We start from the raw sequence: 72,089 nt of genomic DNA on the forward strand, positions 1-72,089 counted from the left end.
AGAGTTAAGACTAGTATTAGTATTCTCAGGTGTAAAGTAGGAAGGTACGGAGAGGTTATACAAGTGGCTTAAAGTCACACAGTGAGATGCTCGCAGAACCCTATTGACAGCCCAGGGTCTCCCACCCACAGAATGGGGCACCCAGAGCTCACTGCAGCGTCTCATCACTTCCCCTGAAGCTCCTAGCCTGGAACATGGAGAGATGGTGTGCATTCATTCGTGCCTTCCCTCAGTAAAGTTTACGGAGTGCCAGCTATGTGCCACGCACACGTCCAGGCGCCGAACACCGCAGGAAACAGAAGAGACGATGATTTCTGTTCTCATGAAGTCTACATTCTGCTGGGAAAGACAGTAAACCAGGAAAATATCTGGCCTCTTAGATTGATAAGGAGAGAAACCCAACAGGGAAGAGGGATGGAAAGGGGGGGAATTGGCATGAGGGGGTTGTAGTGGGGAGAGGGGTGTTGCAATTGCAGAGGGGACAGCCAGGAAGAGAGCAAATGAGAAGGCGGCATTTGAGTAAACCCTGAAGCAGGCGAGGGGCTGGGCTTTGAGCTACTCAGGAGAAGAGAATTCTGGAGAGTAGCAACAGTGAGCACAAATGGCCCAGAGTTGGGGCTCTTCCTGGAATAACTGAGAAACAGCAGGTTGGCCAGTGTGACTCAGCCCAGTGAGCAGAACAATTTGAAGAAAGGAGGGGGAGGTAGAGTCAGAGGAGCAGGGGGCGGGCAGGGTCAGGAGCCAAACTGGGGGGTGGGGGGTGGCTTGTGAATCCCTGTCGGGACTTCACTCTTGCTTGAGCAAATGCGGAGCCAGCACTGTTTACAGCAGTAGCGTGTTCAACCACGTTACCCGCTGCTCCGTTGAGCATAGACTCGAGGGAGATGGGCCGGGTGGGAGCAGGGAGACCCTGCGGAGCCATTTCAATAATCCAGGTGCAAGATGATGGTGGTTTGCGGCGGGCCCTCACCTCACACCTAGCCCGTGCCGAACTGCAGTTAACTCAGACGTGGTGGTGATGAAGTCGAGGCCAAGGAATCGTGGGAGTGTCCTTTGGGCCAGTATTACCAACCTGAGCTTCCAGACTTCTGGAGGTCCTCGACTGGTTCCTACGTTTTAATACTTCTAAAGGAAACCATCTGGAAGGTTGTTGAGGCCAGCACGCCGCGTTTCTTTGCAAAGAGCTGGGTTTGCATCACCCTGGCTCTCCGTGCTGATCAGAATAGAATTCCTGTCTTCAATTCCTCTTCGTAGTAGGAAAATAATTGAATATTTAACAAACGGGGTTTGTTTCGTAGAAGTAATTTTTCAAAGCATGGGGCCCACTATAGTTGGCAGTTAATACATTCATTTCTTGGTGATAAAATAAGAAGAACCATTGGGGTGGCTGATGGCAACAGACCCCCTTTCCACCCCACACAGCTATCTCTGCTCCTCTGCTCTTGATTCCCGGGGCGGGGGTGAAGGCGTGTGCCTAGGTCTGTGCAAATGTGGGTCTGCATTTCCAGCACACACCCTCTGGGAAGGAGACAGCACAGTGGAGAGACAGTGTGTTGCCAGGTAGAACGAGTGACTCTGGGCCTCAGTTTCCACATCTGTGGAATTAAGAGATTGAGCTAAAGGGTCCCTGTAGTTCACCTCCACTCTAAGTATCAGTGATACTGTGGGTGGTCTCTGTCCATGGGGAAGAAGAGAAAGGATTTCATTTAACATCTGGTCCAGAATCCAGGTAAACAGTCCAGCACTTAACTCTTTTGTGCACCTAGAAAATGTGAGCATGTGTAAATCTTTTTTCAGGCTTGGCATAAGAAGGAGATTTTAAATCCATCTTACAGGCTAACCATGTGATGTTTTACCAAACTCTCAGTTCAGAAAGATGTGATAAAACCTGACTTTTATTGAATGAAATTGATGGACAGTCAGGTCATACTCCTGAAATATATCGGGGTCATTCACTATATATACCTCAAGGTCTTGGGTGGGCTTAAGTTATAGCTCAGCTGTAATTTGTTTTTGTTTTGCGTTCAAGAGCAAAGAATACGTGGACATATTTTGTTTTGTTTTTTATCAGTCTCTGGAGCTCAAGTGATATACTTAAGAGCCAGCCATACTCTGCAGTTTATGGTCTTGGCAGAAAAGGCAACTGTTAGGAGGTCAAACTAGGGCCCTTTTCCTCCCCTGCAGGCTGGTGGATACCTTCCATCCCCAGACTGACTTTTATTCCGTTAGCGTAGCCTTGAGGCATTATTCCCTAAGAAAATGCAGCACGTTAAAAAGATTGTCAATGAATTTACTCCCAGATTTAAGTTTGTAAAGACTGAGTCAGATCAGCTTTTGGTTAGGAGGAACAAGTGGAGCATGTTTTCTTGGGAGAGAGGAGATGGGCCCTGGGGATGGAGAGGATTCAGGAGGCAGAGGCTGGAAACAGCAAAGTCCAATGGTGCCTTCCTGCCAGTTTTTCCCAGGCAGTCTCATTGTAATTCCCCCGTGTGGCTTCAAGAACTCAATGTTTCCTGGTTAAGTAAACTCAAATATGTATTTGTATTTACCTAAGGACACATCTTCAGCTCTTTCCTTGCTGCCTTCTTAGTTGTTACATGATGGACATCCCTGTGTATAGAATTGTGGCTCTTAGAGAAGCTTGAAGGTCACTTAGTCCAACTTTCCACCCCAAACAGATTCTTTCCAGCCCACTGAGGGCCATTCTATTGGTGCTTAAATCTTTCCAGTGACAAGGGACACCACTGCTTCCTAGAGCACTGGGTTTAAATGATGGGCTATTTTTTATTTAGAAAGTTCTTCCTTATATTGAGTCAAATTCTTTCTCTCTAAAATTCCACCCATCCACTTGTCTTCCTCCAGAATAACTCTGCTTAGTGGATCTCAAGGTCTACATTCAAACATGCTCACCTGATATCAAGGTCCCCCCCCCCTTATCGTTCCTTTCACTGACCTAATTTTACCAAAAATCCTATGAAGTCTTGGTGACTGCACATGTGACAAGCCCGTGCCTATTTCAAAAGGAAAGGAAGATGGGGGATCCTAAGTGAACTGTAGTCCAGAGCAGACCTTAAGCACAGCTCGGATACCCCATGGGGCAGACAACATTCTCCCCAGAGGTACTCCCCATGCTTTAATAGCTGTGCTTCCCATCATTTGATAACTGATCGCATTTTCTAATAGTTATTAACATCTTACTTAACATTAATCCACAATGAATATTTTGGACACAAACCCCAAAGGAAATTACTTCCTATCCAAATTAAGTACAAAATTGGGGAAAACTTGTAAAGGCTCTGTAACAGACCGCACTCAGGAAGCCTATTATATTTCACTGGGCTCTTCATGACATCTAGTGGTAAAGGCTGGAAGAGTCTTCCGTACTCTAAAAGCTATTGAGAACATGGCGGGGGGGGGGGGGTCTTAATCTTTTTTAATNCTTAATCTTATTTAATATCTGCTCTTTGGATATTTTATTTTGTGAAACTGTAAACTGAATCCGTTTTTCAGTCCACCATAATGATATCTTCATCCTTATTTTAGGCATCTTTACTGCTTTATATCTTTTACATCTGAGTTTACTTTGAAATCAATCAAGTCTCTTTTTTTCACAGATATCAGAGAAACACACCATCCTCCTTCAAAAAAAAAAGGCATTTTGGATCAGCGTAAACAACTATATTTTGATCTGGAAGCATACTACGAAAATGTTTTGTGTAAATGCATTCATCTTCAAATGTGGTTTTAAGACTTTGGATTCCTGTGAAATCTGAGTCATTTATAGCTAACCTTGAATGTATTGTTATTCACAATTAGAAGTAGATAAATTTCACAGGCAGAGAAGCTGACAAGTCTTTAAGACTTCACACTTAGTTTTGCAGGAAGAGCTGAAGTTAATTAGAAGTGATTATACATACATTGCGTGTGTGTGTGTGTGTGTGTTGTGTGTTGTTGCACACACACTACAAAGGCCTTGGGAAGGTTGCATTTTTTTTACGTTTTAAAAATAAACATAATCTCCTTCCCATGTGTTGCTATAAGCCCCGTAAATCTAGGAAGCTCAGCAGGATTGAACAAGGTCAGTTCTTGTCAGGACTCCAAGGGGGAGCAGGAAGCAGCCGTGTGCGTCAGATGCTGGCATTCTCGTCCCCGCGCCGCACTGGCTTCCCGGGCACGGGGGACGGGTCGTGCCAGCGACGACACACTGGCAGACTGAGGCTTTGACGCGAGCACCGTCAGCGTCAGGCCTGTGGCTCTCTACCTACAATGCCCCCTGTAAGACGGAAATATATTCTTACCCTGGCAATAAAGGCAAAATGCCAACGGGCTGTACTGGCTTCTTGGTTCTGGTAAACAGAAAAGTAATTATGAAAAGATATATCTAATCACTACCTCAAAAGCAAGAGGATTTATTTATTCCAGTTTCTGTTGAATTTAAATATATATTTTATATATTTTTAATTAAATGTAAGTATTTAATTCAGGGACGAAGCCTTTCACCAGTCAGCTCTTCCAGACATTCCGGGTGTGCTGTGTGTAGTTGTTTTCTTAGGGGCTTGTTGCTAGAGCCCTTGGGTAGATGGGGCTGTTGCCTGGGTCCACAGGGCAGGCCTAGAGCCTGGGTACACTGGGTCGGACCTGGTGTTTGAGCCTCCAAAGAAGAGCCTGGGACCTGGGTATATGGGGGTCGACTTGAATCCTGGGTCCACAGGAGCTAACCAGGCACTGGGGAGCATTGGGGTAGGCCACCATCTAGGTGTGTGGGGGAGCCAGTCTGATACTGGAACGGGCCTAGATCCTGGTTTCATTCAAGCAAGGCTGAAAGCTGGGGCCACAGGGGCCAGCCTGGTGCTAGGATAACTCTGGACCCTGGGGCTATGGGCATTGACCAAATAACCTGGGGTCTCAGAGGCCAGCCTGGATTCGGGTCTGCATGGGCTGTTTTGGCACTGGCATGTCCCAGGAGCCTGGGTCCATGGGTGTTGGCCTGGTGCTGGGGGAATAGGTCTATAGCTTGGGTCCATGAGGCCGGATTGGTACCAGGGTGAGCTGGGGATATGAGTCACCAGAGTGGGCCTGGTGCTGGGACAGGCCAGCTGTGGGGTTCACCTGCTCACTTCATTCTCCTTCTCCCACAAGGGGGGTGTCTCTCTCCAGGCTGGGCTGCCCAGGCTTGAGGGAGGCAGGATGAGGGTAGTGTCAATTTTTCCTACACTCCTGAGCACATCTTCTCTTGTGTCTGTATATCGTGCAGGTGCTATAATCCCTCACCTGGAATCTTTGGCTCTTGTGAAGGTATTTTTGCATGTGAGTATTTGTTCAGAGTGGCATTTCTGGGGAATGATGAGCACTGGGATTTCCTATGCCATCATTTTGCTAACGTCACTCTAGCTCCTATAAAGAACACTTACAACTCAATAATAAAAATACAAATAACCTAATTTTTTAAATGGGCAAAGGATCTTATACTAAAGACATTATATCAGTGAACTGGCTAATAAGCACATAAAAAGATGCTAGACCTCATTAGTCATCAAAAAATGCAAATCAAAACCACAACGAGACATCACTTCATAACTACTAGGATAATTAGAATCAAAAAGTCATCTAAAAACAAGTTTTGGTGAGGATATGGAGAAACAAGAACCGTCACACAATACGTGTGGGGCTGTAAAATGAGGTAGCCACTTAGGAAAAGAGTCTGGGGTTCCTCAAATGGTTAAACAGAAATATCACAAGAACCCGTGATTCTACTCCTAGGTATGTACCCAAGAGAAATGAAAATATATGTGTATGTAAAACTTATATATGAATTAAAACAAACAAAACCCTCAAAACTTATATATGAATATTTATAGCAGCAGGTTTATAATAGCCAAAAATGGAAACAACCCAAATGTCCATCAGCTAATGAATACATGAATGAATGTGGTACATTCATACAATAGAGTATTATTCAGCCATATAAAAGAACAGGGGACTTTAACACCCCACTTACATTGATGGGCAGATCATTCAAACAGAAAATCAATAAGGAAAACAGTGGCTTTGAATGACACACTGGACTGGACGGACTTAACAGACACATTCAGAACATTTCATCCTAAAACAGCAGAATTCTTTTCAAGTGCATACAGAATACTCTCCAGAATAGATCACATATTAGGCCACAAAACAAGTCTCAACAAATTCAAAAAACTGAAGTCATACTATGCATCTTTTTTGACCACAACTCTATGAAACTAGACATCAACTATAAGAAAAATTCTGGAAAGAGCACAAATACATGGAGGTTAAATAACACACTACTAAGCAATGACTATGTCAACGAAGAACTCAAACACGAAATAAAAGATTACATGGAAACAAATGAAATGAAAGCATAGTCCAAAATCTTTGGGATGCAGCAAAAGTGGTTCTGAAAGGGCAGTTTATAGTAACATAGGCCTACTTCAAAAAGCAAGAAAAATCTCAGATAAACAACTTAACCCATACCTAAAGGAGCTAGAAAAAGAAGAACAAGCAAAACCCAAACCCATCAAAACAAAAAATAATAAAGATTAAGCAGAAATAAATGAAATATAAACTTAAAAAATAGAATATATCAATGAAACCAGGGGCTGGTTCTTTAAAGTTTTCTTTTTTAATTAATTTAAAGAGAGAGAGCATGAGTAGGGGGAGGGATGGGGGGAAGGGAGGGAGAGAATGAGAATCTCATTCTCACGTGGAAGACCGTGGAGCACAGAGCCCAACTTGGGGTTTGATCTCATGAGCCTGAGATCATGACTTGAGCCAAAATCAAGAGTTGGACACTTAACCGACTGAGCCAACCAGGTAACCCAGGAGCTGGTTCTTTAAAAAAATCAACAAAATTGATAAACCTCTAACCAGACTCATCAAAATAAATAGAGAAAGAGAGAGAGAGGACCCAAATTAACAAAATCACTAATGAAAGAGGAGAAATAACAACCAAAACCACAGAAATACAAACTGTGACAGAATAAGATGAAAGCCTATATGCCAACAAATCGGACAACTGAGAAGAAATGGATAAATTCCTAGAACCATATAACCTACCAAAGCTAAAGCAGGAAGAAATAGAAAATTTGAATAGACCAATTACCAGCAATGAAATTGAATCAGCAATAAAAAAATTCCCAAAAAAGAAAGTATAGGACAAGATGGCTTAACAGGCAAATTCTACCAAACATTTAGAGAAAAGTTAATACCATCTTCTCAAACTATTCCAAAAAATAGGAGGAAAACTTCCAAATTCATTCTATGAGGCCAGTATCACCCTGATACCAAAACCAGATAAAAATACCACAAAAAAAGAGAACTACAAGGCAATATCTCTCATAAATATAGAAGTAAAAATCCTCAACAAAATATTAGTAAACCAGATTCAGCAATACATTTTTAAAAATCATACACCACAATCAAGTGGGATGTATTCCCAGGATGTAAGTGTGGTTCAATATTCACTAAACAATCAATATGATGTCACATCAATAAAAGAGAAGATAAAAACCATATGATTATTTTTTTTAAAGATTTTATTTATTTATTTGACAGAGAGAGAGAGACAGCCAGAGAGAGAGGGAACACAAGCAGGGGGTGTGGGAGAGGAAGAAGCAGGTTCCCAGCGGAGGAGCCTGATGTGGGGCTCGATCCCAGAACGCTGGGATCACGCCCTGAGCCCATGGCAGATACTTAACGACTGAGCTACCCAGGCGCCCCCATATGATCATTTCAATAGATGCAGAAAAAGCAATCAAAAAAATACAGCATCCATTCATGATAAAAACCCTCTGTAAAGTAGGTCTAAAGAGAACAAACCTCAACATAATAAAGGTCTTATATGAAAACCCACAGTCAACATCATACTTGAAGATGAAAAACTGAGAGCTTTTCCTCTAAGTTCAGGAACAAGACAAGGGTGTCCACTCTTACGACTTTTATTCAACATAGTACTGAAAGTCCTAGCCTAAAGTTGCAGGATACAAAATCAATGTACAGACATCTGTGGCACTCCTATACACTAAAAATGAAGCAGCAGAAAGTGAAATTAAGAAAACAATCTCATTTGCAATTGCACAAAAAACAATAAAATATCTAGGAATAAACTTAACAAAAGAGTGAAAGACCTATACTCTGAAAACTATAAAACACTAAGGAAAAAAATTCAAAACAACAGAAATAAATGGAAAATACTTCATGCTCATGAGTTGGAAGAACAAGTATTGTTAAAATGTCTCTACTACCCAAAGCAATCTACATATTTAATGCAATCCCTAGCAAGATATCAACATTTTTCACAGAACTAGAACAAACAATCCTAAAATTTGTATGGAACCCAAAAAGACCTCAAATAGCCAAAGCAATCTGGGAAGAAAAAAAAAAAAGCAAAACTGGAGGTATCACAACTTCAGACTTCAAGTTATATTACAAAATGGTAGTAATTAAAACAGTATGGTATGGCATAAGAACAGATACATAGATCAATGGCATAGAATTAAAAATCCAGAAATAAATCCACAATTATATGGTCAATTAATCTTCGACAAAGGAGGAATGGATATACAATGGTAAAAAGACAGTCTCTTCAACAAATGGTGCTGGGGAAACTGAACAGCTACATGCAAATAAAACTGGACCACTTTCTTTTACCATACACAAAAATAAACTCCAAATGGATTAAAGACCTAAATGTGAGACTTGAAACCATAAAAAATCCTTGAAGAGAGCACAGGCAGTCATTTCTCTGACATTGGCCATGGCAACACTTTTCTAGGGAAATAAAGACAAAAATAAATTATTGACACTATATCAAAATAAAAAGTATCTGCACAGCAAAGGAAACAATCAACAAAACTAAAAGGGAATCTACTAAGTGGGAGAAGTTATTTGCAAATGACTTATCCAATAAAGGGTTAGTATCCAAAATATATAAAGAACTAGTACAACTCATTACCCAAAAAATAAACAACCCAATTAAAAAAGGGGCAGAAGACATGAACAGCCATCTCTCCAAAAAAGACATACAGATGGCCAACAGACACATGAAAAGATGCTCAAAATCACTCATCATCAGGGAAATGCAAATCAAAACTACAATGAGATACCACCTTCTGCCTGATAGAATGGCTAAAATAAAAAACACAAGAAACAACAAGTGTTAGCGAGGATGTAGAGAAAAAGGAAACTTCATGCACATCTGGTGGGAATACAAACTGGTGCAGCCACCATGGAAGACAGGAATGAGGTTCCTCAAAAGTTAAAAACAGAAATACCATGTGATCCAGTAATCACACTACTGGGTATTTATCCAAAAAATAAAAAAATACTAATTCAAAAGGATACATGCACCCCTATGTTTATTGCAGCATTATTTACAATAGCCAAACTATGGAAGCAGCCCAACTGTCCATCAGTAGGTGAATGGATAAAGAAGGTGTGGAGTGTGTGTGTGTGATGGAATATTATTTGGCCATAAAAAAGAATGAAATTGTTTATTTGCAACAACATAGGTGGAGCTAGAGAATATAATGCTAAGAAAAATAAGTCAGACAAAGAAAATACTCTATTATCTCACTCTTGTATAAATGTAAAAAACAAATGAGAAAAGGGAAAAAAGAGAAATAAACCAAGAAACAGACTCTTAACTCTGGAGAACAAGCTGAGGGTTACCAGGCGGAAGGGGTGGGAGGATGGGTGAAGTAAGTAATGAGAATTAAAGAGTATAGTTGTCATGATGAAAAAAAAATAAAATTAAAATTAAAAAAGAATTTTAAAAAAGTACTGATACATATGCATGCACCCTGAAAGATGTTAAGTGAAAGAAGCCAGTCACAAAGACCACGTCATGTGATTCCATTTATATGAAATATCCAGAATAGGAAAATCTACAGAGACAAAAGTAAATTAATACTTATGTAGGAGTGGGGGTAATGGAGGGATAGGAGGTTGACAGCTAAAGGGAATGGGGTGATCTTTAAAAGTGTCTCCATCTATTGCTAAGTAATATCTACCTTTCTTATTTGAATATTTACATTTTCTTGTAATATTTTTTAAAGATTTATTTATTTATGTTGGGGGGGCAGGAGGGGCAGAGGAAGAGAGAGTCCTGAAGCAGATTTCCTGCTGAGCATGGAGCCGACGTGGAGCTTGATCCCAGGACCCTGAGATCATGACCTGAGCTGAAATCAGGAGTTGGCCATTTAACTGACTGAGCCACTCAGGCACCCCTGTAATATTTTAAAACCTTATTTTTCATGAACATACACTTTTATCAACCTAAATGATGGCTAAAATATAGCTAGTATAGAGGGACCTGACTAAATTCAAAATTATTTTTTACTATGGATTAAACAATCTCAGGCACAGTCTGTAAAAAAAATTGCATTCACTAATGAAGCATCAAACTTTACATCGGAATCTGGGGATGTACTGTATGGTGATTAACATAATATAATAAAATTAAATTAAAAAAAAATTGCATTCATTTGAAACTTCTACTTCTTGTAATGATGCCACAGGTAATTCAGATTAGCCATCCACTGGTGACGACTAAATATGCTAGACAAAATGTTTAGAATCTTCTTGAAAACATCCAAGAGTTTAGCCAAAATCAACAAGGCTAACTTTCCCTGACAGCATTTGTCAATCCTGCAGAAGAAGCTATGTAACTGAGTTGCATTTTTGCACCCTCCTGGGGAAGTAGCAATGAAACTTGGGGCATATCATGGACAAGAATAATAAGAAACCATCTGAAGACCTGAGTAAGAACCACAAAAGACATGGCCTTTTGTGAAAAGAAGGTATGAAATAGAAATAAACAAACACTAGGTATCAAAAAAACACATTAAAACATTTACCAAAAATGTATTATCATCATTAATTATATTATACTAATTAATACAAATTTTATTAAATAACTGTATTAAAATGTTTGTATTATAATATGTATTATGATACATATATAGGGTCACAAGTAAAATTTCAACAGATTTCATTAGCTAAATCATATAGAATATGTTTTCTGACTTCAATGTAATTAAGCTAGAAATAAAAAACAAACATATCTAGAAAACCTTCCACTTGTTTGGAAATTAATAGATATTCTAAACAGTTCATGGGTCAAAGAGAAAAACAGAAAATATTTTGGCCTAGACAACAGATCTGTGGAATGCAGTTAAACCAGTTCTTAGAAATACCTAGGTTTAAAGCACATATTTAAAAAATAAAGCTGAAGGGGCTCCTGGGTGCCTCAGTCAGTTGGGCATCTGACTTTTGTTTTCTGCGGGGTCATGAGATCGAGCCCCACCTTGGGCTCCACATGGGACATGGAGCTGCTTAAGATTCTTTCTCTCCCTCTCCCACACTCACTCGCTCACTCACTTGCTCTAAATACATAAAAAACAAATAAATAAAGTTGAAAATTAATGAAGTAAATCTCCACTACAAAAAGTAGGGGAAAAAAGGTAAAATAAACATATCTCCATACACTATGCATAATTTACTGTTATCAATTATATCTAAAGTTATTTAGAAAACCATTAAAAAAAAACACATGAATAAAAATGAAAAGAAACAGCAGTCCACAGAAACAGAGTCACAAGAACTGCAGATAATTGAATCATCCAACACAAACTTTAAAATAACTCTATTGGGGCACGTGGGTGGCTCAGTCAGTTAAGCATCTACCCTTAGCTCAGGTCATGATCTCAGGGTCCTGGGATCAAGCCCCATGCGGGGCTCCCTGCTCAGCAGAGAGGCTGCTTCTCCCTCTCCCTCTGCTGCTCCCCCTGCTTGTGCTCTGTCAAAAAAATAAGTAAAATCTTTTTTAAAAATTTAAAAAAATAAAATAGCTCTATTTACACTTCTTATTATCTATAGACTCCAGCTCTACTCTGGAATGATTTGTAGCAAACCAATGCTCCCATGAAAACAACTAGAAACACAGATAAAATGTGATTGCATCCACACTGGAGAGCCCTTGAGGCAACCAAGACTTGGGAGGCTATGGTCACAGAGGGAGGAACTACTGAAAGGAGTGTCAACATCCTGTAGTCACATTTTTAAATGCTACACGAGGCTACAAGTCTGAACAGGTTACAGGCAAAGGCTCTTGCTGAGAAGCAGAGAGGCCAGAAGCTTTTGGCCATCTCCCGGAACTGGACAGACAAAAACTTGAGATTTGAGGATCCAGAATCCCATTTAGAAGGAAGGAACAGAAAACAAATCTTGACATACAGGTGATATTTCCCTCAAGACTTTAGCCAAATTATGAAGCTACATGAAACTAGAGATAAGAAGTTAGAGAATTTCTGAAAGCAGAGTGCTCATGAGTCTCACAGTATTAAGGAGGTAAGAATTAAGGTTCAAATCTTCCAAGGGGAGAGGTTTCAGTGAATACATTGCGCTGCCTGCACTCAGCTTATTGGATAAGCCCATGGATAAAGCAATCTGCCCCACTGTGTCTACCTAGCAGAGGAAACTGTCAACTCATTCTGAAGGATGACAGTATCATCCAGAGGCTTTACTAACTGTTCATACACAATGTCTAGGATGCAACAGGTGTTAAATAAATATTAATAAAATGGTGGATCCGGTCTGTCAAGAGATAGGACCAAATGACTGAAATCCAAGAGAAAAAAGATAAACAATAGAAACAAACTGACAAAATGATTCCGATATTGGAGTTAGCAGAAAAGGACTTTAAAATAAATACAATTTCTATGTTAGAGGGAAAAAAATGAAAATGTTTTTAATGAGATGGGAAAAAAATAGAGAAAATCACCAGTGATTTAGCATTTTTTGAGGAAACTCCAATAGAAATTCTAGGGATGAAAAATATACATACTGAAATTAAGAACTTGATAGGTTTAGTGTAAGATCAGGATACTAGCAGAAAGGATAAGACAACTAGAAGAGGTATCAGTAGAAAATATGTAGACTGCACTGCAGAAAGTAAAAAGATGAATACAGAAGAAATGGCAAGACACAGTGAAAAGGACTTGTATGCATGCACCTGGAATCAAGGACAGGAGAGAGAAAATGAAACAGAAGCAGTATTTGAAGAGATAATGGCAAATAATGTTAACAACAGTTAAAAGACATTAAGTAGAAATTATAGTAAATTATGGGGTCTATAACTTATAAACATGATGTGACAACACTACCACAAATAATGGAAGCTAAAGAGAAGTAGAGTGCTTCAACTTTGCTGTAATTTGTGAAATAGTATGTTAAACCTAAGTGATATATTAAGAATACATAATGCATTCCCTAGAGTAGCCACTAAAGAAAGAGAAATTTAAATTGAATTATGAAATTTTTGATTAGCACTTAAAAAAGCAGGTAAAAAAATGGAAAAGAACTAAACACAGATATGACAACTAGAAAACAAATAACAAAATGGTAGACATAAATAAGTCATATCAATCATTAACCTAAATGTAAATAAAATAATTCCAATTAAAAGGCAGAGATTATCAGACTGGATTTTAAAAGACCCAACTAAATGCTTTCTACAGGAAACATATTTTAAATACAGACACAGATACATTGAAAGTTAAGGGTTAAAGCTATGCTATTCAAACAATCAGAAGAAAACTGGAGTGACTATAATTTCAGACAAAATAAATAAACCTCAAGACAGGGAGTATTACCAGAGATATAAAGAAACATTTATGGTTAAAGGGTCAATTCACCAGGAAGACACAATATATATGTGCTTAAGTCAAACATACACTCACAATTGGAGTTTGTAACACTACTCCCTCAGTAATTAATAAAATAACAAACAATAAAATTAATAAGGGTTTAGATGAGCAACATTATCAACCATCTTGACTTCACTGATATTTATAAAAAATATCAAACTCATAACTGCAGAATATACATTTTTAAGTGTACATGGAATATTCATCAAGATAATTATGCTGAGACAGAAAATGTGTCTCAAAAAATTCCAAGTGATTGAAATCTTAGAGTATGTTCTCTTATCAAAATGGTTATAAATTAAAAAAAATTTTAAAGATATTTAGAAAATCCCCAAATATTTGGAAATTAAGTAATATACTTCTAAATTACCCTAAGTGAATCAAATAATAAATTATAAGAGAACTTTCAAATATTTTTAATTGAATGACAATAAAAAACAACATATCAAAAATTTTGGTATTTACCTGAAGCATAGCTCAGCAGGAAGTTTACAACGATAAATGCTTATATTAGAAAAGAAGAAAGATTCCTATTTATGATCAAAGTTTTTACATTAGTAAGATAGAAAAAGAAGAGCAAATTAAACACAAATCAAGTAGAAATAAGAAAATAAAAAGAAATGTATACATTAATAAAATAAAATAACAAAGCCAGAAGTTCATTCTGGATAAGATTAATAAAATTTATAACCCCTATGCAACATTGATTTACAAAAAAAAAAATTACCAATAATGGAAATGAAAGAGGGGTAGACAAATGATTCAGGCATTAAAAGATAATAACGGGGTATTATGGAAAACAATGCTACTAACTTTGACAGCATAAATGAAAGATAAATTCCTTGGAATAAAATTTACCAAAGTGGACACAGAGTGATGCAGAAAATCTCAACAACTCTAATATCTATCAAATATGTACGTAAGAATATTCCACCAAGGGGCGCCTGGGTGGCTCAGTCAGTTAAGCCTCTGCCTTTGACAAAGGGCATGATCATGATCTCCGGGTCCTGGGATTGAGCCCTGGGTAGGTGGCGGGGGCGGGGGGGTCCATGTTCAGTGGGGAATCTGCTTCTCCCTCTCCCTCTGCCCCTCCCCCTGACTCGCGCATTTGCACGCTCTCTCTCTCAAATAAATAATCTTTAAAAAAAAGAATATTTCACCCAAAAAGTGGTGAGTTCTATCACACATTTAAACAGTAACCAGCATAATCCTGATATGAAAACCTGACAAAAAAATTACAACATAAGAAGAGCATAGAATAAAATCCTCCATAAGTATAGACACAAAAAATCCTTAGCAAACTAATTTAGCTAATTTAATTCAGCAATGTATGGAAATGATAATACATCAAGACCAAGTGCGGTTAATCCAAGGAAAACAAGCTTGGTTTAACATTTGAAAATCTATTTATATTATTCACCATATTAACAGAATAAAGAAGGAAACACACATAACCATCTCAACAGATGCAGAAAAAGTATTTAGGCAAGATTTATCACCCATTCATGTTTTTTTTTTTAATTCAAGCAAATTAGAAATAGAAAGCAACTTCACCAATTTAATAATGGATATCATTCAAAAGTCTACAACTAATATTAATAGTGAACACTAAATGCTATCCCTGTACGACCAAGAACTAAGCAAAGATGTTTACTCTCACTACTTCTATTCGACATTGTACATTTATCCCTAGGCTGCGCAATAAGGCAAAAAAGGAAATAAAAGATATAAAGTCTGGAAAGGATAGTTGAAATGGACTCTATTTGCATATAATGATTATTTACATAGAAAGTCCTAAGAAATCCATTAAAAAATTACTAAAACTGATAAATAGTTCATGAAAGTCCCAAGACCACAGGGTCAATATACAAAAATTAACTGTTTTACTATAGAGTAGTAAGAAACAATTGGAAAATAAAATGTTTAGGAGGAGTTAAGATGGCAGAGGACTAGGGGGACCCTAAGCTTGCCTTGTCCCTCAAAGCCAGCTAGATAAATATCAAATCATTCTGAACACCCAGGAAAATGAAATGTTTAAAATCTTATTTGCGATAATGTCAACAAACATCAAATAGCTGAGAGTAAATCTAATGAAAGAAGGGCCTCTATATGGAAAACTATAAAGCATTAGCTTGAGAAATTGAAGATCTAAACAAATGGAGATTGTGTGTGTGTGTGTGTGTGTGTGTAGTGTGTATATATACTGTTCACAAATTGGAAGACTCAATATTGTTAAGACGTTATATTCTAGGCAATCCAACCATAAAGCTATTTTTTTAAGAAACTGATGAGCTGGCATTGTCCACAATAGCCAAATCATGGAAGGAGCCGAGATGCCCTTCAACAGATGACTGGATTAAGAAGCTGTGGTCCATATATACAATGGAATATTACTCAGCTATCAGAAAGAACGAATTCTCAACATTTGCTGCAACATGGACGGCACTGGAGGAGATAATGCTAAGTGAAATAAGTCAAGCAGAGAAAGACAATTATCATATGATTTCTCTCATCTATGAAACATAAGAACTAGGATGATCGGTAGGGGAAGAAAGGGATAAAGAAAAGGGGGGTAATCAGAAGGGGGAATGAAACATGAGAGACTATGGACTATGAGAAACAAACTGAAGACTTCAGAGGGGAGGGGGTGGGGGAATGGGATAGACTGGTGATGGGTAGTAAGGAGGGCACGTATTGCATGGTGCACTGGGTGTTATACGCAACTAATGAAGCATCAAACTTTACATCGGAATCTGGGGATGTACTGTATGGTGATTAACATAATATAATAAAATAAAATAAAAGAAACTGATGAGCTGATTCTAAAGTGAAAATGCAGGGGCACCTGGGTGGCTCAGCGGTTAAAGCGTCTGCCTTCGGCTCAGGGCGTGATCCCGGCGTTATGGGATCGAGCCCCACGTCAGGCTCCTCTGCTATGGGCCTGCTTCTTTCTCTCCCACTCCCCCTGTTTGTGTTCCCTCTCTCGCTGGCTGTCTCTATCTCTGTTGAATAAATAAAAAATCTTTAAAAAAATTATTAAAAAAAAAAAAATAAAATAAAGTGAAAATGCAAAGGATCCAGAATAACAACAAAAAAATCTTAAGAAGAAAGTTGGAGAAATTATACTACCTGACTTCAAGACATACTACAAAGTTCAAGGAATCAAACAATGCTATTCACACAATAGTAGACAAACAGATCTATGGAATAGAATGGAGACTCCAGAAATAGGTTCATTATTTTCAGCAAGAATGATGGAGTTTTATGTCCATAAAAACAGCTAATTCCTGAAATGGCAAACATATATTAGAGTCCCAGTCACAATGGCATTAGGATACTCTTAAACCAAGTTATGCTGGACCAAAGTTTTTAGCAGTTCCCCAATTCAATGGATTCCATATTTTGATGAGTAAACAACAAAGCAACAAAGCTTCCTTTTACATAAATTGTGGATTAAGAATTTTTAACTTCCAGAAAAGAAGTTTTTTTTAAGTAAACCAAAATGGAAATACCCAAATATCTTCCCCGTGCAGTTGCTAGATTCAGTCAAAAAATCAGATGAAGTCACACCTATTTACTTCTGTACAGGCCTATCCCAGTGGTTTGAGTTGGCCTATCCACTTATGCCCAGGCTTCCTGACATTGTCCTTTTTTGAAGTTAATACCCATTTTTAAACTGAAAATGTCCTCTGCAGTTAAAGCTGAACCCATGCAGAAGCATTCCTAATGCTGTCAGCGTGCTGATTCCTTTGAAAGAATTATGTGGCCAGGGAAATGAAACTGCGACACTATTTTTACTACCCTTGGTCACAGAAAGACTATAGGGATCTAATGAAGAAATTGTGTATTACTCAAAAACTCTGAACAGTGATATTAACAATTTACACATTCAATATTACCCTATAAAATTACAAATCTTAATTACTAAGAAACCTAAATGACCCATCCAGGACTCTGTCAGAGAAATGATCTTTGTGAAATAAGGAACTTTTAAGAGAATAAAAGCGGTCATGAAAGAATGTTCTAGAATGACAGATGGGACAAAATTTATAATTACAAAAAAACACAGGAAAAAGACACCTGATTATAAGGAAGTACTAAAGCCTTTAATGAAATCTTCAAAGCAGTGTTTCATATTCTTATGGAATGTTGCCATCAATCTCCACGCCTTGCTAACTGTCATGTAAAACTGTGTTCAATGGTAGACTATGAAAGCTTCTAAATTTCTTTGCCAGAAGGATTTCAGAAACATTCTGTCTGTTGACTCTTCCTTCAACCATAGGATTATTAATATAATCAATGATTCTAATAATTAAGCACTACAAAATTGTTTCCACAACTTGGTGGGTTGACAATTGGATAGGTCTACTAATTTCAGTATTTCTATACATGATAATGATAACTACTCTCCTCTTTCATTTAGCATTCACTATACCAAATCCTCCTGTTTTCCCTTCTACATTCCTGATGAATATTCTGCTTTTCAGGCTCCTCTTATGTTAATTCCTTAGTATTTATTCATATTCCCTAGCATTTGTTCCTTAGTTTCCTTCTTCCCCTTTATATTCTCTCTAAACACTCCCATTCATATACCTATTTTCATTTTCATCACCTAAGTGACTACTAGTTCCCTATTTCTAGCCCTAGGTTCTAAAACCACATTCCTGCCTGTGTACCTATGACACATCTCCACCAGAGAGCCAAAAAAGCATTTCAGATATACTGCTCAAGGGAAAACCATATTCATCGTCCCCTCCCGACTTGCTGCTTTTCCTTGGAAGCAAGATTTCTACATCCAATTGTAAAAATGACACACTTGTGAGTCAGTGTGGGCTCCTCTCTCTACTACCTTCTCCTCCCATAAACTAAGAATAGTCTGACCTCTTTAACATGGCAATAGGAGCTTCCTGTCATGGTTTCTATTTGCTCTTCCAGCTCCTCCTTCACCTAAGAAATCTCTTTTATTTAAATGTCATTCTACCACACAACACGCTTTCCTTGACTACTGCTAAATTCTCTTCCTTACCTTACTAAACTGCAAATTCTACAGTCTTCAGACCTCAAGCATCTCTGTTCTTGGAACCTGAGAATTTGTTTAATATTGTGTTTATTGATGCTAGAGCAAAGTAACGGTTTAGTACTAGGGAAAAATCCTTGCCTTACTGCTCATAAGCTAGTAGAGCAAATAAGACTACAAGTAATTACAGTGTTGTTTGCTAAGTACCAGGATGAAATAACCACGGGGTGCTATGGCAGCAAAGGAGGCATACAATCATTGTGTGTTACCACTATCAGTTTTGCTTGGACTGGGCCTCGTAGATAAGTAGGAATTCGTCAGGTGGACCAGTTAGGTCAGAGGAAGGCATTAGACATCAAGGTACACCGTGGGAACTACTAGTGCCAGACATGAAGGGGTAAGGTATAAGGCTGGAGGGAATCACATTATGAAGACCTCAAAAAGGAAAGATAACTAGCAGCCATAAGGAGGGCACATTACAGAGGCAAGGAGACAATTTGGAGGTTACTGCATTATGCCTTGCAAGAAATGATAGCCTTTAAAAAGCAGTTGCAATGCAAGTTGGTATAGCCACTCTGGAAAAGCGTGGAGGTCCCTTAAAAAGTTAAAAATTGAGCTACCCTATGACCCAGCCATTGCACTACTGGGTGTTTACCCCAAAGATACAGACATAGTGAAGAGAAGGGCCATATACACCCCAATGTTCATAGCAGCATTGTCCACAATAGCTAAATCGTGGAAGGAGCCGAGACGCCCTTCAACAGATGACTGGATTAAGAAGCTGTGGTCCATATATACAATGGAATATTACTCAGCTGTAAGAAAGAACGAATTCTCAACATTTGCTGCAACATGGACGGCACTGGAGGAGATAATGCTAAGTGAAATAAGTCAAGCAGAGAAAGACAATTATCATATGATTTCTCTCATCTATGGAACATAAGAACTAGGATGATCGGTAGGGGAAGAAAGGGATAAAGAAAGGGGGGGTAATCAGAAGGGGGAATGAAACATGAGAGACTATGGACTCTGAGAAACAAACTGAAGACTTCACAGGGGAGGGGGGTGGGGGAATGGGATAGACTGGTGCTGGGTAGTAAGGAGAGCACGTATTGCATGGTGCACTGGGTGTTATACACAACTAATGAAGCATCGAACTTTACATCAGAATCCAGGGATGTACTGTATGGTGACTAACATAATAAAAAAAAATCATTAAATAAATAAATAAATAAATAAATAAGCACACACACACAAAAGCAATGGCAGTGAGATGGGACAGCAGGGTACAGAAGAAACACTTATCCTTGCTGCAGATACAAAGTAACACATTTAATCTTCATAACAAGCCTAAGAGGTGGTGTTCCTATTTTTACACAAGAGGACTCAAACTCCTAATGTTAGTTGCTCAAGATGACACAGCTTACAAGTAGAAGGAGCAGAGATTCAAGCTTCAAAGATCGTCCTCCAAAGTAGCATAATGTGCCAAAATCTCAAATGCATGTCCAAGTATAAATCAACGAATCATGTTTTTACAACTAATTCTGGCCTGTTCGACCTATCAGAATTAATTCCTAAATAAACTTCCTCTTCCCATAGAGAAGCATAGCAAGTGTAAAGGAAGGAGACAGACTCTAGGAGGTTTAGGGTTACATATGGTAAGATAATTTCAATATTATTAATAATTTCAATATTATTCCAGGCTGTCTACAATTTTAGTAGTATATCCAAATTCCAAAGTTATTTTATGGACAAATTTATTTACATTCTCCCAATTAGTAATTCTGCATGGGCCACAAGGTCTAAAAGTAATCTTATTAACCTGCCCACTCTGCCCACTTATAGTGCTGGGCATGTAAAGAATGAAGTATTGATCTAAAAACAAAGTGAAAATGTTTAAAACGACATCACTATTAAGCAATACAGGCTTCATTGGGTGATAAAAGATTCCCTATTTTAAAACTCATTTGCCTAACAAACATGCTATATGTTATAGAACATACATGTGTTTGGAAAACTTTAAAAAATGCAGAATACCTCTAATAATGGTGTTAAACTAAATGAATGCAGTATTCCTTCAAGGTTTCCCTTCAGTGATCAGTGAATGGATTTATCCTAAGTTGCTTTTCTTTAAAAAAAAAATTATCTAAGGTTAGAAAACACCAATTCCATATATATCCTACTATATCCTACAGACAAAACCAATCTACCAATGTGAAATATGAACATTAATACAAGCAACACGGAAGACCTGAGGTTCTTTCGTCCTCTAACGTTTACAAAGGAGAGGGTTTAAGTTGCCTAACTCGCTCAGTTCCAATGTTTTCTTTTTCTGTCAGAATTGAAGATTTACTTTAGATATTAAGGGGAACATGGGAAGATCTGAACTATTTTAGGTAAAAAGCCCCCCACCCTACCTGGTGTAGGTTCTTTTTTCTTTTTTTTCAGGTCAATTAATAGCCATAAATAAAATACTAAGGCCAAATGTGCCATATCCACACTGCCCTGCAAACGCTGCAAGAAACAGAGTTTACATCTCCAAGTGGCAAACAGGTTTCAACTCACATGGCAACTCCAATGGATGATGTAGCTACCTCCAATATGAGATTGGGGGATAATCTGGCCAAAATAGATCATAAAGGTCTGTAAGGGTCACAAAAGCATGTGTTACTCTTGACCTCAGCCTTATGCTGCAAGACTCTGTACTCAGATACTTTTCTTTCTACTATGGGTTACTTCCTTATTGTTTCAAATCAGATAATGCATCCTGATGTGAAATATAACACAACATAGCAAATAAAGGGAAAAGTTTTGTGGACTGTTTTTGGTTTTTTCTGCTATGCCTGACAAATAATAAACCTAATATTAATTTTCTAGAAAACATTATCTCAGGGATGGTTTTGGTTAAAATAACTAGGCTTATATTTTTCTGATGCTTTTTTTTTTCATCTGGAAAATTCAGCATGTATATATATATATATATATATGTATATATATGTGTGTGTGTATACACACACACACACACACACACAGACTGCTTTAGGAGAAAACAGCATTTCAGCTTGGTGATTTAAGTAATATCAACTACGTATGTTTATTTTTAAAATTTCCCATAGTGAAACATGTTATAGTTACCTATAAACATTCATTTTTCACTATTTACAATTTGAATCATGGAATGTTTGTATAATGCAACCAGCTGAGTTATAGAAAAGTCACATATAAATCTGATGCCCAATCCTTTACACATACGAAATTACTTTCACTGGATTTTCAAACTGTCAAGTATAAATAGGATGAGGTCAGCAATACTTAAGATGAGGCACTTTAACAATTACCCAAAAAGGTTAAGTGTACAAAAGTGTAAAACAAAACTCTTGATATTAATTACACCCCTAATTTCAGACGTAATTAATCTGACATGGTCTATATTAAGGAATGTTATGAATTTTTATTTCTTGCCCTTCCCCCTCCATTTGACCCAAGAAAAGTAACTATGAAATACGTAAGTATATAGACATCAGCACAGACCAGTTAATGTGCTTACATAGAGAAGAACTAAACACTATGTAATGACACTGGGTGTTTGAGAAAGTGACTATTTTAACACAAAAAATTCTGCATAATTTTTTCCATAAACGTGTATAAATACATTGGTCTCCCAAAGGCAAAAATGCTATCTCAACCATATTCCTAGACAAAAATGCCCTCAAAGGTATTAACTGAATCAAAATTAATAGTCTATATACTCTTTTCAAACACTGAATTTTTAATATTCAGAGAAATTAAATATTAATTTTAAAAATAGAGAAATTATAAACTTAAATTTACCAATACTTTCTAGATTAGTTTTAAGATTAAAAATAGTAGTAAGGAACAGATGTTTTGTTTTGCTAGCCTTTTGTGAAACATCTTTCAAACATGTAATTTGGCCAATTCATTTTTAACCTTAAATCATGTTCTCTGTATATTAACACTGCATCTTTTGGTAGCTAAGATAATAAATAGTTGATTAAAAATATTAAGTCCTATTGCTGCATGAATTCACAGCAGTGTCTCTTCCCCCATGGTCAGATTTCAACAGTAAAGAAAACGGCTGATTCAAATTTTTAAAGGTCATCCAGAAGGGATTAAAATCTGTGGTCCCATTAACAGTTTTAAGTGAGAACAGTTAAATCTCATTAAACTTGTTTATTTCTGGTAGGTTATAATTTGAGTAATTTCTATAGCTCAGATACCCAAATGTTTAATAAACATGAGTTAGTACTCATTCCAAGTCCATTTATCAAAATCACTTGCTCCGTGTGTATACACGAGCACACACGCACTCCTGAATTCCCTAAAACAGTCTTGCTCCCCTAAAGAGAAAAACTGGCTTCCAATCAATATGCTACCAGACATATAAATCTCTTCAAAAATCAGAAGTGGGCCAATTTTCAGATAAATGAAAAGAGAAAATACTTATTTAGAATGACAAAAATTAAGCTTGGCAAAAGTAGTGACTTTTATTTACAATTGCATGTATCAAGATTACAATAAAAACACTAGTGATACCATCTGAACAAAAGCAATGATTTATTGGTAATGGCAATGAATGGAATATTGACAGTCTCTGACGAGAATCAAGCAATTATCCAGGAGCTGTAGATCTGATTGCAATATGGTCTTCCAGTGTCTTTTGTACCTTAGTGGCTTTCTCCTTTTTTGCCAACTACCTAGAAAACAAAAATAACTTTACATGTACATCTTATTGATTTAGAAATATGTGTTATTTTCAAAATATTACTACTAATTGGTAATCATCTTTAAAACCTCGTATTAATTTTTATCCCTGCATTTTTTTTTTTTTTGGCATGCAATGTATTTTCACTGTTGAAGCAAAACTGTGACCTTCCCTTTCCTCCCAGACTCAAGGAATTAAAAATAAAACACATGCAGGCTATTTTTGGTTTCCCACACTGTTTAAAGGAAAAGTAATGCAATTTTTCAAAACAAGGTTGACAGTTTAGAGAAGTTAATAAAAAGGATGATGCTATATGAGTGAAATATATTTGGCAAACTATTTTTAGGCAATTAGAAATCAAATGTCGATCACAAAATACTCTAGAATTAAAAGAGTATGCCAAACTTATGTCTAAATGCCCAAGATGACAGGTTTCTAGACTTTTCTCTCAATATGTAAATATGCAATGAAAAGAGATTAAAAGTGACTAATTTTGCCTCATTTCTATTTTTAAAAAACCCTGGTTGCTACAAAGGTACGTTAGAATAAATCTTGTTTCTGTCAATGATTAGAAAAATCTCCATCAGACGGCTTTAAAAATGTCCTAGTTGCTATAAATGTGGCAGCATAAAAATGTAAGAGTAAACTTGGCTTCTACTAACAGTGCTAGAAAACAAATCCTCTGTAGAAAGGTTCTACAATTATGATTTAAGCAAATAATTTACTTAAAACCTGAAGTTTATCATTAGATAAAATATTCTCACAGCAGAAATGCCTCTAAAGAAATCTACTTGCAAGCTATTGAAGATATATTTGTATACAAAAAGATTTCTATGGGGCTCCTGGGTGGCTCAGTTGAGCATCTGCCTTCAGCTCAGGTCATGATCCCAGGGTTCTGGGATCAAGTCCCGCATTGGGCTCCCTACTCAGTGGGGAGCCTGCTTCTCCCTCTCCCTCTGCCTGATGCTCCCCTTGCCTGTGCGTGAACACAGGCACTCTCTCCGTCAAATAAATAAAACCTTAAAAAAAGATTTCTATGTATATTTATAAATGTAACTTTCATATTTTAACTGATTCTGTTCCAAATGGTAGTCTGAATCAAGTAAAATTCATAAAGGTCTTCAGTACATGTCTGGTCTAAAACAGAACGTGGCTGGATTAGTGCCATTCATGAGAGAAGATTATAAAAACCCTTCCACTTAATTCCCAATCATATGTCAGATGTGCCGTTTTCCCAACCTTGAGGAAAACCAGTTTTATTACTCTAAAAGATCTCCTCTTCCATCTATAAAAACCATATGTTAGAAAGCCCAAAAAGTCAGAAAGATATTAAAGAGATAGTCTCATGAAAGTATGTGGATAAGAGTAAAAAATTCAGCACTTAAAAGCCAAGGGGGGACCTTCTTAAGAAAGAAGGGAAGGTGGCAATATTTGTATCACAAGTGAATTTAAGCAGATAAACACTGGAAGCATTATTGATCATTATTATCACTTGGGAACACGCAAAACACAGAGCTATTAGATTAAGCAAAAGGAAACAAAAACAACTAATATTAAAAGTTAAAATTTTAGCAGATGTGATACAGAAGACAAATCTGCATACTGTTTCACAGGCTGATAACTCTCAACTTGCCAATGTGTATTCTCTGTAAAAAAGAAGAAATTCAGCATTCCAATATGGATTTTCTCATCCCAAACATAAAGAAGATATTTTATTCATTTTTAAGTGCTTATATTACACCTCAAACAACAGTCTAGGTACATCAAAATTAGGTGTCAAAAATATCTATTCAGTAAAGAGTCCACTGATCTTCTATGTTAAGAGTTTAAACCAGCCTAACATTCAGTCCGTCTTTGAAAGCCTTGAGCTCACTTGGAGAGACAAAGCAGAGGATGTGCCCATAATTAATCAGCAAAAAGACTCTGGGGCTGCAGTTCCATTGAGAAAAGAAAATCCATGTCTCTTAACTACAGCCTAATCAATGTATTATACTAGTTCTAGTATAAAAGAACTTGATGAAACTGTTCATATTTGATTTCTAAAATGTTTCTATAGTTCCCCAAAAATAAAGTCTAAACTTTTGATTGGATTAAAACATCCAACAACTAGCTACGCCTGAAAGCATTTACAACAACATTTTATTGCAATATTATTTCTCAAAATGTAGTACAAAAATGAAATATAAGAAGGTAAAAAAAAATAAAAGGGGAGCAACATGGTATGAAAATGAAATCAAAGCACCTAGTTGAAAGCCCAAAATAAAAAGCAAACCAAAACAAAAGGCCAGCTGAGACACATGGCTAGAATAAGATCTGAAGAAAGAGACGGTTGAAGAAATCTAGGTTACAAGGCTGATCCAGATGATAGAAGCTGGAGAAATCTTGCACCAACAATGGCGAGAACATGGGAAGGGTGAGAGCAGACAGATGCTAGATGAGCAGAGAAGCAAGGAGGGGAGTAGAGTGAGATAAGGTCAATCTTTATATTACTTCATTTTAAAAAATCTTCTGTTTTTAGTTCATTTGAGTTGCATTAAAAAAGCTGAAAAATAAACAGACAGAAATGTTACAAAAATAGCTGATACGGTGAATGGCCAGTTTAGAAAAATCTTTATTACAGTGATAGAAAATCTGCTCTGCTTTTCACATGCACCTCACTTCCTAAGAAGCAGAAGCCCCTTCAATTCTGCTCATTTTTGTACACTTATGTGTTATTACTTTCATATTAAAATAAAGCAATACATGTACAGAGCATATTTTAGCAAAGAAAATATCTACTTCCGATTAAGATGGCAAGCTTTTCATGCTGCAACACAAAGAATCCATTTACGACAACAAATAGCCTAAGTGTATATTATAACCTGCGCACAATGCCTGTAATAGCCAAAAACAGACAAGTGGGAACTGTGTTCTAGTGTACCAAATCTTAAAAGTATAACCTTTAAAGTTGTAATAGCATGCAAGGAGGTCTAAGATTTCTATCCACATCCAAGATTCATTAGCATTACCTTAGCTTCTGTCATCTTAGTGACATAAGGAGAAGATCAATGACACTCTGAAAACTAAAATTATCTAGAAACAACTCACACAATATAAAAATGTGAACTGAAAATGCAAAACAATTCTATTTTATCATTCTTTAAACCATTTTTTATAGCTTTCTTCATTACACAAAGAGGAATCAAATGTTCCTTTGTGCTGATAAAATACATGCCAAATCTATTTTGAAATTTTAAATTTTACTGACTATGTGTAATTCCTTTGAAATTCAGACTGTCTAAAGAAAGTCCTGCACCTTCCCATTTGCATGCCCAAGTTCCTATTTTTCATTCTACCTGGAGTATCCCCTGCTATCTTTTCCTCCACTGTTTTCCATTTCTACTCCCAAAGTTTAGTTCAAGACCCTCCCTCCTCCACAAAACATTCTTGTCCTCTCCCAGCCATTCTTGGGAAGAAGGAGGTATCACTGAGCTAAGACAGTATGAGAATACTCTTTAGAGGAAGAGACTTAACTAAGCTTTGATTAATTTTGATCAACCTTCCAAATGTTTGTATGCTATCCTTTAAGATAAACTTGCTATACACAGGTATTATGATTACACCTAGCACAGTACTACAGGGATAACAAGTACCATACCATGTATTTATTCCTTCCTTTTCTAGAAACCAACCTCATTTATAATTTTTAATAAGTGACCACCTATACAAAATCTAAACTGGCCAATTTCAGTTAAACGATAAATAATTTTTTATTGCAATTTTCCTACACCGATGTTAACTTAGCAGAACGCAAAAAACACTTGAAATATTAGCTTGCTTTTGAGGAACAATTCAATGAATGGCACAAGTCTCGTTCAGAAACTATTAAAAGGGGGGCGCCTGGGTGGCACAGCGGTTAAGCGTCTGCCTTCGGCTCAGGGCGTGATCCCGGCATTATGGGATCGAGCCCCACATCAGGCTCTTCTGCTATAAGCCTGCTTCTTCCTCTCCCACTCCCCCTGCTTGTGCCCTCTCTCGCTGGCTGTCTCTATCTCTGTCAAATAAATAAATAAAATTAAAAAAAAAAAAAAGAAACTATTAAAAGGAAATGCAATGTAATATTAACATACATAAGAAAATCATTCAACCAATTAAAATTTATCAAACATTAAAAGCAAGGGATTAACACAAAGAAAGGAGTCCATGACAGTATTAAATTATTCTCAAAGCAGTTCTCAGTGTGGTCTAGGCTGGGGGTCCCTGAGACCCTTTCAGGGAACATTCAAAACTATGTTCATAATAATGCTAAATCGTTATTTGCCTTCTTAATCTGTCTCACAGGTGGAGTTTTCCAGAGGCTACATGACCTGTGATAGCAAACCTGATTGAATGTAGAAACAGGCATGAGAACGAACGGTTCTATTAAGCTAGACAGTAAAACAATTTGTAAAGCGTAAAACAATGCTCATCTTGCTAATTGGTTTTTATTTTGGAAAATACGTAATTTAACTTAAAAATATTTGTGTTAACATATAGTGAGTTTATTATTTATAAATAATTTTAAAATTTTTCAGTTTCAACTTCTTAAAGGGTAAATATTAGATAAATATAGCCTACATTAACAAAAGCTCTTTTTGGTCCTCAATAATATTTAATAGTGTAAAAGGGTTCTGAGACCAAAAAGTTTGAGAACGATTGCTCTACATAATGTTAAGATTAAAAAAGTATTTAGTTAAATGAATATATAGCCAAATTACAAAACAAACACAAATATTCCCAAGCAAGAAAGGTCTAACATCTTTGCTATCCTAAAACCAGTCCAGAAAAAGTAGTTTGGTAAGCCAAGAGAGAGAAAGAGGAGCTAGGCCAGAAGGCATAGGAGAGGAGGATGTTAAAACCAAAGAGGTGGAGACAGATTCTTAGATGGATGATTATTAACACACATTAGAAAAACTGAATGAATGGCAGGCTGGTAAGAAGATGGTCAAGATGGAGCAGTGGTTACTTAAAGAAAAAAATGGAAATCAAACAGCATGAGCAGAGGTGAGAAGCAGGGAACTTGAGTTGAATTAATGGTATACAGCTTGTAGATCTTATGATGGAATTAAGCTAAAAAACTATGCAAGGCAGTTAAAGCCAAATCCAATGACATTTAATTCAAACAAACAACATAACAAAGCAGGCAGCCAAAATGTCTTTGGTGCTCACACATTTTCCCAGTAAAGCGTATCTCATATCATAAAAATGTAGATGTTTAATCTCTGCTTCTTCTGACCTTCTGATCTGTCATTATACATATGGCAAACATTTGACATGACAGATCTAAGTACATAATTGCCCTACAGTTCCCAAAAGTTAGTTATGAGACAGGAAGATATAGTAGTTGAAAAATGACCAGTTAAAATATCTATGGTCAAGGTTATCAGTTTTTTAAAAGCCAGCGTACAATTTTAGCTTATCCACTGTTATGCAATTTTACAAATTTTTTCTGTAATTGAAATAAAATGAGATCTGTAGATACCACAAAAAAGAATAAGAGTTTTCAGGATGTTCCATGGCTTCACTTCCCCACCAAACAGGGGTCTGAACTGTTCAGCTCCGTGCCTCTTCCTCCAGGCACTGGCAGCCCTAGGGAAACTTCCTCCCATATAATCACCTCTTTATAATCACTTCCAGTTCTAGACTGTCAAAGGCAGCCACAGAAACATGGCCACACCTACCTTTCCCGTGCTGGTGCACATTTATTCTGTGTACAGCAACTGGGTTCTGTACTGAGAAAGCTCCTAGTAGTACTTCCATGATCTGTGGTTTTAATACTTTGTCTCCCTAAGAAATTGTGACCAAGTAACAGTTGTTCCATGAATGGACAAAATGTTCTCATTCCTAGGGGTCTCATTTATCTCATAAATCCTCTGCAAACCTTAGGACTGTGTCCACAAAACAAAACAAACACGTACATATACATACATATGTAATCTGCCTGCTCACTGATAATTTCTTTGCTTGTGTAAAGTGGTGTTTAAGCACACAGAAATGGTTTAAAGGCATCTCAGTGTAGTAATCTCATCTGTAGTGTACTCCATTCTTTTTGATTAAAATTATTCAAGTGATTTTAAATGTTTTCTTCAGAAACAATAATCAAAATCTTAATATCAGCAAATTTTTTTATAATAATATTTTTTTATTATATTATGTTAGTCACCATACAGTACATCCCTGGTTTTTGATGTAAAGTTCGATGATTCATTAGTTGTGTATAACACCCAGTAAATTCACTAATGATTTTAACTTACTCCTATTTTGACATTATTCCTAACCACTTTCTATAACCAAATAATTATTTAGTTAGTTTAAATTACTTTCCTTTTATTTAACTTTTACTTCATTACAGGTAAGGATTTTTTTTTTAACTGAAGTATGGTTGACATACAATGTTATATTAGTTTTAGGTGTACAACATAGTGATTCAACAATTCTGTACATTTTATGCTATGCTCACTTATTTGGATACCATTTGGATATCATTATTAATGGATACCATTATTTGGATACCATTATTTGGAAACATATTTGGAAACCATTTATTAATACACACTGTATCAGGATTTATTTTTATTAGAAATTATCTTTTAGTTGGATTATCTAAAAATGTGATTAGGAGAACCCACTGTCCTAGTTTAACCTAAAGCTTCATGATGTGGTATGATTTTGATCTTTATGAAATTTCTTTAAAATTATATTTTTACTTCCCCTAAGCACCATTTAAAATAAACTTACTCGTTTGAAGTCATTCATATTTGTTGCCTGGACTGGAGTACCAATAAAAGTAAAATACGAAATTCTTGTTGTTTCTTCTTCACCTTGATTGGACTGAACAAATATCTACACCCCCGGCCAAAAAGAAAAAAGAATTTTTACATTAGTAATTGTATCCTTTTTTCATAAACATGCTTACTTAAGTTTAACTCAATTGATTTTGTTAGATTTTTAATAAAAATTACTAAAAATACCTTCCATTCTTTCTAAGGATTAACCCAAACTACTTTTAGACTAGTGCTCCTATAAGACTATTAACTCCACTGTTTACCCTGTTATCCTCACCCTCTCCAGGATGGCACTGCAAGACACCCACATACACAAGTTCCGGATAATTCAGTGTGAGGGTGCAGAGGGGTCACAACTAAATACTTTACAGAGAATGTTCAAAGAGTATGAAATTATTACAGTGGGCAAGCCACTGCTGAAATTTTATTAAAATTGGTTTTTGACTGAGGAAGGTCTCCGTAGTTATTTCTTTCTGATACTCATTCATTCATTCAATTTCCTAAAATATTAAAAGAAAAAAACAGTATTGGAAATCAGCTCCTAAAACTATACTATACTATAGCCTGCATTTTTTTAAAGCTTGACTCTTTATACTTTCTATGTAAAAATTCCCCTCAGCATGTTAGTAGACAGCAGCTTTACTCACAGATTCTTTTTCAATATTTTGGATTTTTATATGCTTTTTTTTTAAAAAAAAAAAAAACAAAACAAAACACAATACTCTAGATGCTGTCTACTTAAGAATATTGCCTCTCTTGATTTAGACAACATATTTCTTTCCTTCTCTGATGGCATTAATCGATTTTTGCTGTTTTTATAGGTAAGCACAGATTCATCTCAAACTGAGCTTATCAATTAAAACTTCCAAGTCTGGGGACACCTAGGTGGCTCATTCAGTTAGGCGTCTGCCTTCAGCTCAGGTCATGATCCCAGGGTCCTGGGATCAAGTCCCACATCGGGCTCCTTGCTCAGCAGGGAGCCTGCTTCTCCCTTAGCCTGCTGCTCCCCCTGCCTGTGCTCTTTCTCTCCCCCTCCCTCTGACAAATAAATAACATCTTAAAAAAAAAACAAAAACAAAAAAACCCCTTCCAAGCCTATTAATAGGTAGACTATTAAACTAGCTCTCCATTTATTTGTAATGCTCTCTGAAAATTAGCACAAGTTTATATTCACAGCTTTTAAAATTCACTACTTACTTTGCTTAGACTTGATGATCAAAACTGTCATTTTGATTTCAATTTTATCACCAAAAAACTGATAGGCATGCTTTCTGTGACTTAAGTCACTGACTAAAAGCTTGATTGAGATAGGACATAGCACATACAGACTTGAGCCCATCACAAAATAACTACGTAGTGATTCTCAATGACAGAGGAGATTATGTCAAGACGTTTGGGTTGAAAGGGCTTTTTCCAATAAATACCTTGCTTCAATCACTAAATAAAGCAACTGGCATTAATTGAGGATATGGTACAAATATAAGTCAGGAAAATATCTGGTAACTAGTATTCTACTTTAATATAACCATTTTCATACATTTCATTTGGATAGAATATTTCAAATACTGAAATCTCAATTATAATCCTTCATCTTATTACTAAGTATATCCTGTGAAACTCCAGTGAAAAACCTGAAAGGAATACATAATAGCATTCTCTAATTTACAAAAACCAGAATCATTTCATTAAAACAAGGAAATCACGGGGTGCCTGTGTGGCTCAATAGGTTGAGCGACTACCTTGGGCTCAGATCATGATCCTAAGGTTCTGGGATCCAGCCCTGAATGGAGCTCCCTGCTCAGCGGGGAGCCTGCTTATCCCTCTCCCTCTGCCACTCCCTCTGCTTGCGCTCTCTTGCTCACGCTCACCTGCACGCTCTCTCTAATAAAATAAATAAAATCTTTAATCAATAAATAACAAGGAAATCACATTAGTTGGCATGACTTGTTCTCAGTGACTCTGTGCTCATTCCCACTTTTTTTTTTCTAGGTATTCCACTGTTCTATTTTAACCCTCCTACTACTCTCTCCTCTGAAGGACTGGGTTGGGAGGGGTGGATAGGAGGAAGGGGTGGTTTGGAAAGCATATGCTGGGTTTATTAAAATTCACAAAAGCAATTAATATCTGCTAACAAGCAGCTGACTTCTTAATGTAAATTAAGATAATGTAAAAAAAATATCTTTTTAAAAAGTCATTTTTACTGAGATCATGACCACGATACTATTAAAAACCCTACATTCCAGAAAAGTAAATTGGATTTTACAATTGTAACATCACTCATCACGAGGTATGAAGGACAATGTGCAAATATCTTCAGTTTACCTATAAGTATTATTCTAGAATAAACTTTAAACAGAAGCTGCCAAATATGTATAAAGTAAACTGACAAATTCACAAATTTTAAAAAATCAACCTGTCCTTTCTCTTCAGTGCACATAAAAGGAAGAAAATTTAATTAGCTCATTATACATTTTTACTCATTCTAAATCAGGTGGATAAAAATCTACTTTAAAGGATCATTTAGAATCACCTAGGATACTGAAGGTAACAGCATGAACTGTTATGCACAAACTCATTAAATATAGCTGAAATACTACTTACAGTTACACTGTTAACATTCTGAAACTTAACGTAACGAAGTGGGACAATGCCATCTTCTTTAATATCATCCTCTGTTAGTTCCAGAGCTTGAGTTGGTTCACTTCTTTCTGCTTCTTCAAAATCCATGGATCGGGGTAGATTGATAAAAATTTTCACATATTTAGGACCCTGACCTATAAAATGGTAGAATAAAATTAGGTATTAAACCAAACTTGCAATACTTTCCTCCCTTCACTATTACATTCACACTATCCAACCAGTCACACAGCCAAATATATGCACATACCTACCTAAATCTTTAGGAACTTTAAGAAATTATTTTCATAGCCATTTTTTAATGGACATTTTTTTTAATGCCTGCTTGCAGTATACTAAGTTCTAGGAATACTAGACTGAAACACATATGTACATATGCAAACACATACACATATACAGACCTCTTGCGCTCAACTATAAAGCCATACTATGATAAATGTAATACTACTAGTAAGGAGGTACAGGGAAGGTGGCAATACAGTCTGACAACGTATGTAGGTTAACATGTGAGCTGGGTCTTGCAGCTGCCAACAACTGGTACATTTGTTATTTAGGAGAAAAACATTACCAGTGACAACATTTAGTTAAAAGGGATTAATTATACAAAATGCCGGGATGCCTGGGTGGCTCAGTCAGTTAAGCATCTGCCTTTGGCTCAGGTTATGACCCCAGGGTCCTGGGATTAAGCCCTGCATGAGGCTCTCTACTCAGCGGGGAGCCTGCTTCTCCCTCTCCCTCTGCCCCCTCTTCCAGCTTGTGCTCTCTGGCTGTCTCTTAAATAAATAAATAAAATCTTTAAAAAAAATTATACAAATTGCCAAATTTCATCGTAGGGATTAAGATGTGCTAAGTGGTTAGATCACATTTAGAGAATGCCTTAGTCCCTTTAACTTCAGGGCATAATCCAAAACCCGTACTTGGTGTCCAATTAAGGAATCCTTAATTATAAGGAATCCTTAAAAATATTTTGTATTTTCAGAATAAAGATACAATTTTATTAATGAAACATATTAATACATAAAAATCTAATAACAAATGAGAAGGGAATGTTAACTGATAAATAGGCCGCTTGCCGTTTCTCCCAATAAATCATAAAGAAAACAAGAAAAATCCTAGTTCCCACTACCTGCCAACACACAACTAGGAAAAAAAAAATCAATAGGGACAGGAAAAAAAGGAGGGAGTTGAGTAGGGAAAATTCTTATTTAATAGAAAGAGAAATACCAAGTCTGTACAATCCTGTTTACAGCATCATAATATATATAAAGAAGAGGTAACTACTAATAGTGCACAAGTAGGAAGATCTAGAACCTTATTTATCATCTATAACAGGAGGAGAGTGAAATATATCTCTCCGGGTTCTGATCCTGAAAAATGGCTACTTCAGACCTGGAGTTTTAGAGTAATAGTTGAGAGAAAGAGTTTCTTTGTTTTTAGGTTAAGAGATTAAACTTTCAGATATAAGATAACATTTTCCTTTTCTGTTCCTTTTAGTTCCTAATAATATCACATTATTTGCACATTCATTTATCTCCTTGCTTTGTTCCAGAAACAATTTCCCTCTTCCAAAACAAGGAATATCTACCTCTATATTTAACAAAAAGTTTTATATATGTACTAACAGATCCACAGAGCAGAAAGTTAAAGAAACGTTGTCCATTACTCACCATTATCTGGCCCTTGAAATTTCATTGAATAAAGCTTAACAGGTTGATTAAATGCCACAGTAATAAGCAGCTGTGAAGAAAATAAAAAAGTTTCATTCTAAAAGGGCTCTTGAACACCTTGAATACACAAAACAGCTATGCAGACTTAAAATTATTAATTCAAAGGCAGACAATATTTAATTCAAAAAAACCAACGTAGTATAAAAAAATCAGTAAGTGGAAAGTAACTTGATTAGACCAACAGTTGAGAAATACAATCATCTATTATTCATGTAAGGGAATGACAAAATTTAGTGGAATAAATTAAATTAAAAATAGGCATAAGGGGGGCACCCGGATGGCTTAGTCAGTAGAGCATGCGACACTTTATCTAGAGACTGTGAGCTTGAATCCATCATTGGCCATAGAGCCTACTAAAAAAAAGGTGGGGGGATGCATATGAACCTAATGTCTTGTGACCTGTAAACTGATAAGCAATTTGCCTTCCAAAAAGTCAAACAAAATCCAAATTAAAATTCAAACTATGTATTTTAGCATATAAGCTTAACATTTTATAGAATGGTTTGTCAAACATCTACCCACATCATTTGACAATTTGGAGACAATGCACAGTTTATGTGAAGAAACTACCCCTCAAATGCACTCTATTTGGTCCAAAACTCAGGAGAATAAGACTTTTAATAGCTCTACAGTAACCTCCAAACCTCCATCCTAAAATTTTGACTTAACTGAATTTAGAAGGCCACATCAGGGACCAGGATATGAAATACTGTCAGGATGCCTCTCTCTCAGAAACCGTGAGTCATTTGCTCAATCTTCTTTCCAGCTGAAATCGTTTCTGATGTACATATCTATGCTTCTCCCCTAGAAGGTAGATTTCCCTGGCAGGAAGATTTCAGGGAGGCTGTGGTCAGTTCCGCGGATATGCATCATCACATTATATTCAGGGCACCATTTACAAGGAACACAACTGTGGACAATATTCTTAAAGCTGTTAGTTCGATAAAGTAGCTATGGTTGGAGCAAAGATGGAATTTGGATTTATGATTTCAGGATCACTGTGGTCTGTTTGTCTAAGAAAATACCCAGACTATTTCCTTTGGTTATATAATTACTTTTTATACTTGTGTCAAAAAATAACAAGCATGACATGTTTACTGAAACTTGAACCACAGGTGAAGAGAATGGAAAGCTAGAAACAGATCAAGTCAGCAAGAATATGATACCCTCTTCCTGAAGTCTGTGAAGAATAACCATTTAACTCCTTTAAAAAAAACAAGCATGATCAGATTTGTGTTCTTTTTTTAAAGATTTTATTTATTTGGGAGAGAGAGCAAGCTCACACAAGTGGAGGGGAGGGGCAGAGGGAAAGGAGCAGCAGACTCCCCAGCGCGGAGGGAGCCTGATGCGGGGCTGGATCCCAGGACCCTGGGATCATGACCTGAGCTGAAGGCAGATGCTTAACCAAGTGAGACACCCAGGCACCCCCAGACTTATGTTTTAGAAGAATAACTTTTGTGAATATGTGGAAGATGAACTAGAATGGGGACAAAGCAGAGACAGTGGATTAGAAAGTAAATTAAGGAAAGTTAAGAGTCAAGATGAAGATAATGATGGCTTGATCAAGATAGTACTACGGTACTTCCTCTATGACAACAACGTAGGGAAGTATAGGGAAGTACAAGACAGGTTTACATCTGGGAGTGAGGAACACACACACAGGACTGCCCATCTAATTAGTCTCTATTTCTCAGGTACAAACTCAGCTGGGTGAGTAAAAAGTATGGAAGTCAAGAATGAATATAAGAACTTAAGAGCGGTGAAGGCTCAACTCAGTAGGGGAGCCAATCCAAAATTCTGAAATTCTGTATAATGCACCTGGCAGTTTGCGTAGAACAGAGAAAGGAGGTGGGTCTGCACCACCAAAGAAACTGAAACTTACAAAAAGGAAAGGAAGTGGTCATCTGGGAAGGAGAAACATAAAACCATGAGACAGAAACATGATAACGAATTCAGAGCGGGCATAAATATTGATGATCCCTAGAAGCTTTAACTTAAGTATCAATTACCTGTTCATCACAATCAGATTCCAAGAAGGTCATATCTTTTCGTAAACAGTTGTCAAATCCATGCTCATCACTTTCATTAAGACATTCACAGCCAGCTTTGTTAATAAAAGGCATTAAATCCATCTGAAAAAAATTAAATCAAGACTTTAGGCAAAGCATTTGGATTTGGTGTAACAATCTGAATGTAAATACATGATTCTCTCCAGATCAGGCAATTTTAAAGAAAACAGTTCTCTTTTAAAACAGTTACTAAAACTTTCACAATAATCCTATCATTTGAAATTCTCTGAGATCTACCACTATTAAAGCCAATCTAGCCTTAGCCCACTTGATAAAGTATCAAAAACCAAGTCTTTAACACAAAGATTATAAAATGCTGACTTGTATTTTTTATTACCCATGTTTTGCAGTGAAAAATAATGCAAATTAAAATATCCATAAGATCCAAAGAAAGCCTACCTCCCTCTTCTAATAGTCATGTACTCTTTAAACCCATATCCACAAAGAGTTTACATTTAAGATGAATAAAAAATAAGGATTAAAACATTCGTTATTATGGAAAATTTCAAGGATATATAAATAAATAATACAGTGAACCTCACGTCCTCACCTCCCAGCTACAATAATCAATTCATGGCTACTCCTGCTTCATCTTTACCCTGCAAGCAGTCCCCACCCCTCCCATTTTCAAATAAATCTTAGGCATTTCTTCATTTCATTCATAAACATTTCAGTGTGTTCATGAACATTTCTAAGAGGTAAGGACTCTAAAAAAAAAATCCTCTGGGATGCCTGGGTGGTTCAGTTGGTTAAGGGTCTGCCTTCAGCTCAGGTCATGATCCCAGGGTCCGGGGATGGAGCCCCACATTGGGCTCCTTGCTCGGCGGGGAGCCTGCTTCTCCCTCTGTCTCTGCCTGCCGCTCCCCCTGCTTGTGCTGCACTCTCTCTCTCTCTGACAAATAAAACCTTTAAAAAAAGTCTACAATATTATTACAACTAAAAGAATGAGTAATACTTTATTATTAGCAAATACCCATGTTCTAATTTCTTCAGTTGTCTCATAGATGTTTTACAGTTGAACTGTTAAAATAAGAATCCAAAAAACGTACTGTAGTTGGTTAATGTCTCTCAAATCTTCTTTATGGTCATTTAGCACCCATAGATTTCTAATATTCTAGATTTTGCTGACTGCTTCCCTGTGGTTGTCATTTAACATTTTCCTGTCTCCTACGTATGTGTTAATAGTCCAACACAATGCCAGATTTGTGACAGTGGTCACCCCTATGTTGTTTCTGACTTTAGTGAGAGTGCCTCTGGTGCTCCCCCATTAAGATTTTATTTTTATTTTATTTTAGGAATAAATCGGTATTGAATTCTGTTAAATGCCTTTTCTGCACATTAGGAGATCACAATCTTTCTCCTCTACATCACTGGATTTTGTTAACTAATATTTTAAGAGCTTTACAACAATTGTTCCTAATTGGAACTGGTTGATAGCTTTTCTTTTTGGTGCAAATTTTGTCAGATTCTGGGATCAATGTCATATTTACTTCAAAAAAAAAAAAACCTCCAAAGTTTTCCATCTTTGTATATGGTGTTAAGCAGTTGGAGTAACACTAGACTATCTGATCTTCAAAGATTTGGTAGAACTTGCCTATGAAGTCATCTTAACCCTTATGGTAGAAGTCTCTAACTATTTTCTCTATTTCCTTTATGGTGATTGGTCTATTCTGGAGTTCTGCTTATAATGGGAGTTGATTTTGATAAACTCTTTTTCTAGAAAAGTATCCATTTCATCTACTAAATAAGGACTATTTTAAAGTTTACCAAGTACTATAGATTATCAGTTATATATTCACCTATCACAAAGTTATTCTTGTAAAACGTAAGTCTAGGGGTGCCTGGGTGTCTCACTCGGTTAAGCGTCTGCCTTCAGCTCAGGTCATGATCCCAGGGTCCTGGGATTATACAGAGGAACTAATACATGTGTATATCATTCTGAAAGAGTGTATATCATTCTAAAGAAAACTTTTTTAATGTCAAAGAATTACATGTCAAATCATTATCATCAATATGATAATAATCCATTAGAATAGACCAGACCCTTAATTATTCATGGAGTGGCCTAATGCTTTCTAGCCAAAATGTCATTTTGAATTATATTAAATGTTATACTGCAGTAGATATTACTCAGGGTAATATCTGTAGCCAATTTAAAAACAGCAGGGGGGGTTGGGGGATAGAGAGGTGTACTGGCACTATAAAGCAAAGTTCTACTATTATAGAATTACTCTAAATTTTAAGAACATTTGCCTTGAAAGGGTAGTTTTGACAAAATCTTCTAAACACTTATGTCTTCCACCCTACCAAAATGCCTCTTCAATATTATATCTAGTATTAAGACCCAGGCATGAAGACAACATTGCAGTCATACTTGTAATATCTTAATGATGAAAAATAAACTAATTACGTGGCTTACTTAAAGTTATTTTAATATTTATTTATTGTGGGGCACACAAAACAAATATCACGAACAGCTGCATTAAATGTGCTTTGTCGGGGCGCCTGGGTGGCACAGCGGTTAAGCGTCTGCCTTCGGCTCAGGGCGTGATCCTGGCGTTATGGGATCGAGCCCCACGTCAGGCTCCTATGCTATGAGCCTGCTTCTTCCTCTCCCACTCCCCCTGCTTGTGTTCCCTCTCTCGCTGGCTGTCTCTATCTCTGTCGAATAAATAAATAAAATCTTTTAAATAAATAAATAAATAAATAAATAAATAAATAAATAAATAAATAAATGTGCTTTGTTATACAACACTGTCTGGGGACAAACTGGCATTATATCTGACCTAACTACAAAATGACATATTCTAGAAATATGCAATTGTAAATAAGTTATCACTACCTATGTAATCAATTTGCCAATAATGAGGAAAGAATGAGAAAACAATCAGACAAATCCAGATTGTGGGACAGTCTATAAGACAGATGGTCTCAACCTGAGCTGTACAATAAGATAGCCATTAGCCATATGTGGCAATTTAAAATTAAATTAATTAAAAGTAGATAAAATTTAAAATTCAGTTCCTCAGTTGCACTAGCCATGTAACAAATGCATAATTGCCACATGTACCTAGTGGCTACTATATTAGACTGGTGCCAGTTTAAACTTCCAAAAAGAGGCAGTCATGAATGGAAAAAAAAAAAAAAAAGACAGAAGTTTCCAGAACACTAAAGATAAACAGCTTAAATGTAATGGATGATCCTTGACTTGATCCCAGATTGGGGGGGGAAAGCTATAAAGAATATTCTCGGGGCACCTGGGTGGCACAGAGGTTAAGCATCTGCCTTCGGCTCAGCGCGTGATCCCAGCGTTATGGGATCGAGCCCCACATCAGGCTCCTCCACTATGAGCCTGCTTCCTCCTCTCCCAATCTCCCTGCTTGTGTTCCCTCTCTCGCTGGCTGTCTCTATCTCTGTCGAATAAATAAACAAAATCTTTAAAAATAAATAAATAAATAAATAAATAAATTAAATTAAATTAAATTAAAAAAAAGAATATTCTCAAGGGGTGCCTGGGTGGCTCAGTCGGTTAAGTGTCTTTGGCTCAGGTCATGATTCCGAGGTCCTAGGACTGAGCCCCACATCAGGCTCCCTCTTAGCCAAGAGTCTGCCTCTCCCTCTCCCTCTGCGCCTCCCTCGTGTTTTCTCTCAAATAAATAATAAAATCTTAAATTTAAAAAAAAAAGAATATTCTGGAGATAATTAAGAAAATGTGAATGTAGGCTTTAGTATTAGAGATATCGTACCACTGTTAAATTTCTTAGGTGTGATAATGGTATCACGGTTATGTAAATGAATGTTCTTGCTCTTAGAAGCTACAGGCTAATAAAATATTTAGAGACGAACCATCATGATGTCTATAGTTGACTTCTAAATGACTCTGTAGAAGGTAAAAGTGGATAAATACATATCAAGAAAGCAAAAATAGTAAAATATTCACAACTGATGAACACAGGTGAATGGCATATGTGTTTGGTGTACTACTACTCTGTCAACTGTGTTTTAATAAACTTCACCTTTCTTTTTTAGAGGGGGAAAATCTAAGCACAAGACACACAGGAAATTAAAAAAAAACCTTTCCAGGCTTCTAGTTTGGTTTTAAGAAAGATCTTACTACACAAATTAGGGTCACTTAAGGTTTCATTTCATTTTGATGAATGATGACAACATTTGTAGACCAAAATCTACAGTTCAGAGGTCAGAATACTAAAATATACATATAAGCCTCAAGATTCAGAACATAATGCAAATCCAAGTTCAATTCCAGACTGCCCAGAACTCAAACTTCTGGAGGAGAGGAAGACTTGCTATCAATGGTCCTCTCATTGCGACTTAAAGCCATACTAGGTACTCTCAGCAAATATGGGAGAGAAGAGAGAATGTTTCAAACTTTCCCAATGCTTCAATCAATGCTTTAAGAACTAAAAATCATTATATTCACAAAAACACTGTCTTACTTCTGAATAAGAACTATTATGACTCATCGTTTTGAGTATCACACCTACATTTATTGCAATATTTCAAACCCCTCTAAAAGAGATATGCATATCTCTCTTACTCTGGCTTCAATCAAATTAGCAGTTCCAAAACTAGGATGTATAAAATCTGTAACTGTATAGCCTCTTAACGTTAAAATATAACTGAAGTCTTTAAAACTAAAATTTTATTTTAAAATTGTCAATACATTTTTACAATGCTAATACTTAAATCAACTTAAGATACAGCTTTCATTCACTGACTTACTCCCATTTTCTATTTGTGTTTTGAGAATGATGACATTCTTAGAAACACATTACCAATCTTAAATATTTAATAACCTTGTAGACATATAGTTCAAAACTTTTAATGTCTTGATTGACACCTGATGGAAAAAATGAAAATGTTTTTAATATCCTTTCACACTGTCCTCATAACATTTGAATGAAAACTAAATTTTTTAAATTTCTTAAAACTTCACTTTTTCCTGCTTATTTCCTACCTGAGGCCAAAACACTGATAATCACACTTAGCTGATGTGTAAAGAAGTATCCCTCTAGCTAAGCAACAGGACTGTTGCACTCATAAGACGTTTTCATGCAAAAACCCTTAGTAAATAAAGGAAAAAAAACACAGAGATGTAAACACAACAGTTTACAAGTCAAATAATTTCCAAAATTTTCCAAAAGGTGTCACAACCCTGACTTATATGACATGTTCACACTTTCTAACTGGATATTACAATTTCAAATTATTACATAAAAGTTGTTTTAAATAGATATTAATTGTGCTTCCCTAACTTAATTCTAGTGCCACGTTAAAGACACTTTTTGAAGACACAACACTCAACCCCCCCACACACAAAAAGAATCTCTCATGTTTATCTGACTAGAGAGTTTCCTTATTCAGCATGAATTTAAGGGACTTTACAGAAAGGATGTGTAACCCATGACATCAATCTGCTTTACTGCACTTGATACACATTCTTTCATACATTAGCTTTAACTTGAGGTAACAATTTTTTTTTAAAGTTCATTTTTGATCTGCAATTACCATTAACTTTGTAACAAGAAAAATTAGGAAAGATATATGCAAATACATATTCTGGTATGCAGGATTAACCAATATGCATAAATATCAGTTACCATGAAGTGCTACTTCTGAATTTTGGTCCTTCCTGAATAGCTCTCAAATGATAAAGATAAGTTCCTAAGTCTTCAAGTTATTATCTGAATAATAACTTACTCTTAAAACTCAGAAAAACATATCCAATACCAAAGTCACATGACTCTAAAACAAAATAAGATTTTTTTAGTAGGAAAAAAAGACGTGCCATAAAAGAGGGGTTACATTTAAAAAAAGAGAGAGAGAAAACTATAGGAAGTGGCAAGAAAGGGAGTCTAGCATATAAAGGTCACACGTTAAAATTTACATGTCATTTTACACAATTGTCAAAACCTGAAAAATTTTTCCAATGCACATCTCTTCACATTTCTGGGGAAAAAATATATATGCATAATTTTAAAATTACATATAAATAAAGCATATATATTATATGCAATAAAATGAAAACTGAACACATATATATACATTAAAAACGATTAAATGTTTAAAACTGGCTATTAAGACACTGCAGAAAGCAGGTTTAAAAGAAAAAACAAGTGGCAAAAAGAATTATTTAGGAAAAACTGTTTTTGATGAGGGCTTAAGATTATAATACAACAGAAGCAAAAACCCAGTAGTCAGCTAATAAAATTACTTTTAAAAATCTTATTTGCAAGTATTCTTAACTAGCAAAATATAACAATTTCATTTTAACCAAATAATGAGAAAAGATATATCATGATTTCACTTTTAAGTCTACCTACATAGCCTTTTGGAATATCTGTGTCCTCATTGCTTCCAGGGTCATTTTCTAAGTGCTGCTTGATTTTTTCTTCTAATCCAACAGCATCTGCTCCTTGATATTGATCAATTCTCACTTTGTTTCGAAAAAACAGAAATGTAGGTGTTGCTGATATATTGTTGGTGGCAGCTGTTCCCTAGAATTGGCAAGTTAGATGCTGTTAATGAATTAAAATTTATCTTAAACCACTTTGAATATGCATTCTACATCTCTAAAGGAGTTAAATATCACAAGCATGAACAAAAACCACATAAAATAATTTATTCCCAATTGTTCTTTAAGAAAAAGCTGGCCTATTACTGAGGGCACAACTACATTACCTTTAAATTCCCAATGAAGAATGACATGCGTTTTTATCAGTTTTAGTGATAAACACTTCATCCACCAGTAGAACAATTAGCTTCCAATACAGAAATTATGCTTTATACCACCAGCTAGTGCTTTCATAAGTACGTGCTGTTTCTTAAATGGAGAAACCCAAAAGGGTATTGATATGTCAACACAAACCACTGGTACGAGGAAAAAGTACAGATCTGAAAAACAGTAGCCTATCTCTCCATGAAAATGAAGTTAACATCCTCACTCTACTCATAGAAATGACTTCTGGCCTCCTATCAAATACACTGCAACATCTACCTTTTAAAATTCTGCTCCAACTCCACAATATTATAAGACTAAGTACTGACTGGAAATTAGCTAATTAACCACAGACTCATGACTTAAACTTTTTGTAAGTATACAGGAAATAGTAAAGGAAACAGTAAAGCAAATACGTCATCTTGCATATTCAAATATTATGAAGAGGTACCACTACATTGTTTAGAGAAAAAGAGCATGAAGTTTACATAGAGATGTCTTCTCTAAACGTCAAAAATTAAAAAACAAAATACAAAAAACATGACTGACGTTTTAGAACAGTATTGTCCAAAAGTAATACAAGACATAAATGTGGGCTATATATGTAATTTTAAGTTGCCAGTATCCACAATAAAAAAAGTACAGAGAAACAACTGAAATCAATTTTAATAATATATTTTAGTGAATCCAATATTTGCATTTTCAACACGGTCAGTGTGAAAAGTTAATAACATATTTTACATTCTTTTCATATTAAGCCTTCAAAATCCTATGTGCATTTTACACTCACAGCACTTCTCAATTTGGATTTGCCACATTTCAAGTGTGCAATAACCACATGCTGCTCCTGGCTACCATACTGGACAAGAAAAGCTCCAGAACAGAGCACTTCCAGAGTAGAGACAGTGAATACTAAAATAAGGGCCACTGATGGGAGTCCAGCAGTATGTGACAGAAGTACTAAGCAAGATTACAGGGTTTAAACCAAACCCCAACCTACTCACCACGAACTACTGTAACATTTAAAAATTCTATTCGCACTCAGAAATGTATCAAAGACAAAACCTCACCAAAAAGAGGAGCCACACAGCTATTCCTGAGTCAGAACTACAGACTGCATTTTTAGTGTTGGAAGGAACCTCCAAAAATTTTTCCCATTAACCTCCATATTTCCATATATGCAAACACAGAAGTGTCACAGAGCCATTCCAACTAAGTCATAAGGGCGATCTCCCCACAACACTGTGGTTCAATCGACAGTATGCAGCTTTGAAGCTAAGATCACAATCTCATCAATTCAAATCAAACTATAACCAAGAATTCTCTGCCATGGCTTTCAAATCAAACAATGCCTCAGTAGTAAAAGATACTATTCTTCATTTGCAAAAGATAAATAAAAAAATGCTAAAAAAAAAAAAAAGTACTTCTACGTGACTGACTTAGTTGAACAGCTTTTTAGTTTTACATCAGAAAGATATTAACAAGCCCAGAAGCAATTAATATTGGACTACCCTTCTTAACTAATATAGCCACAAAGACATTTGTAATAATTCATGTCCATATAACATTTCCCCACCTTCAAAGAAGTACTATGTGCATAAAGAGAAACAAATGAAGGATGATAACAATGTTGAGTTTCAAACCAATGTAATTTTTTTTTTAAAGGTCTCCTTTCCCTTACCTGACACTGATGTACATCAACTTCCAAGAAAACTGCCTGTGGATACTTATTACTCATAGAACTGAATGCTGGGGCAATCCTTAAACATGGTCCACACCTATGAGAAAAGTAAAATACATGCTTGGTAAACACAAAGAGAAAAACAAAAAACCCCACCAAAAACAATATTAATTTATACTCTAAAGAATTTGTTAATTAAAATATGAAATTAAAGAAAATGATCATCCTAGCTTTAGTCTTTCTAGTCTTTTCCACTAGATTATTTAGATGCACTTGCATCAATACCACATTGTCTTAATGACTACAGATTTATATTAAGTTTTTAAGTCTAATACTGTTAAGTATTCTGGCTTTGTTCTCACTAAGAGAAATTAAAGATGGTAATATAAGGAGGAATATACAAATGCTTATAAATTGGAAAACTCAACAGTATCAAGACATCAATTCTCCCAAATTTGATCTTTAGAGTCAATGTAAAATCCCAGTAGGTTTTCTTGCAGAAGTTAATAAGTTTAAATTCTAAAATTTATAGGGAAATACCAAAGATAACCCAAGCCATTTTGAGGTTCAAAGCTGAGAAAATTACATTATTGAATATTAATATCAATCACAAAGCTTTATAAATTAAGAGTGTACAGTATTGGTACAAGAATAAACAAACTGACCAATGTAAAAGAACAGGTCCAGAAACAAACCCATCCTACACAGAGTAACCTGATTTATCAAACATTTGACACAGCAGAGCAGTGGGGAAACGATGGTCTTTTCAATAAGCAGTGCTATGTCAACTGGATACTCACATGGGAAGATAAATGAATCTTGGCCCCTATACCCCACACCACACACAAAACCATGGATACTCACATGGGAAGATAAATGAATCTTGGCCCCTATACCCCACACCATACACAAAACCAATTCCAGATGGATTACAGATCTAAATGTGAAATGTAAAACAGTAACAATTTTAAGAAAAAATACAAAGTTTACTTTCAAAACTTTGGAGTAAGCAAAGATTTCTTAAAACACAAAAACACCAAAGAAAAAAGGAAATAATTGATATACTGGAATATACTTGATAAACTGGAAAACATTAAGTCCTTTTGTTTAATAAGATACCACGTAGAGAATGAAAAGACCCCAAAAAGTGGTAAAAAAAAAAATCTGTAAACACATCGAAAGGCTTACACTGCTAATATGTAAAGAATTCCTACAAATCAGCAGGAACAAGACCGACACCCAAAAGGAAAATGGGTCAACTCTTAAACCGGTACATGTTATCCTAACAGTCGAAAAATATGAAAAGTTACCTCACGTCATTAGTCACTAGGGAAGCCTGGGAAATGCAGATTAAAACTAGTCCCACCAAAATAGCTAAAACAAAAAAGAATAACCAAGAACACTCATTTCACAATACATATAACAAAGCTCAAGAATGTGGAGCAACTGAACTGTTCGCGACTGTGCAAACTTAGGGATATAACCACTTTAGGGGTAGAGAAAAGAAACTGGCAGTATCTGCTACACAAAGATCTATGCCTACCTGATGAGCATGTCTGAAGTATGTAAACACAGAAATGTCTACATGTTTGCCTTAGGGCATTTGAAAAAATACTGGTAGTAGTAATATTTCTAATAACCAAAAGTGGAGACTACTCAAATTCCTATCAACACAGAATGAGTAAATTAATTGCACTCATGCTGTGGAATACTATACAACAATGAAAATGACTGATGTAAAACATCATGCAAAAACATGGATTAACCTCACAAATAATACTGAGAAGAGTAGTACATTATATGATTCCATCTATGCACAGTTCAAATATAGGCAAAACAAATCAATGGTACTATAAATCAGGACAAAGTTTACCTTTCTGAGAGCTAAAGACAGGATGGGGCCATGAGAGAGACTTCAAAAGGCTAGTTTAGTTATGCTCTATTTGTCCAGAAGCTGATTACATGGGCATGTATTTTCAGTTTATGAATGTTAATTAAGCTATACATTTATAATTGTGTATTATGTTGTATTTCAATAAAAATTTAGAGAAAAACCTTGGCAATAGCAGACAGGAGCACAAGGAAAAGCAAATTCTGAAGCACAAAATGTTCAAACTCACAAATGTTCACCCTCAAGCTGCAATTGCCTCTCCAGTCTTAAAATTTTAATCGGTGTATTCATCCCATGCCATCCTTAAGCCTCACACCAAAAAAGCTAAGATAATATGCAATTAAGTTCTTTAATATTAAACCTGGTGCTTCTGAAAGTAGATTTTTGGATCTAACAATCCTCAAATAGGTCCTGAGACCAAATTATAAAGAAACAAACATTTACAGTCACTAAACCTATGTTTAGTTTAGCAAAACACTTCTAGTTATCAGTAAGTCTTAAACATTATGGATGGGAGTACCAACCGTTAGATCCATCCTGAAGGGCCATTAATCATTACCTGTCAATTTTAAATGAACACAACAATGAATTCAACAATCTTATTTCTATACATCCATCCTACCTTAATACTCATTTTCACAATATGTATAACAAAGTTCAATGCAATGTTTATAACAGTAAAAAAATTAGAAACAATCTAAATGGCAATCAATAGAAAAATAGTTTAAAATGTTATGACACATTCATAACAGGGGATACGGATAATTTATAAATGTGTATCGTTTAAAAGAAAACCAAGTCTCATAATAAAATTCTCTATTATACGTTATAAAGATGTGTATACATACACACATTAGGTGTGTCCCACAATAATCAGTTAATTACTTCTGCAAAGTAGGACTGGAAAAGGAAGAGAGTTTAGGGGAGACTTTTTAAATTATTCATACTTCTGTATTCTTTTTTTTTTTAGGATGAACAGGTACATTTATTTTAAAATATTAAATAACTTGAGACTAGAGAATTTAACATTAATTGCATTTAAACAAGTGTCCCAAATGAAGCACAGCTATTTATGCTACACCACAACATACTCACTCCTGAAAAAAAATCTCCCTTCTGCAAAAGCATGCATTCAAAATAACACATATGGGAAAAATCGGACTGAGGCAAATCGTTTAAACCGATACAACTTTGTAAAAATAACCCTAAGAAAAAACAGTAACGTACTCAGGAAATACTTGGACCATCGGGCAGGTGGCTCAGACCTAGAGACTACTTCAGGGAATATTTAAAATGAATAAAAACAATGGAAGTTTGCCTATTTCAGGTGCCATGACAATCCAGGTAGAAGCGGAGCTCTGAGCCATGGGGCTGCGGGAGGAAGTGCAAACCCGACAATGAGGCCCTCTAGGGAACAAGCGCCGGGTGCAAGTGCTCGTGTTAAACTGTAGTAACTCTCTTACAACAAACATGGAAGGGAGCTTGCCTATCTGGCTGAGGGTTTTTCTCCTTCCTGCTAAAGGTTCTAGTTCCATTTCTGTTCCTCACTACCTAGGAAAAATAGAATACGAACCAACACAACTTCCACATCATACTGACCACCATCACTCTATTCACCAGACATGTATAAGCTAACAAGTTTAAAAAAAACAAAAACATTTCTTGTAGCTAAAATAACTGTACTAAGACAACTGTTCCCTTTCAAACTTTACCCTTATCTAGATCCTCTGTTTAATTTTAGTTAGCCATCACAGGTTGTAACTTTAGTCAAAAATCAAAATAAGTCCTAGAACATAGAAGCACAAATAAACAAAGCAGCATACTTTCACGCTATAATCATTCAAATGAATTGATCAGTTATTTTAAGATGTTTGCCTGCTTAACGTGAGCATTTAAGAATAAACTTAAATTTCCATTATTAGCTGAGCTCATGAGCAAGTCCCCTGATTTCTCCATATAAAATGAGAAGGAACTAGACTCTCTAGCATCTTTCTCACATCTAAAGTATTATGCCCCAGGGACACCTGGGTGGCGCAGTCAGTTAAGTGTCCAGCTCTTGGTTTTGGCTCAGGTCATAATCTCAGGGTCATCAGACTGAGCCCCACGTCAGTCTCCACATTCAGCGCAGAGTCTGCTTGAGACTCTTTCTCCCTCACCCTCTGCCCCCACCCCCCTCCTCAAATAAATAAATCTTTAAAATACTATGGCCCAAACATGCCTGAATTTCAAATTTTTTTTTAAAGATTTTATTTATTTATTCGACAGAGATAGAGACAGTCAGTGAGAGAGGGAACACAAGCAGGGGGAGTGGGAGAGGAAGAAGCAGGTTCATAGCAGAGGAGCCCGATGTGGGGCTCGATCCCATACCGCCAGGATCACGCCCTGAGCCGAAGGCAGGCACTTAACCGCTGTGCCACCCAGGCGCCCCAAACATGCCTGAATTTCAGAACCACATTTTTCTCTTGTGCAACCCTTGATTCACAGCCCTTAAATAACATACTGTCACAGAGCCTCTGAACTTGTAAAAGTGACCAGAGATCATCTAGCCCAGAGGTTTAAAAAAGAAAAAAAAAGAGTTCTTTTTCTACCTCCGAACCTCTCTGACAGAAAAGTTACCTATTAAATCTAATGTATAAAACGGATATGTGAGAAGGATTCTGACTTATGCTTTTTGAGAAAAAGAACACAGCAGACAACTCTCTAGCTTTCCGCAATACATAAAGAACCAAACCCACAAAACTAAAACTTTAAAACTGACCTAACCTAATGCAATTATTGGTAAGTAAGAACTGAAGAGCAGAAAGGTTAACTGACCTGCCCAAGATCAGACACTCTAGTCAATGGCAGGGCCACAACAGAACAATTAACTCCTAATCCAATCCAATCCAAGATCAGCTTTCTTTGAAAGCACCAAGTTAGGTTCATAAGTACGATTTTTTGCTTACAGTCATAATATAAATACATCCTACTTTATGAACTTGCCGCTCTTCACTATTTGCTAAAGTAGTCAGTGCTCTGCTTTGAGCAATAACGTGTGTAAACACATTGCTGATAAATGGTAAGGAAAACGTATGTGCTTTCTGAAGAGACATTTTAAAAGTCTATTTTTCTGTAGGGCACAACTTTAAAGTAGGTAATGTCTAGATTAATTATATTTTAATTAGGGCAGGAATAATCATAATTGGTCCTATTAATAACACGAAATGGTTAGCATTCATTGAGCATTTACCGTATGTTATACGATTTACAAAACCCTTAAATTCATTTAAGCCCTACAATTCCTCATTTCAAAGTCAAGAACAATGAAGTATAGTGCTAGAATTTGATCACAAAACCCAACTCTTAACAGCTATTCCAAAAACCCCCAAACAGAGGCCTACACACTGCTTTTTGTTATTTCTAAATTAATTGCCAAGATTAAAACTATTTACACGCTCTTTTAAAAAATCCAAATAGATACCATTTTGTGACGTTCAAATCCAGGCAAAACTAATCTGTAGTGTTAGAATTCAATAATGAGGAGAAGAAAGTGTAGCAGCAAAAGAGGGGGGTAGATTCTTGATCTACCTGGTTAAAACTTATCAAAGTATGGGGGCGCCTGGGTGGCTCAGTCGTTAAGCGTCTGCCTTCGGCTCAGGGCGTGATCCCGGTGTTCTGGGATCGAGCCCCACAACAGGCTCCTTCACTGGAAGCCTGCTTCTTCCTCTCCCACTCCCCCCGCTTGTGTTTCCTCTCTCTCTGGCTGTCTCTATCTCTGTCAAATAAATAAATAAAATCTTTAAAATAAAAAAAAACTTATCAAAGTATATACAAATGATTTGTGTACATTTTTGCATACATGTCATACTTCAATTAAAATATACACTTTTAAGAAAAGTTCTCTATGTTCTCTGAGGCCTCACCATGCGCTAGTTTTCTTAAAGCTACCTACCTCTCTCATTATCTGCCTGGTCCCTATGGACTACTGAGGTTGCTATCTCTGTAATTCAGTCCGCAGCAATAGCGCACCATATAATTAATATCATATATATAAAAATATGTATGATGTGCTATTTGGACAAGCTACCATAACCATTAGAACTCAATATCCTAATATACACTAACATTCTTTCCAGGTGGTAACAGCAACACCCAACCAGATACAAAGTAGGAGCTGCTTTAACAAAACTGAATGTATGGTAAATACGTGTATAAAAATGATACATTCATAAATTCAAGATAAAAATCATTCATACTCCATATAATTTCACTTACATGTGGAATCTAAACAAATGCACAAATGAAAAAACCAGAAACAGACTCATATATACAGAAAACAAACTGGTGGTAGAGGGGAGGGGACTGGTGAAGGGACCAAGAGGTACAAACTTCAAGTTATAAAAAAAAAAAAGAAGTCATGGGGATGAAAAGTACAGCATACACAATATGGTCAATAACACTGTAATAACTATATATGGTGAAAGATGGTAACTATACTTTTCATGCTGAGCATTTTGTAAAGTATATAACTTAAATCACTATGTTGTACTCTGAAATTAATAAAATATTGTATGCCAAGTATACTTCAATTTAAAAAAATCACTCATACTAAGTTTTACTGCTTATAATCACTAAATGTATTTGAGTATATCTAAAATGAGTAACAGTTTGGAGATAACAGTTACAAAAACAACTTACCACAGTATATAATTCTGATAAATAATTTCACTCCCTAAACAATACTGTTAGGTTGCATGTTATTATTTCCATTTTACAGGTAGGGAAAAGAATGTGAGAGAGTGAACTGAACTGTCCTAAGTCATAAGATTAGTTTGCAAGCAGCTGTAACTAAATAATTCAAGGCAAAATTTATTTTAAAATGCAAGCTCTGTGCAATACAGAGATGAACTTGCATTTCCTTTCTACTTAGGCTGGGAAGAACAAGGACACCACTTTACAATGCAAACTGCATTCAGCAATGGGACCTTAAGTTACTTAACCTGTGACTCAACAACTTCATTTGTAAAATGGGGATAATTTCAAAGATTATTTTGAGTATTGAGTAAGTCAATATAAAGGTTTAAACAAGTCTCTTACAAAGGAAATAATATGTAAATGTTGACTGTTTTAATTGTTAAAAGAAAAAAAAAATACTGGAGAAGGGTGCCAAGACCATCCACTGGGGCAAAGACACTTTTTTCAACAAATGGTGCTGGGAAAACTGGGTATCGACATACAAAAGAATGAAGGTGGACCTTTACACCATATACAAAAATTAACTCAAAATGGGCAAAAGACCTAAACTTGAAAACTAAAGTCACAAAATTATTTAATGAAAACATAGGGGTTAAATCTTCATGACACTGGATTTGACAATGATTTCTGGGATATGACGCTAAAAGCACAAGCAACAAAAGATAAATCGGACTTCACCAAAATTTAAAGACTTGCGCATCAAAGTACACTATCAAGGAAGTGAAAGGAAACCAGTGGGAGAAAATATTTATAACTCATATATCAAATAAGGAATATCCAAAATATATAAAGAACTCCTACAACTCAGTAACAAAAAACCAAAGTCATTCAAAATGAGCTAAGGACTTGAAGAGACATTTCTCCAAGGAAGATAAATGAAGGAAATGCAAACCAAAACCACCAGACCACTTCACACCCATTTAGGATGGCTATGAAAATACAAAAAGTGTTGGCAGGTATGTGGAAAATTAGAACTCTCCTGCGCTGCTGGTGGGAATGCTGGTGCAAAATGGTGCAACCACATTCCACTCCCAGGTATATACCCGAAAGAAATGAAAGCAGGGACTCAAAGAAATCCTTGTACACCAACGCTGACATCAATATTACAATAGCCAAAAGGTGGAAACAACCCAAATGTCCATCAATAGATGAATAAGCAACATATGGTGTATACATACAATGAAATATTATTTAGCTTGAAAAAGGAAATTCTGACACATGCTGCAACATGGATAAACCTTGAAAACATGCTAACTGAAATAAGCCAGAAACCAAAGGACAAATATTATGTAATTCCACTTACATGAGGATCAAGAATAGGCAAATTCATAAAGACAGAAAGAAGTTACCAGGGGTGGGAGGCTGGGGGGTATTGGGAGTTTTTGTTTAATGGGTAGTTACTGGTTAATGCTTTTATCTGAGATAATGAAAAAAATTCTAGGAAATAGTGATGATGTTGGTACAATACTGTGAATGTACTTAATGCCACTGAATTATACATTTAAAAAGGGCTAAAATGGTAAATTTCATGTTACATATATTTTACTACAATTAAAAAACTGAGTGCTCGCTTTGGCAGCACATATTACTAAAACTGGAATGATACAGAGATTAGCATGGCCCCTATGCAAGGATGACATGCAAATTTGTGAAGCGTTCCATATTAAAAAAAAAACAACAAAAAACTGAAAATACTGGAGAGCCACTGAAGATTCTTAAACAGAACAGTGACAATCTGCATAACATTTTATTAAAATTAATAGGTTAGGTATAACATTGAAGTGGAAAAAAAGGAATAACACACTCAAAGAGAGTTGGAAAAGAAACAGCTGCTGGAGAAAACTATGTTCTTGGCCTAAAATGAGACCTTAACTTTGATCTAAGAGGTTTCCTACATGATCTACTGGATATAGTTGTTTGAGGGTCTTATACTGATGCCCAGTTACCCCAGCGGGATCACACTGACATAGTTTGTGTAGGAATACTAATGGACAAAATGTTAAAGAAATTAAGGCAAATATAATCTTACCAGATTTACAGATGTTATCTACAAACATGCTTTTGAACTTAAAAATTCTCTAAATTCCTTTTCTTTGCGCTCAGTTTTTCAAAAAAAAAAATTAAATTTTCATTGCATCAAAATACCTTTTTAAAAGTAAATAACACAGTGCTTTACCAATGTCTGCAATTGTTTACGGTTAAATGTTGCCTCATTGTTAATGGAAAAGTTTCCTTAATATCAAAGTTTCCCCACTTTCCTCACTTCAATTAATAAGTTATTTATCACTGTCTGTCATCTGTTCTGCTATGGTAAGGGAAAAAGAGTATTTTATTGGGGGATGAAAATCTATACACTCCCACAGGATAGAATTAGAAAAGTGAAATAAAAATGAGATTCATTGTTAAAATCATCTCTATTCCAACTTTGGCCGAGGTACTTAGCAAATGTACAGGTATCCCTCCATATTAAAAATACAGACATTACAAAATTGCGAAAGCTGGGAGGGCACATTTATAGAATTTTGACATTCCCTTTAGACGTGTCCTTAAAATAAAATTTTTATCTTCTTCAATTTAGTAAATGTGAAAGTCCACGTGTCAAACTGGTACTCTACGCCAACCTAGAAAATCCAATACACTGTTCCTTTTCAATTCTATGTAAGAGAGATTGGTGCAGGAATAAGTCCTTAATTGTTTTCATCTCTATCCGCATCCCCCAAGCACTAAAACTATCTAATCCTAATGCCACCACTTATACACTCAACATTTATTGAATCATATTCAATAGCCATCAATCACTTTTTACCCTGATTCAAAATACTGCCTTATGTTTATATAGTCACCTGGACAATTAAATGTGTTACATAAATAGTGATACCTATAGATTTCTCCAGGTTAGTTTAAGTGTAAATAACTCCAGGGGTTAAGATAAATCAAATGCAGACCTTTAATCCTTTCTAAATTAGAAGGCACTGACATACACAAGCGAAGGTCAGTAAATACAGTCGCTGAAATCTTGGTTTTGAAGGCCTAGTTCCAACATGTCACTCTCACACAGGTACACTGCACACTCAAAATAGAAAATCCACCTGCTCTGCGACCAATAAATTATGTTGAGATTTACCAAAGCCAGTTAAGCATCTTTCAAGATCCCTGTCCCCTTAAACCATCAAGTAAAAAATGGAGTCTATTTAGCCAAACCCGGATGTTTAGATATCTACATTGTATATATGCTCACTCTTAATTTCTGTGATCAGATCCAGTCGCAAACATAAGAGAGACTAAATTACAAAGTTACTAACCAAATGAATAACAAAACCATTAAAAAAATCAAAAAGCACCCGGACCCAACATTAATTTAAAATGCATTAAATGAGCCTAGGAACTAAACACTACGTGGATTAGTTGGATAGACCCATCTAAATTTTCTAAAGGTTTTAAATGCACGCAACGAAGAAAGCCAAAGTGTTCGGTAAATTAAGATTTTAGGATTTCTAAAATGCAAGTGACAGCTGGCTCCCCGAAACGAATGGGACAGGCGAAAGCAGGGGCGGCTGTAGGAAGACTCCCACAGACTAGAAGGAAGAAAAGTGGGCCACCCCCAAGTCCAGGGCTCGTCCAAGGATTCAGAAGGGACGGGAGGCGATCTCCTAGGCTAGGGAATGCGGATGGCCAGGCCTCCGTGCCCTCCAGAGACTCCCTTGTGCACAAACGGAGGCTCACACCCAAGAGCTGAGGCCTAACTGGGCAGCGGTCTGGGGCTGCGGCCAGCGCCGGACATTCCGGAGTAGGAGACCGCAAGGGAGTCGGGACCCGGAAAAAGTGAAGGGAAAGCAGGGACGGACACACAGGGCCCACAGGGCTCGCGCCGGGCCTCACCCTCGCATGGTGAACTTGACCACGGCGAGTCTGGAGCCCGCGCCGCTCAGCTCCGGCTGGAAATCTGGGTCGCTCCCGACCGGCTTCACTCCCACCATTCTCAGCCCGGCAGGGCGGCCGCGACGCCACCGGCTTCAAAACTGAAGACGACCCGGGAGAGGAAGGGGAGAGGCTCAGAAAGGCCGAGGCCTGAACACAGGAGGTGGCGACCGCGCCGTCTTCTCCGGGACTCTCAGTGCCGAGTCACGCCAGGGAGCGGAGCGGCCGAGGGGGTGGGGACGGGAAGGGGGAGGGGAGGGGAGAGCGAGGGAAGGAAAGCCGTGCGGCACCCAGCAGCCACCGCGCGACAGGGCCGCTGGCGCTTGCGCACGTTGGCGTCATTTCCGCGTCGTCCGTTTTGACTCCCACCGCCCAATCCTAAAACGCGACCCCTGGCTCCACCCTCGACTGAGGAACTCCTCTCCGGCTGGAGCGGCGCAGGCGCAGAAGAGTAGCAGTCACGAGCTCAGATGTGGTTTGCCGCTCTGACGTTCCTGTGTTCCTCCGAGCTTCCAAGACTCTTGTGTTCTACCCAGTTTCCTGGGGTGGGAAGGTCAAAATGGAGCCCCTTTTTCCTCGAGATTCGTGGCTAAGGTTTTAACCCCCTCTCCATGGAAGTGCTGGAGAAGTACTTTGTCTCATATTTGGGGCAGATCATCCCACTAGACAGACTTTCGGTACATTGATCTACGGATCTCATCATACAAGGGTGCTCTCCGTGCACTCGTCCACAAAATGTCATGCACCTGTCTTTAAGTTGTGCCTTAAAAAAAAGAAAGCACCATCCTTCCTTTAGAAACACAGTCTAGTGATAGACTCCAGCAATAGTTAAAATAACAAGTTTGCAAAGGAAACGGGGTGGGGGGGGACAAATGAGACGGGAGGATGGGGCAGGGTAAACTTGCTAGCAATTGTGGCCCCTGAGCTGAATCTTGACAGAAGAGAGCCAGACGGTGAAAGGAGACAGGAGTGTTACAGGCAGAAGAACCAGCAGTACCGATTCGCGGTTTGGGAGGGCTGCTGTGCTGCTGCTAATAGTAATAATAATAATAATAATAGCTAACAAATTATGCGCTAGACAAGATATGTGCTACTTGTGTATATTAGCTCATTTAATCCTCACAACAACCCTGTGAAGTTGGTTCTATTATTTCAAGGATTGACTAATTTTCCCTAGTTCACACACCTCGTAAGAGATCAAATCAGCATTCAATCTGAGGTAGTCTAACACCAGTGTGTTCTTTTAAGTGTCAGGCTACGTGACAAATGATTTGCTTTTGGAATTAGCTGGGGAGATGAAACTGAAGAGGAAGGTAGAGGTCTGATCAGGACTAGCTAAGAGATTTGTATTTTAACATGAATGCAATGGAGCAATCACTGCAGGGCATTTTTTTTTTTTAATTACAAAAAAAGTGTCTTTAGAAACAGCCCTGAGGTAGCAGTGAGGAGGCTGGAAGGCAGTGAAACAAGTTTAGGTTACTGTAGTAATCCAGGAAGTCAGTTATGGGAGCAGCTAAAGTGGAAATGAAGAGGACATGATATATTTGAGAAACAGCTAGCAGCTAAAAATTACAGGATTTAGGGGCCAATTGGACCAATTTGGAGCGATGACAGAGGAAGGAGTCTAGGATAGTGCAAATATTTCAATCTTGTGGCTTTTTGAACTGAGTTAAGATGCCAGTAGGACATCTAGGTAAGGAGTATAGCAGATAGTAGGAAGGTTGAGTCTGGACGAAAGAAAAAGGCTAAAGTTGCAGATTCGAGAGTCATTAGTTTTAAGGGTGAAAACTGAAGCCCAGGAACACAATTACACAATTTGGAGGCCAGATGGAAATTGTTGTCCCTGTTCATAGTATATATAATAATAATAAGAAAGAAAGAAGGTGTCGCTGGGGGAAAAAGTGCTACACAAAAATTCTACAATGAAGGCCCAAGTTTCTTCCTTACCCTATTAGTAGTAACTAAAACAAAATTAATATTCACAGTTAATATTTGCAGAAATTTAGGTAATGTTTAATATCATTAAGTAAAATAAGCTTTTAGTGGATGAAATTTTCCCAAAAAATGTTATTTTTTTTCCCTTGGTTTGTATATACCACACTGAAAACCCCATTTACTGGAATTTCCATGAAAATTTTAGAAAAAAACTTAACATTAAATTTCTGCAAGGATGACTTGTGATTATTTTTAAAAGGATGATACACTTTCTCCATTCCTGAGATGAATTTAATGAGAAATGCAGAATACACTGTACATAAACTCTCTCCACCCAATCCCTCACTCAGTGAGGATCACTCTTAGAGGACACAGTTTCCCAGGGTCTATTTAGCCTCAGCCTCAGAATTCCATTCAACCCCACCCACTACCAGAGTCAGCAGTCAGGATGAAACCTATTTATCATCTCACATCTTACTGTAACTGTCACATCTTGAAATCCATAGGTCTTGAACTGCAGGGAGCTCATTAAAAATGTGAGTTTCTGGTGTCACACCCAGAAATTCTGATTCAGTAGTGCTGGTGCGTGGCCCAGGAATCTGAATTTTAGCAGGCATCCAGGGTAGCTGATGCAAGGAGTCCATATTTTGAGAACCATTATTTGATACTACTTGTCTACTATCCTAGAGCATTTACTATGCATTTAATATGTACAAGATACTGTGATAATGCTTTGAAACTCCTTTCTTCCAGGGACATCAAAGGGGAGATAAGACACTTCTACAAAAGCTAATAGTACAAGGTAAAACGTGGTAAGTGCCATAGTAGAACTATAGATAACATACCATAGTGGTTGAGAAAAGGAAAAGAACATTGCCAGCTGGATGAGCAGAGAATGCTTTATGAAAGAATATGTTATAATATTCAGGCCTGGATAAAAATAAGAAATGCATAAACTTCTTCATTCACAGAAATGACTCCTGACTTTCCTCTTAACTCATCAAGAATATACAATGCTTTAGGCTCACCCACTTTTATCAAGCTCAGCCAGTCACTTAGAGGAAGGCTTTCTATCATGACTTGTAGCTGCCATGGGTTCACTTTGCTGACTTTACAAATAGATATGTTAGAGATATATCACCCGTGGCTTTATCTCCCGCATAGCCCTTTGCCAATGGAAGGTACAAAATAAGTATTGGTTGAATAAGTGAATGGCTAGAAACCATAATGAGTATGACTCTCAGTCCACAAAATACAGGGGTACAAGAAATATTACTTTGTTGTATAACTCAATTTCATTTTGACTCTAAATCCTCGCCCTCCTTCTGAATTCAACTAGAACAAAAACAACCTTATCTCCTCCTCTACCTGCTTCAGAAGTTGTACCACATTTCTGGGTTCAGAGTGGGGGTGGTGATTTGGAGTGTAGATGTCTAGGAGCACTGTCTCTTCCTACACATCATCTTCAGAGATGGGGACCCTTTGTTTGAAGCTGCCTATGGACCCATCTGCCTAGATGCATAAGTCTGCCATTGCTCCCTGGGTGTTTACTTCTTCCCTTCTCCCCTCCATAAGGATTTTCCCTCGTTTTCATTAAGAGTTTCATAGTTCTAGCTTTTACGTTTATTTGATCTGCCATCCTCCTTTTTTGAGACAATTTGATTCTAATCATTTAAAAGTATTCTCATGATAGGAAAGAAAGGCACAATTTCCCAGTTTCATATATAATGAGTGTTTGTTAGGGTGGCAGTATGCAATAAGCATAAAATCTCTGATCTAAGTTTTTCTTTAAATGTAGTCCCCTTGTAAAAAGTGGAGGAAATGTCACTTTCTGATTTTTTGAAGAGCAATAGCAAGAATATAATGTAGAGAGAACTTTTATTCTACAAAAAAATTCCTCATAAATTCCTCTGAGATATAATATACCTCTTTAAATAACTGAATGTGTATTTGCAGAAGCCCAAGGATATAGATTTATTGATGAATTCCATAAACCATATGAAATCCCCCCATTAACTTATCAAAATTACAACTATTTCAAAATTCTACATACAAATAACTTCCGCCTGGGGTGCCTGGGTGGCTTAGTTGGTTAAACGTCTGACTGTTGGTTTCGGCTCAGGTCATGATCTCAGGATTGTGAGATCAAGCCCTGTACAGGGCTCTGGGCTCAGGGAGTAGTCTGCTTCTCTCCCTCTATTTCCTCCTCTGTCCCTCCTCGCCCTCGTGCTCTCTCTCTCTCTCCTTCTCTCTCAAATAAATAAATAAATCTTTAAAAAGTAATTTTTGCTTAATAGCTTACTGTTACCTTATTCCTGAAGAACAGGAAAATAATACTTTATATCAGTTTAAAAAAATTATTGATCAACTGGGTAATTTATTTTAAAAATAATTTTAGATAAGCTTTGTTTTATTCTTAAAGTCTTGAGGGGAAAATATATAATTTGTGTAATATAAATATTAAATAGAAAGAACATCCTGCTTCATGATTTCCAAACCTTTTCTAGTTGTAAGCTATTGATTTTGAAAATTGAATACCATTTCCCATTGCTGTCTCTAGGTGGCACAGTGTCTTTCAGTCAAAGGGGTAGATTTCCCTTTGGATATCAAATGGTTCTTTAAATAATACTGTCAAGTCCCCAGATGGACCATTTGTCCCACTAACACCATATTCCTTAGTTTTGGAGCCTAGGCAGTATCTTGGAGGAGAGAGTTTTCTAGGAAATCATGGAGTGACCCAATACCGTCATAAATCTCGTCCTCCTAGAACATACTGAAGAAACTTGCTAGCAATTCTGAGTCAGTTTTGGGTGTTTGCCAGAAATGTAAAATAGTTTTTTTATTCTGACAGTTGTATCAGAGGTTCAGAAATCATTCAACTGCCTAGAGTTGCTACTAAGAAAGCCAGATAGATAAATATTTCTATCACTTCAGCTGCTGAGGTAAAAATCTATATTTTAATTTTTTAAAGAGAGTGTTCTGGGTTAGAATTAACTCTTTGAAACTGAAAAACTACACATGCGTACACATAACTATGTTTTCACTTAATCACTAGTAAAAAGAGCTCTTTTTTGGCTTCTGGTAGTGTAGGAGATGTTGTCTGACTAGAACGTACAGGTGGAGAAGTGCCACCCAATGAAGACTTCTGCTGTGTCCAAAGCCCACTCTCAGGCACGCCCTTGAGCAAACACATACACCAAGCGTACACAAGCTCATCAGTCAGCCCATTTCTGAGTGGTAGCACGTGCATACTCTCAGTACCTCGGAGGGCCAGGCACCGCAGACATTCAGTGAAGCTAAAATGTATGTTAGCTTCTCTTCAGTAAGGAAGTGGTTACTTACACAACGTAAAAACATTTCCCACCAAAATTCAGAATATTAGAATCAGAAGAAAATTAGGAGGATCACCCCTAACTGGTAGAAAGTACCAAAGCACACCTCTTTCATACTGCATTGCACTCATGATAGGTGTACCTGTCTCCCTGCCAGACTGTGAGCAGTTTGACCACAGAACCAGGTTTTTGTACTACCTGAATGTCCAGCTCAGCATAGCCCCGATACCACTGGATGTTGAATAAATGATGCTTTCCACTTTGCCAAATTATATTTAAGACAAGTAAAAGAAGTATTATTTCATGAAAATAGAAATAAAGTTAAAGTACTCATAGACACTGCCCCGTCCCCCTGCCACCCAACCCAGATTATTGTGGAGCAAATGCCAGGCATCATAGAATTTCATCTGTAGTATTTTAGCCTGCATGTATAGAAGATACGGATTCCTTTAAAAATAACCTTCATAACCAAAATACAATTAGCACACCTAAAATGTTAACAATGCTTCCTTAATATCATCAAATATCCACTTAATGTTAAAATTCTCCATTTTCCCCCAATTTATTTAATGACTTATTTGAATCATTATCAAAATAAGGTATATACATTGCATTTGGTTGATATCTGTCTCATCTGGTTTTTTAAAAAAATATTTATTTATTTGAGAGATAGAAAGAATGAGCAAGGTGAGGGGCAGAGGAAGAAGCAGACTCCCTGCTGAGTGGGGAGCCTGATGTGGGGGCTCAATCCTGGGACTTTGGGATCATGACCTGAGCCGAAGTCCAACTGAGCAACCCAGGTGACCCTGTCTCATCTCATTTTTATTAAAACTTTCTTTATTTCTGGGGTGCCTGGGTGGCGCAGTCATTAAGCGTCTGCCTTCGGCTCAGGGCGTGATCCCAGCATTCTGGGATCGAGCCCCACATCAGGCTCCTCTGCTAGGAGCCTGCTTCTTCCTCTCCCACTTCCCCTGCTTGTGTTCCCTCTCTCGCTGGCTATCTCTCTCTCTGTCAAATAAACAAATAAAATATTTAAAAAAAAACTTTATTTCTTTTTTCTGAATTTTTGTTTGAAACAATTCAAATGGACAGAAAAGCTGCAGCAGCAACAGAAGTAACAGTAGTAGAAACGGAGGAAGAGGGAAAAGGTGGTACGGTGAGAAGGAGGGTGCATTTTCTTGCTAGCCATTCACTGGGGACTCCCCAAGAAGAGTGTGCTCATGACTCACTTTGCTGTGCTCAGATATTTGCCAGGGCTGCCCCCAAGACTAGGTAATTCCAGCTGGAAAGCTGAGGAGACCCCGAAGAAGCTTGTAGCAGGAGCAGTAAGCAAACCCTCTCCATGGAGCTGGGAAGTGGAATTTCCTGGAAGGAAAATCTGGGCAGTGCATCTTTGTATATTCCATGGTCCACTTTGTGACACATGGATCCTCTTCTTGGCACAGGATTGAGGAACAACTCTCCTGGAGCTCTGGGGGGTCCTCTCATCCTGACAGAAGAAAGAAGAGAGGGGTTAGCAGGACAAACTACAGCCTTTGTTGCTACAGCCCATGACAGGTCTACAAGTTACATGCCCTTCCTTTTTATATTTTTTTATTTATTTGAGAGAGAGAGTGCGCACGCAGGGGGGAGGCACAGAGTGAGAGGGAGAAAGTTTCAAGAGACTGCTGAGCATAGAGCCTGATGCAGGGCTCAGTCCCAGGACCCTGAGATCACAACCAGAGCTAAAACCAAGAGTCAGCTGTTCAACCGACTGCACTACCCAGGCACCCCTCACGTCCTTCTTTACTATCCTAATTTCTCCTTGCTGATCTTGTTAGCTTGCTGAGGGGCCCCGAAACCCTTATTTGTGAGGAGCTCAGGCACACCCTAGTTCAACATCTCCACTCTTTCCTAGAAGGTGTAAGTATGGAGCAAATAGAGATATTTCTAGAAAAAGACATCCTGTTACTTAGAAGAAATCGTCTGATTTAGCAGAAGTCATGAGACAGGAAAAAAAGAGAAGTCTCACCAGTTGACTTTCATGTCATGTGAGAAAGAACAAAGGGAAGCTCTTAAAGAATTATAATTACACAAAACCATGCAGAGAACACTTACTAAACTACTCTGTGGCAACACAATAAAGTGTGAAGACCCCTGGTACTAACATGAAGCTCCCAACCATGACATGACTTCTAGGCGAATGGGTCCACTAAGGAAGGGACAGAATTAGCAAACTATTAGGCCCTGTGGGAACACCAAATCACAGATTTACAATCTACAGGAAAAAATACTAGCACACATAAAACAATCTGGAAATGACAGTAATAATGAGGCCAGTTAGACCACCAGGCAGAAATTTGTAAAATGGAGGAGCAAATCTCCTTGCCTTTTGGAGAACTAACTTGGAACTTACAAAGTCCAGGAAGTATTGGTGTGTTGTAGGGTAATTGCCAGTAAATTCTAAAGACAGGGTAATACTTAAGTTTTTTTTTTTTAATGCTCATATCATTCAAACATAGCATGTTGAAATTTTTGACCCTTACACCATGGTTTCTGTTTATGGTTCTTTTCTGGTAACAACTATACACTTTTGGTTAAAACAACAATGATGACAACTTCTCCTTTGTCTCCGTGCCTCTCTGTCTTTTCCACCTAGTGTACATGATGCATTGCAGCTGGACTGATTTTTTTGTGGCTGACACACCCTCCAGGGATTCTCCAGTGAGCCACATTCTATACAATCCTCTCTTCTTGAGTGCATGTGAAACCTGTCACTTGCTTCTAACCAGTAGAATATGACACCAGTGATGGGTTGTCACTCCCTTCGTTAGGTTATTATCTGCAGATTTACCTATCTCTTTCTATAGCTACATAACTCTATCTTTCTTGCACCCACTAGAGAGATGGTCTTTGCTCTGCTTTGAAGAAGTAAGGTGACATGTGAAAGGTCTTTGGCAAGGCTCAGGTGACAAGGAACTATAGGTGGCCCGTAGGACATGAGATCCACAAGGACAGGAATCAGATTCAGATTCTTCCCTAGTTGAGCCTCCAAATGAGATTGCAATTCAACTCAAGCAGAGCCTGCTTTCCTCTATAGAACCGAACGTGCCAAATTCTTGCTTTCTTGGCTTTGCTTTCAGTTAAAGTTCAATAAATATACATTGAACTGAATTTTTTTGGTTGTGTAAATCTTTTAAGATTTTTGTATAATTCCTCTAGATGACAAGAATAAATAAAGAAGGTCCAAGTCTTAATTTTCAAGAAGGTTACATATGTAAAACATATATGTGCATATAAAAGTGTGTGAGTTTTTCTGAAACAGAAGCATGTTATTCATTAATATTTGAGTCTTTATTTTAGTCCTGTGGAACAGGAGATTGCATGATTTATATATAGACTTCGGCAATACGTTTTGTAAATTTGGTAGAAAGGGTCCAGAGTGTTAGTAGTCTGAAGGCTTCTCATTAATCTTCCTATTAACCTTTGTATTCCTAGGAAGGTATTTGAAACATGCAAGGTCAATTAATATTTGTTGAATAAAAGTCAACTTTATCTAGAAGGGATATTTTATAGATTTGCTTTACAAACCAAACAAGCTTTAATAAAGCCTAAGATTATTCCATGGTAACCACTCTGTGTTTCCTTTATTTCCAAAAAGTTCTTCTAAATTGTAAAGGGGATTATGAACTTAAGGGTTTAAATGTATTCATCATCACAATGGAGTGAACGAGTATATTGAACCCAGCTGTCCAAAGAATTAATTTCTTCTATTTAACATAATTTCCCTGTTCTTCCTCTGCCCCCATGCGATTGCAAGGCAGTTAGTCAAAAGTTGAAGAAAATCGTAGAATCCCAATTTGCTGTATAAGACAATTCGGAATTGCTGATTTTCAAGTGTTCTATTGACTTCCTTGGTCCACATTATGATTTAGTTTTTCTCATGATGGCAGCAGAGCTGGTCTCTACAAATAAACAGCATATAGGAAACAACACTGGAGACGTAAAGGATGCTAAATGGCCTAGTGAGGGAAAAGGGGGTGTGCCCCCCAGAACGCTGATGGGTCTGCAATGTGTTGCAGGGAGGAGGACCGTCTAAGCAGGAAAGAAGGGGAGGAAGAAGTTTGTCATTTGCAGGAATAATAAATTGACAGGAAGCCTTTTGACTAAACCAACTCTTAGGTCTCTTTTGACATATTAGTAAGGAAATGATCCTGTCTCAAGGTGTTGTTTTCTGCCCTGTTCTAATCCCCTAGTCAATCCCCTGCTTCAGACCCATCCACCAGGATTTTGCTACCCAGGACTCAGTCCAAGGACCAGCAGCAAAGGGCATTACCTGGGAGCTCCTTAAAAGTGGAGGATCTCAGAAACCCACTTTGGACCTACTGAATCAGAAACTTCATTTTGACAGCTTCCCCAGGTGATTCGTTTACACAGCTTACTTCTGAGGACTGCAATAGAATTCTTGTCCTATAAATCCGTTAGTGAGATTATGAAGGAAAAACAAAGATATGGAATGCTTATCTTTTTAACAGAACTGACCATTGTCTACCAGCGTTGCATCCGTAGCCCTTGGCTACTATTCATTCATTCAAAAAATATTTGGGAGGCAGATGGGCAAGCATAACAAGTAATCAATATTTTTTTTAGCTCGTTTAGCCTCCTAGATAACCATTAGGTTATTATGCCTATTTCTTATGGGGACTTGAGGAGAATGAAGAGAAGCAGCATCATGCCTCAGATGACAATAACAGTGCACAGTGGAGGCCCCAGGATCCCAATACAAGCCTCTCTGAATGCAGATCTCACGCTCCACCAGGCTCTACCGCCCACACAGAATGTACATTCATTCACTCTCCTCTACAGCAATGTTTCACAAGGTCAGACTTCCTCTAGTCCCGAAGCGGAGTTCCTCCTCTGGCTCTCTGTGTCATGGGCAACATGTAAGTTCGACGTGAAAGGGAAACAGTATCCAAATTCCAGAGCTAACACTTTCTAAGGGTCTGGACAGAGTCGCAGGGCAGAAGAGTAAACTTGCAACATCCTGGGAACACCTAGACTTGCCATTTCATTCTTCCCTCCATCTTGGTCATCCCAGGGTGGGCATTGGAGGCGAGACGACAGCCTAGACCGAACGTCCCATAATAAAAATGGCGGCTGCGCACTCCTGCCCAGAGGCGACACCCTAGCCTCCGTTCGGTCTCCTTGGTAACGTGGCCAGCTTCTCTGGCTCCAGCCTCCACCAGGCAAGTATGGAAATGATGATCGTTTCCCTCCCCCTGATTTTGCGACAGTTGCTGCGAAAGTCACGGCAGTTGGGTGTCAGCTGATTTACTGCAGCGGCGGCAGTGGCAGCGGCGGCAACGGCACCTTGCAACCTCGGCGGGGAGACGCCGGCTGGGCTCGGGTTGTGGTTTGCCTACCCGGATTTGAGCTCCCCACATCTTCCTCACATAACGTCCTCGCCTTGTCCCCCTTTGACGGGGCGCCTGCGGGTGGTGGGACGGACAGCATCGCGGCATGAGATGAAGCTGTGACAGGTGAGGGGGATTTCGAGCTATCCCAGGGGGAACCCCAGCGTGGGACGTGCCCGCAGTGAAGGTCGGGGGCCGGGGTTCAAGGGTCACAGCCCGTTCTGGCCGGGGGCCGCGCCAGCTGTTCGAGCCCTGCTGATGGAAATTCTGTTCTTTGCCGAGCCTGCAGGTCAGGCCCACAGCTAGGCTCCTTTGCCTGGAGCGGGGGTTCTGCCAGGGGTCTTTGGGGTTCCTTGGCCTGGTGAATGACATTTGCTACAGGTGACACTGGCCTTGGTTTTGAGATGGGAGCGCCCTGCCCTCAGTGGCAATTTAAACAGTGAGGTGGTTTGTGATGATGAGTGTGTGGTTATTGACAGTGCTTTCGGATAATGTGCTTGCTTTTGGGGTACGCATGGTCTCTCCTTACCTATTGGTACTCCTCTCCAGTTTGCCCTTGCCTAAGGTACGTCTGTTAGAGTTTCATCTTTGAGGTGCCACCTGCCTGCCCTCCATCTCTTTGCCCAGGGACTTGGTCTAAGGATACCTGGTACTCCTACTTACTTTTGCGTCCCAGCCTTCTGAAGCCGTATGTTTGGAGCCGGCATTATCCTGCCCTTGATTCAAAAATTGCGTTTTATGTTTTGATTCACGTGCTTTGTCAATTTCTTAGGCTCTGGGCAGAATTTGCTGGTTCTTATAGTTTGAAATTATGTTAGGTACAGTTACATCTTAGCATTGGCAATGTTGATGCTGCGGATTTTAGAATTCAGTGAGAGGAACAGCTTGCTTTCATGGTAACATTTGACATAAGCCAAAAAAGGCAGGCTATGACTCTTTTAGATGCTTATTGCTTAGAACTTTATGGATAAGATGGCAAGAATCACAGGGTGTAAAAAAGAAATTGAGTTTTTGAAATTTTGGTATAACACAGATTTTCTTGCTTTATAAGCTACTTGTGACAGTGGACGTGGAGAGCAGTTTAAAAGTAAAAATAATGTATTGAAAGTTCTTTATTTACAAAGAATCCAAAACTGCCTTGATTTCATTGAAAATAACAGATCTTAGTTATTTCAAATTGGGAAAGCAGAATGTAAATAGGTAGTAAATGCCTTGTTAATTTCAACAAGAGATTATTATAGAGAATTTATTTGCTTAAATGTCTATCTTTATTTTTAAGATACTCCAGAGCTCTACTTAAAACTAGACTATACACTTGTTCTTATTGCTAGCTGTACATAGCTAAATTTTAAAAGATCTTGATAATTAGATAAATCAAAGGGGCTAGGCTTTGCTTTATTTGAATATCATTGTGGGAACTTACATTTTGAGTAGTGAGTCTTGTATCTTATAATTTCCTTTTATTTTTATCTTGGGTATAACTTCTGGTTTGAAGCAAAGTGAGTGGGGTGGTTTATCTATATAACAGGGTTAGCAGTGAAAACTTGAAAAGTAGTGGGCTAGTTTTTGTGCCTTTGTTGTGAGAAGAGTCGGGTAATATTTAGCTTTAGTAGTGTGCTCTGTGTTAGGTGTGAGTCCTTGAAGTTTGTTTTGGACCTCAGGTGAAGAGGATTGAATTAATTTTTCTCAATTCAGTGATCATCTTTGGCAGTTCTAGGTGTGTCTCTTGTTTGTTTGTTTGTTTGTTTTCCATTCATTGTGTTTTATTTCCAATTCCCACTCCATTCTCTTGCTCATCAACCCATGGGAAACCATTTTAATATGTGTGATGTGTATCCTTTGTTCGTATGTGTTACTAAATGTATATTGTTTTGGGTGCCCACATTTTTTATTTTTAGAGATATGGCATATTTTATATGTTGTATGTTATATATCACATATGTTGTATAATACTGTATATTGAAATTTTTTTTCTCTTCCTACTACATTTTAAAGATCTATTTGTGTCACTGTCCATTGCATCTGACTGCTGCACAGTATTTCAGAGAGTATATCCATTACAGGTTTTCATCTACTCTCCTATTTGTGGATTTCCATTTTACCTTTATTTTTCTACCACTATAGACAATTCTATAATGAACATAACTCCAAGACCTCTATGATGCTTTCTTTGAGATTTACACCCAGGAATGTGATGTCTGGATCTTAGGGCATTCATATATTTTATCAAAAGAGTGCTAGATTGTGTTTCAGAACAAACCCTAATGGTTTCTACTTCTGCAGGCAGTTCTTGGAGGTTTCTATGTCTTTGTAGCTCCACTCTTGCCTAATGTTATCCAGTGTCCTAGTTTTTCCACCTTAATTGATACAAAGTAAAATCTCATTTTAAATTACATTTCACTGTTACTAAGGAGTTTGGTTGAGCATTTCTTCATGTGCATTTTATTTTTTTGGTTTTCCCTTTTGTAAAATTGTGCATCCCTTTCTCATTTTTGAGGTTTCATTCCTTTTCTTGTTGATCTGCAGAAGTTCTTGTATTTCCTAGATGCTAGTCTTTTAAATATTTTAAGTATCCCTGTTCCTATTCTGTCATTTGTCTGTAATGTTTTTCATGATGTGCTTCATTGAACAGAAATCTTCAATTTTGTTGTAATCAGATTTTTAAAAATTTGCCTTATGGTTTTTGCTTTGGGGGTTTTAAGAAGTCTTTCCCCAAATCCTATGTCATAAAGTTACTCTTATTTTATGTTCTACCAACTTCATGGTTTTTCTTGAAAAATGTAGGTCTTTAGTGCCTCCCGAGTCTTTTTATATGTCACAAGGAAGAGATTCAGTTTATTTTCCATGTAGTGTGCCAGTTTTCCTAGTGGCATTCTCTCCTTTCCCCTTAGATAAGATGCTACACTCATTATATCAAGTTCTCATACATACTCTGAACACTCTATTGTGTTCTTTGGTTTATTTGTTTGCTCTTGCCATAATACCATGTGGTTTTCACACCATGGCTTTGTATTAATTTTTTTCCCTATATGAATAATTCTTCCCATTTTGTTTTAGCCTGTGTTCGAAATAATTATAGATCACAGAAGTTGCAAAAATAGTACAGAGAGGTCCGGTTCCCCCAATGGTTACATTTTATATAACATCACCCAATTTCCCCCAATGGTTACATTTTATCCAACTATATATAGTACAACAGCTAAACACAGAAATCAACATTGGTGCAATGCCTGAAAATGGCTCAGTGCCATTTTATCACCTGTGTAGATATCTGTGACCATCACTGCAGTCAAGATAGAGAACTGTTCCATCATCGCGAAGATCTCCTTCCCACTACACCTTTTTAGTCACATCCATCTCCTTTCAATCCCTGACCTCTGCTCACAAATCAGTTTTCCATCTCTATAATTGTATCTGTGCAGGAGTGCTGAATAAATGAAATTACACAACATATGATTTTTTGAGATTGAGATTCATCCAAATTTTGCATGAGATAATTTTTGAGATTCATCCAAATTGTTGCATAATTTGAGTAGTATTCTATGGTATATGTGTACTGCAGTTTGTGTAAATTCACTAGGACATTTCTAGTTTTTGGGTATTACAAATAAAGGTGCAGTGAACATTCTCAGACAGTGTGTATGTGTGTGTGTGTGTGTACAAAGTTTCACATTTTCTGGGATAAATGCCTTGGAAGGTGATTGCTGGGTGGTATGGTAAGTGTAGGTTTAGTTTGTGAAGAAACTGCCAAACTCCTTTGCAGAGTGGCTGCACCATTTTATGTTCCCACTAGCAATGTATGAGAGATTGAGTTTCTTTGCATCCTTAACAGTGTTTGGTATTATCACTGTATTTTTATTTTAGCTGTTTAGATGTGTAGTGATATCTCATTGTGGTCTTAATTTGCCCCTCCAAATGGCTAGTGATGTTAAGTATCTGGTAGGGCAAGTTCTACATTCTTTGCCCATTTTCAAAGTTGGTTTAGCTCTTTATGGATTTTTACTCTTTTCTATATATTTTAGAGCTAGAGTTTCTAAAAACAACACAACTAGGATTTTGATTGAGGATGCATTGAATATATGGATTTATTTGGGGGAGAATTGACAACTTTGTAATACTAGGTCGTCTTATCCAAGAACATTGAACGGTCTTCCATTTATGACTGAGCAGAATTGTTGTTGTTGTTGTTTAAAAAAATGCTTTGCCTAGATACTGTTTTAAAGTAGATTATTGGAGATAGAAGAAAATGCTACTGATTTCCATATATTGATTTTATGTTTGTTGTGTTCTAGACAGAGATCAAAATTCATAGTATAAATCTGGAAATAATTTTAGTATTTGTAGTGTTAGGCCTGGAACGAGGTAGTGACTTTATTCCTGGTTTATCTGTTACATTTTTTCTGTGACACTTGTCTGTTTGTTGAGACAGATGATGAAAGTATGAGGTTAATGAGGTTTGTAGGTTCTGTTCCCATTTTATCCCCTTCATTGTTGCACTTTATACAGCTCATAGTCTTAGCTATATGCATGCCATTGATCATAGGCAGAACCAACTGAGAATTTTTCTGTGGCCCAGTGAAATCCTGTCATCAATAAGAGGATACCTTATGTTCTTGCTTACATATACTATGATTATGATGTCAGCTTAGAACCTGAACTCTATGCATGTAGTTCATCTGATTACTTAAAACTACTTTGCCGGTAAGAGCACAAAAAAATTTGTTGGAAGGAGAAGCCCTACATCATGACTACATTTAGAAAGTCCTGTCCGAGTGGAATTTCTTTTTTTTTCTATTAACATATATACTGTATTTATGAAACATTAAATACTTAAATTGGGCATCTTTTCCAAAATATGTTGGTGATGTTTAATGAACATGTAGGGTCCCCCCCTCCCCTGATAGTTGCTTGGGTTAGTGGGAGTCAGAAAATGATGGAACAATAATGTTAGGGCAGTAGTGAGTAGTTCAGGGCAGAGAAAATTTCTGAAGTGCCAAGGATTATTCTTTATGCTCCTAGAATAGAAAATTACTGGAGGGGCGCCTGAGTGGCTCACTGGTTAGCATCTGCCTTCAGCTGAGTGCATGATCCCGGCGTTCTGGGATCGAGCCCCACATCAGGCTCCTCCTCTGGAAGCCTGCTTCTTCTTCTCCCACTCCCCCTGCTTGTGTTCCCTCTCTCGCTGGCTGTCTCTATCTCTGTCAAATGAATAAATAAAATCTTAAAAAAAAAAAAAGAAAATTACTGGAAATACATGGCTTTTTAAACCACTGTCTTCCATTCAGCTTAGCAGTTATAACTTATGACCTTTCAAACTCACTCAAGGTATTTTACTAGTGTTTTGCACATACATATTTCTCTCTGAATGTTGGTAGTTAATATATGTCAGTGATAACAGATTGATAAGAGTGTGCCAGTTACCTTCTGTTCTCACATTCAAGTTATTTATTTGGCTGTCTCCCTTAAGGGCTCTTCTTTCCTCTAAACATTTCAAATACAAACAAACAATAAAAACCACTGTTAGGGGGAGTGAAAAGTTCACACTAATAAAATATCACTTTACTTAGTTTGAGAAACAGTTTTGTGACTCATTAACAGGCCTTTGTGAGTATAGTAGTGATTAAAGTAAACCAAGTCAGCTAATTAGCTGCATAGGTCCTACCGTATGTCTGGCTTCATATGTGTCACAGGTAGAATAAAAGAGGCTACAATATAGGAACAACTTGCAGCTGGTGAAAAACAATTAGTGTGTTAGGGATTTGG

At 37.2% G+C, this 72,089-nt stretch overlaps 2 protein-coding genes and 1 non-coding gene across 7 annotated transcripts in view; 2 read left to right on the forward strand and 1 right to left on the reverse strand.

Annotated features, from left to right (window-relative positions):
* Positions 1–23,224: 23,224 nt before the first annotated feature.
* Positions 23,225–55,930, reverse strand: TXNL1 (thioredoxin like 1). 2 transcript variants are annotated; one of them, XM_002920257.4, is made up of 8 exons: positions 55,628–55,929; positions 45,124–45,220; positions 43,048–43,221; positions 36,644–36,766; positions 34,575–34,644; positions 32,872–33,044; positions 30,224–30,328; positions 23,225–23,459 (listed from the first exon to the last, which is right to left on the reverse strand). In XM_002920257.4, exons 1-8 carry the CDS (start codon positions 55,723–55,725, stop codon positions 23,430–23,432), a joined length of 870 nt encoding a protein of 289 aa, XP_002920303.1. In that variant the 5' UTR covers positions 55,726–55,929; the 3' UTR covers positions 23,225–23,429. The 2 variants fall into 2 exon arrangements, with proteins under 2 accessions (XP_002920303.1, XP_034498427.1); XM_034642536.1 differs by lacking the exon at positions 23,225–23,459 and adding an exon at positions 25,060–25,113 and having other exon boundaries at positions 55,628–55,930.
* Positions 53,312–53,416, forward strand: LOC117796248. Its single transcript, XR_004620613.1, has one exon. It is a non-coding gene; the product is annotated as a U6 spliceosomal RNA (small nuclear RNA).
* Positions 55,931–66,222: 10,292 nt separating the features above from the next.
* The window catches only part of WDR7 (WD repeat domain 7), a 339,096-nt gene continuing 333,229 nt past the window's right edge, over positions 66,223–72,089 (forward strand). For all 4 annotated transcript variants that reach the window (XM_019800741.2, XM_011226266.3, XM_034643188.1 and 1 more), the window contains exon 1: positions 66,223–66,452. The gene's annotated coding sequence lies outside the window, so the exon portion shown is untranslated. The remainder of the gene's footprint in view (positions 66,453–72,089) is intronic.

The sequence above is a fragment of the Ailuropoda melanoleuca genome, chromosome 14, assembly GCF_002007445.2.
Source record: "Ailuropoda melanoleuca isolate Jingjing chromosome 14, ASM200744v2, whole genome shotgun sequence".
Classification (NCBI taxonomy): domain Eukaryota; kingdom Metazoa; phylum Chordata; class Mammalia; order Carnivora; family Ursidae; genus Ailuropoda; species Ailuropoda melanoleuca.

Excerpts from the sequence above, each read along its gene's own strand:
- TXNL1 (XM_034642536.1), bottom strand. The coding sequence starts at position 55,725 with ATGGTGGGAGTGAAGCCGGTCGGGAGCGACCCAGATTTCCAGCCGGAG. Across the intron at positions 43,222-45,123 it reads TTGATGTACATCAGTGTCAG|GGAACAGCTGCCACCAACAA; the intron begins GTAAGGGAAAGG and ends TGCCAATTCTAG. Across the intron at positions 36,767-43,047 it reads CAGATATTCCAAAAGGCTAT|ATGGATTTAATGCCTTTTAT; the intron begins GTAGGTAGACTT and ends AATTTTTTTCAG.